Source organism: Accipiter gentilis, chromosome 6, assembly GCF_929443795.1.
Source record: "Accipiter gentilis chromosome 6, bAccGen1.1, whole genome shotgun sequence".
Lineage (NCBI taxonomy): Eukaryota > Metazoa > Chordata > Aves > Accipitriformes > Accipitridae > Astur > Astur gentilis.
Genome location: NC_064885.1, coordinates 41,841,066 through 41,912,270, shown reverse-complemented (window position 1 = coordinate 41,912,270; position 71,205 = coordinate 41,841,066). Strand labels below are relative to the sequence as shown.

The window sequence follows — 71,205 nt, the reverse complement described above, 5'->3', positions numbered from 1 at the left end:
ATGAAGACTTTTTTGAAATAAGTTTAAGATAAAGCACATACAGGCAGACTGATGTGGCCTTTTGGAGAAAAAATATGTATTATTTGGATGGATTATTCAGTTTTCCAGTGCTTTCCCCTTGTATTGTTTTCACTTTTTACACCATGTACTGAAATCCAAGCAGAATTTTACCAACTAGGATTTTACTGAAAAAGAGTAAGTACCCAAATGACTACGCCATTTCTACTCCAGTGTCTACAGCTCAAAGCTATTCAGGTATCTAAAACTTCCCCAAGACAATTGGGAGTGACGCATTAAATAACTTGGTAAATCTAATTTTGGTGTCTGATCCTGCCAAGTTGTTCATGTCCACAATTGTGGCTGTGTGCTGTGTTGCTCTGAAGGCCCGTTCACTTGAGCACAGTTATGCACACGAAGGAACAAACACCTCCACCTTGGGTTTGAGGAAGCAAGGAAGAATCCATCCTAAAATAGCAATAGTCTACTAAATTAAATAACAAAAAAAAAAAATGCTGAAAAAAAGATAAAGACACTTGCAAATTTTATACCTGTGCCTAGACAGAAAGAAAGGAGAGCATTTCTTAACAGACACGTTTGAATGTCATGTACTTCTTAAAGCAATTACAGAAAAGACTGTAATACTTCCTAGTACTGTAATTCCTCTGGAGACACTTTTGTCACAGTCAAAGGATACACCAAATGTTCTCAAATTTGCCTTTTCAAAGGATCACTTACACAAGGCAGGAACTATTTTCTTCCTCAGAACGCTCTTAATTATCTGATGTCTGTAGAAAATGTATTATTAGATATTAAAGGGTATTTTCTCTTACTATAGCTAATTTGGTCTTACTCACCAAATACATGTCTACGCTGAAAAGAAATGCAGTGAAATGGTGGGCACTGGTTACTTGAAGCACTTTGCTCTGAGGGCAGCTGCTGGCCCTGTGGGCTGGCTGGGACGGGCGGCTGCTCGCTCCACCTGAGGTAAGAGACACGGACGGGAAGAGGCTCATCTGAGTAAAACCACTTCTGTTTTGGAAAACGTGGAATAAAATATGAGCATAAATCCCCCCAACCTGTTCACATTGCATCACAGCTGCTAGAGAAGGGGAGAGGGTGCGGGCTGGCAGAGTCATGAGGAGAGTGGATGCAGCAACAGCCACCAACACCGTGTAAGCGGAATTTCTGAGACCTGTGTGATTGCTCTCACTCTGTCACTGTCGCGGACACAATTTTTCTTCTCACGCTACGCCCACACTGCATTTTTCCTCTCACGATATGCCCACGACCCGCGCCGTCCCTCGCTCCTTAAGCCTTTCCGCCCGCCATTTCCCCGGGACTACCGGCCCCAGCAGCCCCTGCGCCGCCCTCCCCCCCGCTTCTGGCGCCTCCCTGGCGCGGGGGCTGCTGGGGCTTGTAGGCAGCTGCCGCCTCGGTGGGGCCTGAAGCCGTGCCCGCGCCTCTTCGACGACTCTCGGCCGGCCGGCGGCCGAGGGAGCCGGCGCGGGGACACTGGCTGCGTTACCTTGTAGGGCAGGTGCTGCTGGCTGCCCGGGGCAGAGGGAGAGACGCGAAGCAGCAGCACAGGGCGAGGCACGGGCAGGTAGCCGCGGGAAGCCTGGTTGGGGACGCTGAGGGGGCTGTGAGGGGCTGGCGGGAAGGCTGAGGAGATGTGAGGAGCCAGCAGGAAGGCTGAGGAGATGTGAGGGTCAGGCGGGAAGGCTGAGGAGATGTGAGGGGCCGGCGGGAAGGTTGAGGAGATGCGAGGGTCAGGCGGGAAGGCTGAGGAGGTGTGAGGGGCTGGTGGGAAGGCTGAGGAGATGTGAGGGGCCGGCGGGAAGGCTGAGGAGATGTGAGGAGCCGGCGGGAAGGCTGAGGAGGTGTGAGGAGCCGGCGGGAAGGCTGAGGAGATGCGAGGGTCAGGCGGGAAGGCTGAGGAGGTGTGAGGAGCTGGCGGGAAGGCTGAGGAGATGTGAGGGGCCGGCGGGAAGGCTGAGGAGATGTGAGGAGCTGGCGGGAAGGCTGAGGAGATGTGAGGAGCCGGCGGGAAGGCTGAGGAGATGCGAGGAGCTGGTGGGAAGGCTGAGGAGATGTGAGGAGCCGGCGGGAAGGCTGAGGAGATGTGAGGGGCTGGCGGGAAGGCTGAGGAGATGTGAGGAGCCGGCGGGAAGGCTGAGGAGATGTGAGGAGCTGGTGGGAAGGCTGAGGAGATGTGAGGGGCTGGCGGGAAGGCTGAGGAGGTGTGAGGGGCTGGCGGGAAGGCTGAGGAGATGTGAGGGGCCGGTGGGAAGGCTGAGGAGGCAGGGAGGGCCGGCAGCCCAAGAGTACTCCTTTGGGCCTGGCTGTGGCAAACAGTGCCACAGGTGCCGAGTAGATTTTTGCAGAGCCGCCCTTCTCCCCTTGCTTGTAATGAAAAGATGAGATCTGTGTGAGTTGGTTTTTGGTTTTTTTGGTGGTGTTTTTTTTCTCTTTTGGGTTAGTTTTGCGGCAATGAGTGCATAGTGACTCCTGCTTGCCCTTCACAAAATAAGGAGCAAGGGCTCCTGCCTGGCAGAGATGCTGTGCCCCTCGCCAGCTGACTGGCTGGGCTGTTTTCTCTGAGCAAGGCCGGGTCTCCCAGTAATGGCTGGATGAGGAGCTATACTCTGTTGAATACTGAATTCAGCTTTAAGAACTTTTTTTGGGGGGTGGTAAAAGCTTCGGGTAGGCTTTAGATGCCACAGCTGAAATTACAGAGGATGTGAGCAAGAATTCATTGTTCTTGCCCAGGAAGGGACAACCATTTTGGTAACTGCCTTAGTTAAAGCAAGACAAAATCACTGAGCTCATCCTTTCATCTTGCATATTTTCTTAAAAAAACCCCAGATTTTTAATTCCTTGTCTTTCGTCCTGGAAACCAGCTCTTTGGACCTCACCCTATGCTAATTTATCTTACAGAGAAATCATCTGTACAGTGCACCAGTTCTGGTGGATTCTTAGCCCTTGCAAAGTATGCGTTGACACCTGAGAGAGAGAACCAAGCACACAGCTATTACCTTTTTGATGATCTGTAAGTGGAATGATCTTTTGCATATTCCAAACCCAGTGCACTGTTTCCTGTGGTTTCAGCATTAGATGTCGGAGAGTTTCATGCTGCAATGATTTAAAATTAATTATTGCCCATTAAAGAGTCCTTGTCTGCCTTTTTTGCAGCTGGGCTAAGTCATGAAGGCTTTGGGATTCCCTCAATGCCTGTGACAGAATCAGGCAGCTGAGTGTCTTCCTGGAAAAGGGATGAAGCATTAATGGAGCACATTGGGACTGCAGCTGTTGCTATCCTGAGCCTGTATATAGAAACCCTCACACACATGTGGGAGACAACTGTATTTGCTGGCAGCACAACTGAAGTTTGCAGTAGCTTTTTGTCATCTCTCAAGACCCAGTTGCTGCAGGAGTACTCGGGAGTCAGCTTCAGAGTTCTTAATTAAAGGTGGAATTTCACTGAATTATGTAGTTGAAATGTTTACTCAGACTGTTCACCAGAGGTGCATATACTTCTGATCTGAATGAGGAGGGGAACAGAAACAAGAGGAGATGGCAGTGCAGGAGGATGTGATGTCCCTGACCAGTGCTAATGGGAAGTCCCTGATTCCCATCCTGTGGCACTCTACTGTGATGTCACTTTTAGAAGGGCATCCTGATGTAATTTTCTGTGTACCTGACAAATAGGCTAATGACAGGAAGTATGATTTTAGAACAGTTTACAGAATAAATAATCTGGTTAAGAAAATGCACCTTTTTTTCTTTTTTAAAGTCCTATGTTAATAAATTCTTCCATAGTATTTGATATATGCTTGTCATATGATTGTCATTGTGCATATGTTTTGCTGTATGCACATAAAAATATCTAAAATAAAGAAGAACCACAGCTATTTCTTTACTAAAAGCTAAATGAAATTTCTTCTCCTTACTGCTTCAGTCAGTTCTTTGTATAATGTGCTGAAAGTCTGCAAGATAGCTAGGGTTGTATCACCCCCGTTTTAAAATAAAACTACAGAATGAGCCTGGAAGTTAGAGAACGGGAGAATCTTGGTCTTAGGAGAACTCCCAGTTTAATCAGCTCCTGGGCCCAGGCTGGGCATTCAGCTCTGCAATTCACAGTCGTGGCTTTAAATCTGTACAGTTCTAGATTTTAAACTCCTTTTAGGTAGCTTTTCCTTTTCAGTTATAGTTGCTTCACACCCGAAACAACATCAGTTACATGTTGAGTGATACCACAACATGGGCAACACTGGGGAAAAGAACCGAAACTCATAAATATTGTTAACAGCTTAGAGAAAAGGGAGAAAGCAGGGCTTAGCGGCTCAGTGCAGGAACACGTAGCTTCCCTTATCTTTTCTATTCCTAAATGACCCATCCTCAGTTCAGAAAGGGATGTGAAATTCTGCCAGGTGAAGGAACAGTGCACAGTCTGGAGCTGGAAAATGTGGTGAATTTGAACCACACTTGGAGAAGAACCCCTGACCTTGGTGAGAGACCAGGCATGCAAGGACTGTCACAGCAGACTGCCCCACAAGAGCATGCTTTAGATACTGCTGGGACACTGGTGGGCAGAAGAAACTTGCTTTGCTCGAGTTGCCTGTGCATCAGTGGTAGGTAAATAAAAAACTATGTGAGTGAGCTGTATAGTAAGATAAGAAGCAGTTGCAACTGGGAAGGTCTAGGTTCAATGCTCTTCACAGCTGACATGCTTAACTGTCCAACTTCTATGAAACGCTCAGTTTGCGACATATTAAATGGTATGATACCATCTCACTTCAAGTTGAAATAGTCTGTGCCTAATCCTTCTGTGCCAACTCTGCATACTCCTTGTGCTTTTGGAGATCACTAGCCTCCATAGTTTTCGCTTACTTAATTATCTGTCTTGAATGTAGAATTAAAAATGTTCCTGAACTCGTCTAGCCAGATGTGAGGAAGCATGCTGAGAAATCGTATGACTCTTGCAGACAACAATGTAATAATTAAAATATGTTATTTGCATTACAAATGGCAGTAAGTCAAGCCCTTATAAACTGGAGCCAGGATACATTCCTCATCAAGATACATTCCTCATCTAGTTGTTACGTGGTGTCATACAGCCTGATTCCAGGCGTGATACCGCTCCAGATAAACCTGTCATCTGGTGCCAGGATTTGTGGGGCCGCACGCCGGATATTTTACACCAGAACAGAGCCTTTTTAAGAACTGGCCTGTTCTACACTATAGGGCAGTTTTTCTTCTTTCCAAGAACAGTAGCATATATTCTGTAGCTTATTTGGTGCAGCTTAATTGTATTGGCAAGCCAAGCTAACAGCTGATTATACGAGCCATTCCTTACTGCTGGGTTTCTTTCCCTATGCCGTGAAGCTGGTGCTCAGGTGTCTTGAGGACAGATAATGACTATCAGAGGCTGCAGATGTTCATAGGAGGAGGCTGGCACCACTCTTTGTGTAGCAGGTTAAGCTCATCTTTGGGCTGCCTTGGCCTGCTCAACCTCTCACCACCTCCCTGTCCTTGTCGTGTGTTTCCTTCCCGTCCCTTCCTCCAGCGCCTGTGGTTGTGTGGTCAGGTTGTGCGCAGACGGAGGGCGCTGGCACATCTTTGTCCTGCCAGGCCTGACTAGTTCCCTGATGTGTCCTCCCTCCCAGTGCGAGGGGATGGCAGGAAGAGGTTGCCGAGCCGAGCAGAACCACATTCCGGACTTGAAAGCTGCAGCCAGAAGAGCTTGTACTAGTGCACATGCAGATGATGGCTGTCGCGCAGAGCTGCAGCCGGCTGCCTCCCCAGTATGTTAATAATTCATCGGTGATGTTGCTTCTTTCCATTCTTTCCAAGCAGAGCTGGAGCCAAAATGGATCAAACTGATCTATCTTCTTGGAAAGAAGAAAAAGTATGCTATTACGACAACACAAACTTGTCTGTGCCTTGCTTTGTGTGGATAGATGGATGGGGTAGATTAGAAAGCTGTCCTGATCACCTTGACTTTCTGCTTCGTTTATTTTGCAGTGTCTAAATTTTAAGCAGACCGATAAAGGACTTACCACAGTGTATAGATGTGAGGCAGAGATATTCAGGCATTTTTAGCTCAGTCTTCTACGGAAATGAGGCTTATTTTCTTTCATTACCTCTCTCCCTCTATACTCCCACATACCATACTTTTTAACCCATGGCCAATTTCAGTTAAACCAGGAAAAGAACTACTGAAATCAAAGATACGAATTTTGTCAAAAGAGATGATCAAGAAAAGAAAAGCAGCATTATTACATAGTCCTTACTAGACTGCAGAGAAGCCACACAGAAGACAGCCATTCTGAAGCCAAATGCAGAGCAAATGCCTCAGTATGTGTTTACACCTTATTAGACATCAGAGGATCCCATTATAAGGCATGAAGTAATAGGAAAAAAACCCTTACTTCTGCTTGTGGAGCTAATCTGCTAAATCCTGTATAAACCAGAAGTTGCTGCTTTTCCATATGGGGAACCTCACTGAACTTAAAAAAGGGAGGCTGGTGATTTCCTTTAGTGCAGTGGTAATTTGAATATTTCTGGTTTGCTCTTTTAATTCATGTTTCCCTTGCTAGGTAGAAGTATGCTGTGTCACTGTATGATTTTTATATGGTTGTGTTTGAATTTGTTTGGCTGGAAACCACAGTGAGAAGGAGTAAAAATAGGTTTTGAAATTTAATTGTGTGGGCAACATGATCAAGAGACCTGATAACAAGGGACCAGCCCCTCAGGGACAGAGTGCTATCCAGGAGAGTCTCTTTGGAGACTGCTCTTCAGAGTAAGATCTTTGAAAAAAAAATGCTTTCTCCATGCATCTGCAGTCATCCGTCACAGCGTCTTACCAAATGTAGCACTATGTTTTTTTCTGGTTTTTTTTGTGGTGATGGTGGTTTGGTTTTTTTTTAATCTTGAAGACTATTTCTGTTTCTTCCCTGTGTGGGGAGAAGTGTCTTAAAGCACATAGGCTACAGCTGCCTTAAGAGGTAGGCATTTCAGGCAAATCTTGTATTCTGCATGGAGCTACAGACATCTGATTACGAATTGTGAAAGGTATTCACGAGTTCTTATTTCCCCTTGGGGTAGAAGCTGGGAAAAGCAGCAGGAGTGGCTGCTCAGAAAGCGAGGAGAGGATGCCTGGGGGCTTTACATACCACCGTCCAAGATCTGCTTACAGCATTAGGTTGGGAATGGATTCTGCTTACCCCAGCGTTTTATTTCTGTGAAATCGCCTGATCTTCTGCACTGTCACCTACCTCTTTTGCAATGGCTCTCAGCTGTCAGGTTAAAACTTTATGAAGCTGTTAGAACTAAAGCAAAGCCAGGCAAGTCTCACTTTCTGCATTGTTTCAACTCGGGGAATTTGTTATTGAAAGAACTAGTGGAGAATTATTGAAAAGAATGAAAACATCTGTACAGTTTTGTGCACTTGAGAACGGCAGAAATACCGACCCAAGTTTTCCTGGCTTTTATGCAAATGTTTTTTGGAGATGATTCAGAGAGCACAGAGGGGACAGCCCTGCCTTCAGCTGCCCTGGTAATCAGTGCTCCACCGCCACATCTTGCTAAAGGATTCAGAAGAGGCTGTTCTACCTCACAGGGAAGGTGAGTAACATGAAGCAGGGATTCTGGCCTGCCAAGAATGTGGGCACTGTGGTAGTCAAATGTTGTTTCTCCTGTGTATATGTTGTTTCTCACCAACATCTTCATGGAAAAAAAAACCCTAAACCTCTCCTCATCCTACCCCAGCCCTCCATACTCCATTGAAATATGTAGCTGAGAAAGTCTGGTTGAAAGTAGAAACTCTTGAGATAAGAATCCTGCAGCAGTACTCCAGGGCAATTATATTTCACATTTGATGAGTCCACTCTCTAAACCCCAACCTCAGTTATATCGTCCAGATGTAGTAGTTCGTCCAGCTTGAGAGATGCACTCCTGTGGCAGACGCCTGGCTCTGCAGGAGAAAGGTAAGGCATGGGGCATATTAACTACTGCTGCCAGGGGCAGTGGTTTACTGTTTCTGAATTTTCTATGGAAAGTGGACAGTTTTTAAACAGAAAATTTTATTTTGTTGAAAACCATGGGGGGGGGGGGGGAAGGTTGAGGGAACAGGTCAGCATTTACTAATAGATCAGTTCAGGCTGTGTTTAGTAAGGAAGGGTTGAAAGAAGGTGAGGCTCAGATGCCTTAGACATTGCTTGTGGCATATTCTCCCAGAATGAAGCTGATTCATATTTGGAAATGATTTGACTGCAGGCAGATAGTTTAGAACATAATATATTATGCAGATTTCTACCGAATTTACTCGTCCAATTAGATCATTAAATGCCTCAAGCATTGTGGCTTGCGTTTTTTTCGTAGCATTTTTAAGAACAAATCACCATCTTTTCCTTGTAGAAATCTTGTCCACATACTCTCTTCACCCTGGGGTTTCTGGATGAGGACGACTGAGGTGTGTATATGGGGCTGGAAGATACCGATGCAGAGAAGACGGAACTGTTTGAAAGTGGCATTAATCAAAGGTTGCAGGAGGTGGTGGCTTCACCAGAGACTTTCCTGTGACATATTAATTGAGCTACATTTTTGTGGCTACTTAACTCTGACATCATATTTTTGCATGGACATTAAATGGCACCTTGTTGGAACTCTGGCAGCCTGCACTGTAAAGTCCCACAGAAGCAGAGATATTTTTTGAGATTTGAAACTAAGGAAGGCAATCATTGTAAACATTTTTTGCTGATTGTCCTAAATAGTATTTCAGCCTTGTATGTTCCTCCCTACCTGCAGTTCTTCAACTTTGACTTTGTACAAATTATCAAATTAATGCTATCATGAGAGTGCGGTACTGAGCCAGACGATGGCTGTCCTTGTTGCATAATGCAGAAAGCTTCGGCCAGAGGAGTTTTTAGCAATAGTGAAGAAGGGCGGAGTATGGAGGACACACACTCTATAATTGAGGATCAAAGCTAATTGTTTCTGCTTCTCAATCTGTACATGAGCTGTTCAGCTGCAAAAGGCAGAAGTGTGAGGAAGCATCTCTCATCTAGATACTTTGTCATCAGGGAGAAGTGAAGAGGTAAGTTCTACTTTTTGCAAAATCCATTTTTTGTAAGGAAAGTCTTTCCTCAAAGTAGCTTGGCAATACATTTGATGGTTAAGAGGCTTAAGTATAACCTGGATTTAGTAAAAACTGCAAGAAATATACAGAAATGTGACAGATACAGCAAGGATATTTCTGAAAGTAGTAAATAATAATTCTCAGCTACAGAAGCATTACCTAGTCTATCTCACCTGTTGGACAGAAAAGAGGTGTGGAAGCTATGGAAGTGGAAAAGGTGAGGCAAATTTTTTCTAAAAACCTTAGGAGGGGCTTTTGTTCAGATAAAATCCCACTCTATATAGATTTGTGAAGTTGCATTTAATTTCTGTGGAATAAGTTTTTTTCTGCAGATCTTGACACCACCACCAGTTCTTAACTTTCTAATTAAAAAGAGGGGAATCACGGGTTTTGTTTTGTCTCCTCACATTTGCCAAATGACAGGAAGCACCAGTAACTGAAATAGTCCTGTTTTCCCTTTACCTCTCCAGTTCTGTATTCTGGTGACTATATAATGTAACACTTAATAATTATTAGTGCTAATTTGAACACAAAGCTTTAAAATAAAGTTATGTGTTTACATTCTGGCAACAGATCAATCTCTGTTGTAGAAGTAGCTGGATAATCTGTATATAGTTTCCTTTTATTGTAGTTCTGTATGTGTGGTATTCTGCAGTCTCCCAGTTTGCATTCCAGCAGCATGAGACATAAAATTCAGTCTACAGTAGTAGAAATCAGACTTCTAGCCAAGTTCTATGTCAAAATCTATGAATGGTGAAGGAGAGAGTGTTTGAAATGCTCTTTGAATTACGCCTCTTCAACAGAGTCTTAAATAATCCTGTGCAAAGTGAAGTTATGAAAGTAGAGTTTGGCTTGGAGAACGGAATTGCAACAGTTGGGTAACCAGTTTCTGGGAAATAGATATTGTGGAACCTCCTTGGTAAATAACAGTGCCCAGTACATAGTGGTCTAAATTGGACTGTCATGTTCAGAACTGAATGTAGGAAAGGAAAAAGGAATATGAATTAAGCCTTTTATGGCATAGGGTAAAAGAATGACTCACGCTAGTCTGTTACTATCTGATCATGTTTTATGCTTTAAAATGTATTTGCAATCTTGGGTTTTTAGCTCTCTTGTGTTTTCAATACATCATTTACTAAAAATAGTCAGTATGCACAAACTGAGTAGCATGGAGCTGCTGCCCATACAATGTTTTTATGTATCTTTGCCTTTTTCTTTTTTTGTGACGTTTCTATTCTACTAACTATCCTTTATTGTAATAGGGAGGGCTTTCAGAAGTGGCACAAAGTTGAAGATGGATATTAAGAGCCTGAAGAGCTATCTCTATTGGCTGTACTGCCAGTTTGAACTAATCACCTGCAGCTATCTCATGGAGCCCTGGGAAAAACTGCTTTTCTACACTTTCAACATTACTATGTTAGTTATGGTATTATACACTGCTTACATCTTTGTCCCTGTCCACATTAGCACGGCTTTTCAATTCTTCTTGCACTTACTTGGAAACCAACATGAAAATACTGTTTCTCTTGTGAAGTAACATTGGCAACCTGACACTGACTTTTGGATCAAAGAACTGTTTTTCTTAACACTCCATTTTTGTTTAGAAACAGGTTCAGGGTGTGTACAAACACTGTTTTGTTCTGCAGTATCTCTTAATGTTCTTCTGTATTCCGGGACTCTCTGACAGCAAATTATTTTGCCAAAACAATTTCAGTCAGTCCTTGTTTTTATTGTTTGACTGACTGCTTCTTAAAGAGCTTTCAATTTTAAAGACTGGCTGGAGTTACGAAGCTGGGTTTGGTACAGAAACGACTGTGCTGTGTATTTTTTTATTCCAGGGAGAGCTGCTTGGATATTGAGCGGTTTTCATCTTGAGAAATTATATGGCATACATTTGTTCTTGTCTGCCATAGCTTTGCTAATAGGAGAGATGTGTGCACAAAAGGTTTTGCACACTACACAACTATAAGCTGTTGGTATGCATGTATTTATAGAATGGTTTTATTATTTATTTAGTTCCCTCAATTATTTAATACAATGAATTACTTGACTGCTTCATCATCATTGTGCAAATAATGCAGTTAATTTATTAAAAATGTGGGGATTTACTTCCATGAAAATTTAGAATAAAATTATCATATTCTTGAACTTTATAAAAAGAGATAATTTTTGTTTTATTTTTAGAAGACTGGTAAAGCATGCATATCATATACAAAACATGAAACTACATATTCAGTTGTGGTAGGGACATCTAGGTTGAAAACCAATAAAAACCCTACCTGAAATACGATGTCTCTCCTTTTTTCCTAAACCCATCATTCCCCCTCTTTTACCTCCTTTTATACTCTACCTGTTGAGTAGTGTCTGAAACATGAACTCTTGAGACTGCAGGCTTTGTAAGTAATGCGCTGGTCACCCTGTAATTGGCTTTGTTTCCATGTGTTTTAAGCTTCAGCCTTAGAAACAGGAGATGCCTGTGCTGCCAACTTGCTACAGCGGACGTGGACTGGAGCCGGCCAGGGATGAAGTCCCAATACAATTAACTTGGCAACTAGAATCGGTGTTCTGTATCATCCCGGGAGAAGAAGAGAGCAGTAGCAGGGCGCATACAGGGTAACACAGGCGCAACTTTGCTCCCACCCACCCTGAAGTGAGTTTTCTTACATCTTTCCAGCATAGAGATGCTCCTAGGACGTCCTCTCCCTCAAGAGAGTAAGATGCTATTAGTAAGCGGCAATCAAATGACTTACGAAATGAGATTTGGTCATAGACCGTGATAAAGTGAAGACACTAATTATGTTATCTGTCATCTCAACATGAGATTCAGTTACTCTCCGATTTATAATTGGGGGAAAATAAGATAGGATATGAAAATAGTTTATTCAGCAAAATGAAGGCAGCTGTGCTTAAACTTACAACTTGTTTGACAGTACCCAAGTAATCTCCAAGTTTGAAAAAAAGATCTGTTTAATGCTTTCAGATTAGAATCCAATTCTATGCTTTACTGAAATAATTTAATGGCTAAATTAGTAAATATGTTACATTTGCTCCTATGTGAGAGCTTTCATGCTCAGTATGTATATTGCACTTACTGCTTAGGAACAGAAGAGGAAAACATAGTATTTCAGTTATGTCAATTATTAGACTACTTAGGAAGATCACAATTTTGTTTCAAAACTGCCAGTCTATAATGTAGATACATAAATACAGTATTTTGTACTATACGTGCTGGAGAGACATGCACATACTGCATTGTATGCCTGCAAAGAAAGCTCAGTGGATAAGCCAGCCACTATAGCTATGTTTACACTAAATTATAGTAGAAGACTATACGCATACATCCCAAGTATTTGTTGATATTAAGGAATCTGACATCAGGCTGCAGAAGTAGGAACTCTGACCCTGGGTGTGTTTTTGTTTATTGCCGCCCTTTCCTGGTCTCTCAGCCAAACCCACTTGGTGTTTGTTGTGGTCGCCCGAAGGCCCTGGTACCTCTTTTGCAACAGCTGGCAAAGGACCGTGTCTGTTGAGCTGCCTGGTTTGCATGCGGCAGTTCTTCAGCACGGACGGCTCCTCTGCGTCTGCCAGGGACAGCGATGCTGTTTCAGCTCTTTGCGCTGTTCCGCAGCAGCAAAGGTCCTAGCTCAGCTGTGTGAATCAGAGAGAGCCAGGAAAGAACCGAAAAGCAAAGGTGGAATCAAGGGGCTAAGTGGCAGCTGAAAAAAACCCCCAACTTCTTGATTAGTTTTACTCATCACAATCTCTTCCCTGCCTGTCACCAGGGCTCTCGTCTACAGAATTGGATTTAAAATATTACATGCAAACTCCATCTTGCAATTTGAGTTTCAAAACACTAACCTGCTTGGGCAGGTTCCCTATTGGAAGCTGCGCTCTGACCAGCAGCCTGAGGTGTTGAATTGATAGAATAAGGCCACGGCTCCAGATTTGCTCATGTCATGCCTGTGCATGCTCATCTGGCAAGGTAAATTTGATCAAGGCCAGGCACTAGTATAATTTGGTGTCTATCAAACTAGCCATGCACTTGATAACGTTTATCCCAGCTGTGTGAGAACAGACACTATCTGACATGGAACAAAGACTACTCTAACAGCCTGCTTCAACATTTTTCAAGATTTTTTGCAGTCAGCAGCGTTTTTACTAGTTTGTACAGAGTACACTGACTGGCCACAACGTTGGCTTTTGAAACCTGGTGATAGGTGTTGCAAATCTAGATTTACTGTCACATGGCTGAAGCAGAAAATATTTCAAGAGGAACAGGAAAAAGAATATTCCCTGCAATTCCTGCCTGCACACCCTTCTCTGAGGACACCTCTACCAAGTTCAGTTCCTGGTGACTTCTTGCTAGCACCAGCAGCATTTCCACCCCACTTTGCCCAAATTCCAAGAAAAAGCAAAGTTTTTCAGACAAACTTTCTTGCTTAGACAGGCCAGCCCGCAGCAGACAGTTTTTGCACAGAGACACTCGTAGAGTCTACATGAGTAGGACGTTGTTTGTTAGACACTGCGGTGGCTGCTTAATCTCAACGCTGTCAGTTGATCTGCTTGCTCAACAAGAGAATATCAAATCCTTAACACCGATGCCTGCCGCGCTAGATAGCTGCTAATTCCAGACGCCTGCTTTCCACTGTCCATGTGGGCTGAGCGTTTGGGGGTGTGTGCATGGGAAAAGAGATGGCTGGTTGCAGTTGCTGTTTGCAGGGCTTTATTATCAATCAGATGCATGAACAAGAGTTGCTGGTTGCTATCTCCTAGGCCTGCTGACCACAGCGTATGCTTGCATATGCAGTATGCGCTGCTTAGTAACTTTCTGTCAATAAAGGACTTAATTTTAGTATTTGCAAACGTGGACTTAACACGCAGCCTTAATTTGAGAGTTATTTTCTGACCTATAACCAGTCTGGTACTCTAACATCATTTCCACTCCCCAACCTTTGTGAATAGATCTGACCTCCCAGTCCATGTGTTTCTACAGGGGAAGTTTATGTCACTGTGGTACTATACGTTAAAAGGGATGGGGAGGGTGATGTGGAGCACCATTCAGATCACCGTTTCACTTTTTAAAAGGAAGCTCATATTTAAATTGCACAACTTACCAGTGCTGGTTCAGCAAGAGTTCAATCTAAAGAACAGAATAATAAACATCTGCTAAAATCAAACTGCTGTTCACTATGAACTGTTTGATCTTTACAGCTATAATACATAATGGTAGATTCACAGCATCCTCATTATGAAGGTTTATTATTGTAGGAGTTTTACAGCTTATCTCTCACTACCCTGTAATCTGTATTTTATCAATCCAAATAGTTTAAACTTCCTAAAGGCAATGATGATTTGTTCATGTGGAACTTCACTCCCTCTGCTACTGATTACTTCTAACATTTTTTGGAGGCCTAAGAGAAGTTCATGCTCCTTCTTGTTACTTTATTTTGCTACGACGTATGCATTTTGTCTATGCTACTCTTTACATCTGAGTGTAATTTGAGTTCTTATCTTAGCTATTCATTATCTGACTTGAAAATCCTGTTTCCAAGATGAACTTGTCAGCACTTAATAGCTCTGCATCCCACAGAATGTATTCCTTGTCATCTTGCATATAGCTGTTTAGAGCAATGTTGAGTTTACAGCAGATCTGCTTCCTTTTACAAAGCTGACCTTAAATGACTCAGTCCTGCCTGGCTGAAACTTTCTGCCTAACTTTCCTGCTCAGCTGAAACTACTTCATGCAACAGCTTAGTTATAGTTGTCTCTGCTACAGAAAATCACTTCTTCCTGTATTGGTGACCTTGCCAGCATAAAGTGTAAATACTATATAGAATAGTATTTACATAGAAGTTTTTCTAGATATTTTTCAGAGGGACAAAGGTAAGAATTTGCAAGTGTGAATGTTTGCTTCCCTGAGGAGGCTAGGACTTTGCCTCTTCCTCTCTGCAGCGCTTCTCACGCTGCAGCACCAGCAGCTTCTCAACTCACCTTGCTGACTTCCATACGCTGAACTGCCCGCCCTGTCCAAGGAGCTGGAATGAGAAGCACAGCTGAGGGTACTTAGGGGCGTCCTCTTACAGATCTTACAACTACAAGGGTCTAAAATGTTGTCCCTTCTCATACGGCTGACTTGGTTTGAATTTATTTTTGTTTGTACAGAATGTATAAGAAAAAAACATTAACAAATAACCTAGTATTTCAAAAAGATGTTTCTACAAAGGCAAGAGTTAATACTTTATGTATAATGGGATTATTCCTGTTTTGGTTTGAGGGCTACAGGAAATGTATATAAGAATATTGCCCCTGTTTCAGCTTAGATTCTTAATATGCGGTCCATCATCTCATAACGCAGGTTTTCCACTATTCATCTGCTGCTTGAAACTAGAGGCACTGGGGCTCCTAAGGTTTCCCAGAAAACTACTCAGGGAACCTAAACAGGTACCACGTTGTCACTGGCTGTAACTGCTGCCTCTCTGAACAGAGGGCGACAGCTGAGCAGCTAAGGGTTTGCCTCCTGCTCATCCCACGAGTTCACAAATTCTGTTTGCCGGTCGAGTTCGCACAGACAGCCAAGGCTGGTATGTGGCTGCCTTAAAAGGAGGAGAGAAATCCAGAAGCCTAATGGCTATGGCATTCATGTAAGACAGAAAGGACTCGCATACCATCTCCTTTTGACATGCACTGAACCTGTAAACATCATTAAATTCCCAATACGAGATGTGCCAGAGTGAGGCTCTCCATGTATCTCCTACTGACAGTGCTCCTCTTTAAGGATACATCAGGCAGGAAAATAGATTATGAGCCTGTAGGTGCTTGAGCATTCAATGAGCATGTGATTTCTGACCTTGCTCAAATCCATTTGTAATCACCACATTAAAAAAACCCCACAACGCATTTAGTAGGTGAATTTGTGATCCACCTCACACCGCAGCTTGGGGTTTAGGCCACCAGGCAGCCACCTAAAAGGAGAGATGTGATGCCTTTGCCCGTCAGAGGAAGAATTTATTCCCAAAGCTCTCACCTTCAAAGACAGCACAGGCAAAAGGGCTGCCCCCACCTGCCACCTCCCCACCGTAAAATCGGCGCGTAGCTTCCCACCTCTAAACCTGAAATGTCTGCCAATACTTCCCCGAGGAGCCCGATTAAAACACCAGGTCCACACGGTGCACAAAGACTGGAAGTCACTTAGCAAGTCCTCTCCCATCCCCTGGGGCAGCGGGCACGTTTGGGCTGGGGAGGGGAGCCTGAGGAGCACGACAGGTACGAAACAACACCCAGCCGCAGTCAGAGCATCATCCCAGGCTGGTGCTGGATCCCAGCTCTTCCCTCAGCTCTAGCCTGGAGGGGCACACGCTCGGTTAGAGACAAATGAAACCTTTTTGTTGCTTCCCACTGCACGTTGCAAGTGGAGGCTAGAGAGTGTCACCCAGCAAATTAAAATACGCTGTTGAGAAGCACCTGTATTTTTTAGAAAGCTGGTTAAGTTCAAATCAAACACCACCAGAGTATTTATATCCTGTAACAAGTTTTTCCATTTGAAAGACTTATGTGAGGATACCCAGGGCTGCTTTCACTTACACAGCCATGCATGGCTAATTGCATAATGAAGTGATGCATTAAAGGTCATTAACACTCAAACTTGACTTTTGGTTATTTTGTTAGATTATATTAGAAACCTACATTAAAAGAATTTGGTTTTGAGATTAAATAATCTTGTAGGTATCTCACATTCTGTTGGAGTGCAGGGAATTGTGTATGAGCTCAACTGCATCAGATATTACTGACCTATCATTTGGGTACGTAACACAGCGCTCCAAGTTTCTTACTGGACGCTACCTGTCAGTGACACCTATAGAAGCTTTATGCCTATATTTCAGGAAGTGATAGTAAAAAGTCAAATCAAACTTAGAGAAAACCTGGAGTAGCTACAAATACCCAAACTTTTACAAAGCATTTTAACTCCAGCTGACCTCATTACAGAGTGGGAAAGCCACAGCAACAGGAATCCTTCCAAGAGACTGTGTCAGGCTGAAGATCACAGGCTTTGGAAAAGAGCAAATTCAGGCAACGAGGAAAGTGCAGTAAGCGAGTGAACTATCTATGGAGTTCAGAGGTTGCCAAGGTTAAAAGGCAGCTGTCTCAACATTGTCACAATTCGGACTGAAGAGAATTCCTTTTAAATCCTACTTGGAGCGTACGCATCCTGGTGTTGGATCTGAGTCTTGGGCAATACCAGCCACCTGCTAGGCTGGGGAGTTGAGCACACGGGTACAGGAACAGGCACTGAAGCCCAGAGATGCTGGAAGGCCGAGGTGCAGCTGCCTCCGAGAGTCAGCTGAAGAGCGGCCTGAGCACGATTCCTCTCATCAGTGCTCGTACGAGCGCTGCCACCAGGCTGGCTCTGGCATCTCCCTCTCAGCGTGGCAGCTTCTGCAGATCCTCTGCTTTGGGACTAACTCTCTGCGTGTGCTGCACTGGGAACCTGCACACCTACCTCCGACCAGCGCGTCCATCAGGGGAGCTCAGATCCAGACAGCGCAACACAGAGTGCTTGAACACCTCTGCTCCTCGGGGGACTCAGGGCTCCTAAAGGACCTAATTCTGGATTGTTTTCAATATGATCATTCACCTTTTAAGGAAAAGTCTAAAAGAAACCTAAGAGCTTCAAACGGCAACTTTGTTTTCTCTTCTGCTCCATTCATACTGGCTTAAATATGTCAAGCTTTCATACATCAGCATAAATTCATTTCAGCAGAGGTATAAAGGGCTGCAATTTTTAACCTGTATCTCAGATCCACCCTCCAGAAAGGTATGAATCAAAAAAGACCTACATTAATAAAAAAGACATTAAATCATAATCATTACAGTCCATGCAGCATGAAGTCTCATCATGCTAAACGGTATACAACTAACCGGACAAATAATTTACAGCTTAAATAGCTCCTTCTATCTTACAAAACTTTTCACCGAGCACAGATTATTTTAAAATAGTTTTTCAAGTCCCTTCTGTGCCTGGCACACCTGAAACATTTTCTTAGTTGTTGTGAAAAGGTACATTAGTTGTGGATTTGTGTCATACATAATTATTTCATTTTATAAAGCTGAAGATTCAAATTACACAAAGGCACTTCTCTCTCTTGACAATTATGCTTTGTTTTGCATCGTGGAACTGAGATCCTGACAAGTTTTAAACTTCATCTCCTGTTTCTTATGTGTCTTAACCAGGTTCCCATCTTCAGCTTACAATGAAGGTGAAGTACAGAAAACATCGGTAAATTCTGAAGGCAGTAATATTCTTTGCTACGCGATTATGTTCTGGAATGAGCTACAGCAAACATTGCCAAACCTCCTCTGAAACCCAACACATTAGTCTCACTCCTATATTTAACTGTTCTGGAGAGTGCAGCTAAAATAAGTGGCCCTGGCAAAGCGAATCTGTCGGCAGAAGGTACGATTTGCCAGGAATAAGTCCTTTAACATCAAGCTCAAAGCAGCTTTTGTCTTATTTTTCCTTAGGTTGGTGTTACGTCTTTTTAAACTTAAGTGAAAATATTAGGAACTACATTGGCATAAAAAAGTTTTTCAGAGTTTATAGCTGTATTTTCTTTGTAGCAGCTGAACAGATTGCTTTTGGGGCCATTACCATGAAGGAATAGTGACATCAGGTGGACTACCACATTAATCACAGGCACATCTCAATTCTTCTACAGCAACTTCTACAGAAAAATGGGCAGGTGCCTGCCATTGCAGATGCCTCCTGACCAACGTGAGGCCCGTGCTTCTCACCAAGACGTCGCAGCCTTTCAAGCAAAGTGCATTTGGTCATTCCTAGATTCTTACAACACACCCAGCACTGTATGCTCCATCCTGAGCACGTTTCAGTTACAAAAAGAAAAAGGAATTTATCTAACAGTACTTGCCCACGTTGGATTCTCAGCGATTTGACTGCAGGTAGTGTCTCCACAATGGACCGTACGCTATCCCCGTTTGCAAGGGTCTAATCCTGCCCTCCCTCCAGCCCCCAGCGGAGTTGCTGCTGACCCCAGCCTGGGCAGGATCAGATCCAGCATCTCTCCAGGACGTGCCAGGAGGCTGAGCACACAACGTGCTGGGTTACAGGGGCAGCAAAGGCAAAGGCCAGTGGTGTGTTGCCGAGCAGCTCCTAAACCCCCACGGAGAGTGTCCAGGGACAGATGTGAGAGGGTGTAGAGTTGATACGGGAAGTAATCTAAGGTTTGGGGCAGAGAGAGAGACACATCTACAGGTACACATTTTTTTCCCCTGAAGCGGGCTGAGAGGGTGAGCACTCTTTTCCATGTGTAGGTTTTCCCAAAATACGTTCCCTGTTTGGAAATGGTATGGTCAGCTCACTATTTCCTTCCTCCCTTCCACCGCTAACAGCAGCACTCTGACAGAGGAGGAGAGGCTGAGAGAGCCAGGACTGTTTAGCCTGGGGAAGAGATGGCTCAGTGGGAATCGCATCCATCTGCATCAATACCTGATGGGAGACAGTAAAGAAGATGGAGCCAGGCTCTTCTCAGTGGTATCCAGTGAAAGGATGCTTGCCCCAGCCAAAACCCAATCAACCAAACAACAGAAGCAACCTATATACTAGTCTAACTTCCTCAAGGAAAAATTTATGACACAATATTCCCCTGTAATTTCCTATATTTAAGCTACTTCTAAGAGTAAGAGACTAAAATAACATTAATTCCATTAGAACTCCTCACCAGACCAGTATCTCAATGACAACTAGCACACACTCTATTCCTCAGCTTGTGATTTCCCACAATTGGCACAGAAGCAGACCTTTTAGTACAACACACGTAAGCTCTGTGGCATGATTTTAACAATATTTTCCAATAATTATTTCATCTGAACAATTTCCACCTGAACCACATTTGGGAACCTCTGTAGTTACGCGAGAATCTACCAACAGATTTTTAAAGCAGTTAAAGGTGAAATCATCATCCGTAAGCTTTTCATCATCAATATATAACAATATACGCTTTTCTCTATAGAAAAAAAATATTCCAAAAGTAGTGCTTCCATACCCCAATCACCCTTTTCTGTGTATTTGTTTCTCTCAATCATCCAACTTTCGTGCTGTAGGATTTGACTTAAGCAATACAATATTCTCCTTCACCATTTTCTGTGAGCAAAACTTTCAGAGAGTTATTACAAAGTTCCGGACGGCTTCTCCTATGACAAAATTTTTTTTTTTTGATAGAAGAAATTTGAATTTCAATAAAATGATCTAGAATCACAGTAATACATCAAGTGCCCACGGGAGCTACTGCACACACTCTTCACTAAGGCTACCAAAGCCCAAAAAAAGAAGTGATTCACCATTAAGCAAAATGGAAATTCAGCACTAAAACCCCACAAAGTTTAGCTCTAGTCTTGCATTGTCTGTGTCCTTTCTTCCCCCCAGTAATTCTCACTGTGGGGGTAAGAAAAGTGAAACTCCATTAGCTTACGCAACTACTTTTCCTCACCATTCCTAGCCAGGGAAGTTAGTGTGACAGGGCCAAAAGGCTGTACGAAGCCTTATTTGGTTTCTCCCTGTAAAAGCCTTACTTCTGAGAGAACAAAATGCTGGCTGTTTTGAAGGACAAAACTTCTCTTCTCTGCTGAAACAGAATCTCATCAGCTGACCGCGCTTTTTAAAAAATACTTTAAAAAGTATTCTTTCTTTTTAGTCTTACTACTAGCTTATTACATGTGGCAAGTACACTTCAAATTTAACCATCACATAACTACTTCCGACAACCCTTTTACATCTGCGTTCCTACTCGTAAATTACTACACTTACTGCTACTGCTCGGTACTTGCTATCACACACGCTCTGTGCCAAATCTGGTACACACACATGTGCATACAGTCACATCTCAAAAGCAACCTCCCTCCTCCCCAAACTGGTGGGTCATTATGCTTCAACTCTTCCAATTCAAAATTCATCAAAATCTGGGTGCAAATTAATCATTAAGCAGTTATGACTTAAAATCCTGAAGCAACTTCTGTATGTTTAAAAGGAGAGGAGCTTTAAGCTGTGGCTCAATCCACAGAGAGATTTTCAGGAAGAGATGCAGGGTAAGTAGCAACCTTTTATCTATTGTGAATTAAGTACTATTTGGCAAATTACTTATCCGGTGGCAGTGAGAAGACCTTGGCAAACATTTCATCTGCTGGTACACCATCTAAGCCTCTTTTGGCTCCCAACCGTTTAAATGTTAAAGGGACACTGTAAACTCAAGAACCTAAAATTAGAACTAACTTTGGTTTCAAGTACACACAGCTTACCCACTCATTGGAGAGCTGTTACTATGTGTTACCAGCTAGCAAACAAATGCACAAAAAGCCAAGCAATATACTTAGATTTATGACTTGTTTGCCTAGCATCTGGAGCATGAGATCTTTCCAGACAAGACTCTTGCTGAAAGATGTTTGAAACCTAATACAGACTGGCAACAGACCATGGAGCAGGGGGAAGGAAGAGGGACATCTCCAGTAACAAACAGGATGACAGACAAGACAGCAATACATCTGAAATTACTGAGAGACACTATGAAGGAAAATCTTAGAGAAGAAGGAAAAGGATTGATCAACACAGCACAGTTTAAAACAAGCTTTCATCACTCCCCCTTCACCTGCCAACAGCAGCAAGCTTATTACCAAACTATGCAAGACAAAGGCTTGATCATTGTTACCTTGTCAGAAAAATCACAACCCAAAACACATCTCATCCAGACACGGAATGCATCCATTGGCTACATGTTACAAATTAAAGTTCTTCAATTTCCACAGATTTGGCCCAATGCTCACTAGAATTGAGTTTATGTACATCTCCCCAGCACTACTGGCAGGTGTAGCTACTGTAGAGTATGTATAATAAAACATTTTTATTGCAGTGATAATTCAGGTTAGCTATGCAGCTGCATTCTCATGAATATTTTTTAAGCATGGTTTTATGCCTTCCCTACACTGAACTAAATTACTGTCATGAGATAAATTGTACCTTTAGTTCTCAGCAGCTTTATGGATTTTCTTAACTGCTCTTCTACATAGTAAAAAAATATGACAAAGCTCCTGGGAGTGGAAGCAGAAGAGCTTAGTGTGACACAAATACAGAGTAAAACATGGCATTAAGGGATGGCTGAGCTGCTAACAATGCCAACAGATGGCTTAGAGCTTCGCTACATCAAAGCTGCCTTTCTGAATTTCCATTTTTCCCCCTTTACAAATGGGTGATACAAGATTGTGAGAGAGAATAAAAAAAATCCTCGTGACTGGTAACTAAACCTAGCTCCACTTTTTACAATCAAAAATACCTTTGCCTTCTATGGCATATTGCCTAGGCTTAGATGGTAATCCTGAAATTCAGCAGATTCATACCTGTTTGGAAACACTTAGTCAAAAGATTACATTTAAAGTAAAGAATAAGACAAAAAATTCTCTCACCTGGCAGTAGGCTGAACACTGCTAACTCCCTGATTGTTTCTTAGCTTTTCTTTGAGGTGTTGAAAAGCTGTGAAGTACGGTGAAGTAGAGAAAGGTGCTCCAGACACCTCCTCAGCAGGTACTGCAGAGAAATAGTGAATTTTCAGCCCTGTTTATTTCTCTTACAAGAATACAAGCTGTGACAAACTACATCAAGTGTTTTAATTTGAGCTGTACAGATCCTTGATAGAGGAACCATTAATACCCTGTTAGATGAATCCTACACATTTTTTTCCAACTTCACATTATTAGTATTTCCCTCCTTTACACATGCCATTCATTCTGAGTATTTTTTCCTGAAGGTAAAAAAATGCAATGACAAACCACTCTTACTATGCTATGCTATGTTTCCCTATTTATATTGAGTTAAATCAAATGTATATGCACATAAACTCTTGGTAAAATTTCTGTTGAACCATCTTTGTGCAGTAAAGTGAATTAAAACAGATGAATAGAAGTATGTAATGTTCTCCTACACTACTTAGGTCCTCTTCGGGCTTGCAGTAGAGAGAAATTTCATTTTAAAGTTAACTAAAAAACAATGGACAACAAAATGTCTGAACATTTTTTTAATAGTTCATACCTGGCGTATTAATTAGACATTATGCGTATTGCTTTTAATCCACTGATTCAGGCATGGAATATAGTACAATACAATATTCATTATACTTAACAGAAGTTTGCAATCTTTCTGATCAACAGCTGCATCTTCACTCAATTTACAGGGAAGTTTTTTTGTGTAAGCATGTATTTTTGGAGTTCTCTTACCAAAGGAACAGAAGACACATTCTTGAGCTTCCCCAAAATATTGTTATATGGAATAATCTAGCAATATCATAAAAGGCTTCAAACCGTTGTACCAAAAAAGATTAAGACAGGAAACATCCTTCCCATGCAAAGAAATCATAGCAATGAATAGTAAGTAGGCACTCCACCTACAAATGTAGCAAAGTAGAATAAAATCCCTCCTTCTGGATATCCTTCCTTATCAGCTGTCTTCCGCACAAGACAATGATTACTCCCAATGTATAACCCTGAAGTCAGTCAGCTGCAGAAGTTGCAAGGAGGCAGCACTCAGGGATGGGAGGAACTTGTGGAACTTATATTGCAATGGCTGTACCAGAAATTCAGCTTTAACTGCTGATTCTCTAGAAGATTGTATATAAAATATTAATTCAGGACCATTATTTAAGGGTATAGTGGTAGTTATGTTACTTTTCACATTCATGTGATCAGTTTGTAATGTTTACTTATGTTTTGGGTACTTTTTCCTCACTAAGGGAATATTTACTGCATTGACTAATGCGCTATTCTTATTCTGTCATCATATTTGCCCCCTCTCCACCAGTGGCATCCTGGGAAATATGGAGATCCTCTAGCATTTCAGCCAGACTGATTCGTGGAGGACCGTCATCATCTGTATCACTCTCCACAGGAACATCTGCATCTAAAAAGGCAAACAGAAAAAACCCAACAAACAGCTAAGCAATGAAAACAAACCCAAAATCCCCTGAACAACCCCAAGGAAGGAAGGAAGGGGGGAAAAAACCTAAACCCCAAAACAGCCAACCCCTCCTAAAAACCAACAATCCCATGGCAATTGTCTTTATGGATGATGCTGAATTATGTATCAAGTCCTTCACCCAACAGAGGTTTTGGGTGTGGGAGAAAATATGCTTCTCCCTCATGTTAAAGGCAAGCAAACAAAACCCATCAACATCCATTCAGTGCATGTGAAATACACTGAATATCTGAAGCTATTACATTACAGCATTTCTCTAGGCATGAGTAGTTCAAACAATCCAAATACAGAACTTCAGTAAAAATACTGAGTGGAAAATAGTCATGATTTAGTTACATGCAATGAAATGGTTAAAAAGGCCTTACTTCTGTAAATGTTGACATTCTTCCTTATGGCTTCATCTTCTTCGAGATCTTCAAGGAAGTCCTGGTATTGCCTGTAAAAGATGCTTAATGTATTTACTCACTTTTCCTTTGGATTTATGAAAACTTGTAAAACAAAATAAAAGCAAAGAAACAAAGCACCAAGGAAGGACTGCAATCTGCAGTTCTTCAGACGTGCCTTCTGATGGCTTTCCTACATTTCCAACTCATTCTGCTTTTTTTTTTTTTTCATTATCACCTGCTGGTTTCCAAATAATTTGTTTAATTTGCCTCTCCTCATTTAACTCTAACTGCCTCATTTTTCCTACTCAATTGAATGTTATTTAGAATCTGCTGTTACTGTTATCAGCTTTGTCACTGAACAAACCAGCGACAAGCATGTTTTTACAGAAGTGTCCCTTTAGCCAGACAGACACCAACTGTAAGCTACAGACACAATGCTTCGGATACTACTCACTTGTCTTGCGATTTAAGCTTTTCTTGTTAAAAACAGAAAACCAGCTTTTATACTTCGCAAGAGTAAACCTGAAAAACCTGCAGTGTTATTTCTAAGATTTCAGGGTTCAGTCTGTTTCCACACTCCCCTGTCCCGTTGTTCTCAGTATCCACGTTCCCTGAAAACTTAGCAGTCAAGACAGGATAAGCATTAAATAAGGTGCAGATGCTTTTAAACCACTTCCTGCACTAGGGAAGCGGGAAAAATGCAGAGATATTGCTCTTCAGAGAACACCGATATCAACCTGTCCTATGAGCCAGTATCACGCTCAAACACAACCAGCAGCATTTGCTTGTGCCTCCTTAACGATCAGCACATCAACTTAGGCATTACACTGGGTTTATGCTCAGCGGAAGCCGAGAAATATTTTTTCTAGACTTGGCACACTATCCTAGGTAGAAGGGACTGAAAAGCTTCATGGCAGATACTGAACCTTTCATCATCTGTATCCATGCCTTCTCTGTCCCTTTCTAGTTCTTTCAACTTCCAGTTTCTGCGACGCTGGCGTTTGGTGCGGTCGTAGCTCTTCTTTATTAATACCTACAGTGAAAACCAGCACGTATTTACACGTACACACCTTCAATACTGATGACACTCTTTCAAAATCCAAAACACCACCCAAGTCTAGACTTGGGCAACTGTAAAATCAGCTAACAAATGGTAGAGTCAGTCTGGCACTCAGAAGTTTTATATAGAATTTATATAGCATTTTTCAATTCAAAAGTTTCCAAACACTTTGGATTATGTCCTGAAGAGGCATACACACACTGGAGTTGTAATACAGTTGTCACCACACAGTGCATGGTAATTTGAACAAAACCAAAGAGTATGGTAAGTTGAAATAAATGTATTATTTAACCACCACTCGAAAATTTAAGTAGTGAGAAAACAGTTCTCAAAATTAGATGCTATTCAAATTTTGATATTAATATCCCCTCTTCCTTTAGGCACCACGGAACTAGTGAGTATTCATTATAAAATTATACTCCCCAATACCCCTGGGTAACGCAGAGAACTTTATACAGAGAAAAAAAAAAGAGTCTTACCACATCAGGAATATTGTGCGGGTTCATCTTATTAGCAAACTCATCATTTAAGTTGCAGTTTGCCAAGTCGAACCTAAAATGAAAACAGGTATTTTATCCTACCCTTTTATGTAAGTCTACAAAATTGAACTCAATATATCATATGTGTGTATTAAAGAGCAGCATACTGTAAGTTACAGCTCCTAAGAAAGTTAAATGTTTCCAAATGAAGTGAGGAGCAAATAAAAAATCCACATCAATATGCAACTGTTATAACTGAAAAACTCTTAGAAGCTGCTGTTCCCAAATTCTGTTCAGTAGCACTTCCCAACCTCCTGAACCCAAACAGCAACATCCACTGAGGTGTTGTTGGGCTCACAACAGCTCCAGTAACATTCATGTTTAAGCCTGTTCGAGAATCACCTAATTTGCCTAACCTTACAAAAATTTCACATTTGTCATTGCCGTATACAATACTCCCTATCAAACAAAAATATCTTCCATGGTATTTTAAAAATCCCTCCCATCTATTTGTGTCTAAACCATTATTCCAATCTGCATACTAAAGTCAATACGTCAGCTCTCTTATTACTAACAGCCCTCTTCACACGATGACTTCTGCTAGAAAAAAGATTTCCTGTATTAGGACCATCTCTTCGTGGCCAAAATGAAAGATTCTATCCCTTTTGCCAATTTCATTTAGAAATGGGAACAGTTCAAAATTTTCTTGATAATACGTAAGCCTGTAGATAATCCAGAGAATTCAGTCATTAAATAATCATTTAAGAAACCCCAAGAAACAGAACAGACCCCAAGACAAGGTCGCCGGGATTCAGAATGTGCCCCAAGTGAGTACAGCAGAAATACTGATGATCTGTATTCAACTCCGAGGTTTTCTGTACCCAGGCTTCAGCCAGTGTGTGCTTAAGGAATGAAAAATAAAACACTCTTGTAATCAAATGCAGCTTAACTTGCTGTGCTATAACAACATTTGCTCTGCTATATTACTGTTTTAAATTATATTTCTAATTAAACTTGTATTTCTACATCAAGCATCCAATGTATTGCTTTTTACTCCTCATTTCTCATCTTTACAAAAGTATGGAAAAGGACATGCCAAGCAAGTTTCACAAGAATTCCACGAAGGCTATTTCTATAACTAGACATGTGTTTTGGTGTTGGTTTTGTTGTTGTTGCTTTTTGGTGTTTTTTTAATTTATTTCATAGCTTTCAACCACATACAGCTTTTGACTGAGAAGAAAATGTTTGGTACCGACTCATTCGTTCTGATTAAAAAGAAATGCTTCTATACTTCAACAAAACCAATTTAATAATTGAAGAGTTGCAAAGCTAATATAAAATAATTTCAATAATGATAGTAACAAGTAGAGTTTAAACTCTTCACCAGAAAAGCATTTCTGAAAGTGGAATTCATGTAATGCCTGTGCAATTTCCAAACCAAAACACTGTCCACATCATCCTGAGAAGAGCTTTTTGCCAATGGCAAGACATAGAAAAGCATACATCTGACTTTGCAAGGTAGAATGATTCAAAACAGAAGTTCAGCTGATTAGGGGAGGGAGGGGAGAGGAAGGCCCAAAACACTGAGGAACTCTTACCTTGTTTGATCTTGCCCCTGCACCTGCACCTTTTTTTTTGTCTTGAACCCTGTTGATATCCATAATGATGAATTCCTCTAGTTGTTTGGGGTGGAACAAGCTATTAAAAGGATGGCGCCAGTAGGTATTTCCGTCAATTTCGGCAACTGGAAAAAAAACCCACCAGCATGGGCAATCTCAAGGGAGAAAATTTCTTACCAAGAAATTAAAAGGAAAAGAAACCATTAGCCAAAATTAAGGCAACTGCCAACCGCATTTTATTCAAGTTTGTTATTGTACCACAGGTATTTAGGACATGACCCATATTGCAAACTTGTGCTACAAGAGCAGTTGATCTGTGACAGCCAGATCACCTATTGCATGTCTGAAGCAGAGCTTACTAGCAAATACCAACCAAAGCACAGTGCTTCTGGTACCGAAGTGGCAAGAATCATAATCCAGAGAAAAACTAGATGCCATCTCATTTTAGAGGAATATAGCTGACAAATATAAGTGCTTAACCTAGAACATCCATGAACTTAAAACTGACCCTGCACATTTTGCCTAGGATACTACGGAAATCCAGCTTAGGGAACTGTGTCTTAGTTTGCTATTAAATTTTTACATCAGGGATTGTACAGATAAATTTACAACATTAAGGTCTAAACATACAAGATTTCATAAAAACAAACAAAAACCCCATTGTGCCAGCAGAAAAATCAGATGCTGCCGTAGTGCAGAAAAGAACCCCTAACTTACTCTGCAGTGTGCTAGGATCGATGAGGTGGATGGTACTTGTTACTCTAATGCACACACAGATCTGGCTCATGTTACCAAGACTCTGCGCCAGTTTTGGTGACAGACATACAACATTGTCCTGCATACAAAGAGAAAGTAATTTACACTTATATTTCCTTAATTCTTAATCAAGCCTTTGGATAAATCTGAAACAGATTTTTAAACTTTTCATTTTCAGTTCTCCACCCAATATCACCCAATAACTTCCTCAAGATAGCTGCTATCTGCACCTTCCATGCTTCGTGGGGAGTGGACCCTCCCCATCCTCCCAAATACCCAATAAATCAGGCCTCCATCACCAAAACCAAACCCTACCCACTTCACACATTACCCTGAAGATGAAATAGAGAGAAGCTACCTTGCATATTGGAACAATTTCCACAGAGAAAGTGCTTTTGTAATTGTAGACATTACTATGAATATCATGCGAAATCAAACGTTGGGATGATTTTGATCTATAAAACATAAAAATAGAGCCTTCAGGCAGCAAGGACATTACTTGAAACAGGACATAATGAGCACAAAGTACAGCAATGAAAGTATATAGCTATGTACTACAAATACAAAAATTAAGGAAATAGGAAAATGCATGAGGGTTAGTTTTACAATGGCTAAGTGGAAAATATGGGGGACTTCTATAGAAGGGATTTTGTCTGTTTTAACTAGAACACAGGTTCCTTACACTTTCACTTACAAAATTCTTTAAAAATGAAGGATAAAAGACATTTCCCAAAAGCTTTTGAGTACTCAAAGCAATAAACATAAATGATATACCTAGATGGAACTGTACACTGAAGAAAGTCTACCATCTTCTGGGCATGTTGCTTTGAAGAATAATAAAAATCCAGGCCATCTTAAAGAAAAAAAAGTACTATGGTGGTTTTTTTCAAATACAATACATAGGCTAAATAATCTGCTGCTTATCTGTACGTAGCTACTAATGCAAGCACTCTTCCAATATAGAACAGGTTAGTCTCTTCTACCTCAAGACGAACAAGCCACCTCACTTACCATGGATTTCTTTGATGCGAAGTGTATTTTGATGAAGCCTGTGTTTTAAAATCAGCTGCTCCAAATAGTAGAAAGTCTTCTTGTGCAGAGTCTAAAACCAAATAAAGATAAAATTCTCAAGGTTATTTAAGAACTGTCTAGTGCAAATGCAGTATCTCTGAAGAATAAACATTTATATGAAGAGATCACCTGGAGAAGGAACAGTCCAATGTCTATTCCAAGTAACCAAAAAGATTTCAGAGATGTGCTCTATATATACTAAGTAATTTAAAGTTTCTGTTTCTCATTTTTGTGTAACTGGTTGCTACAGATACTATTTTCTTTAAACAAGATTTATATATTTATAAACAATCTGTCCCACTATTTCTAACACTACCTTAAAATACAGAAGGATATTTAGTAATTCACACAAGATCCTCCTGCCAGCCATCATTTAAAAAGAATATGCTAATAACACTGGACAGCAGAGAGAAAGTTTTTCTAAACTAAGATCAGTAAGAAAAAAACCAAACCAAACCTTGAACACAAAATGTATCACCATGGCAGTGTGCTAGTGTGACTACATCTTTTTCTGAGAAAATCAGAAAACCACCCAAATACTTGTCAGCCTGATTGTTCTGCCACGAACAAATAAAAATTCAGTTTGCCTCTACCTTTTGTCTGACTTGCACTACAGCTTTCCAGAAATCCTTAGCTTCAATCCTGTGACAGTCTTCACACATTTGAGACTGAACTATATATTCCACCACAAATACTTGCTGAAGAACCGCTCCATTTATGACCTGCAAAACAGAAGTTTAAAAGGCTTCCTCATTAGTCCTGTCAAGACAGCTAGTTTACCACAGCATTCTGAAATAAATTCCATACTATACTAAAACTATGTGACAGACAGCTATATGTGGGTCACATATATTAGTAGTATTTCCCCAGCTTTATTAGAACAGCCAATAACCTTCTTCAAACTGCAATGAATGGCACTTCAATGACAAAATTTAGGCAGGATGAAATCAATATTCTTTCAAGATCAGCCAGTAAACACATGCTGGATTTTACCAAAGAGAACCACTTATCTACTATCTAGAATGTAGTAGTAGAAGTAGTAATAATAATTCATCTTTTTTGCCATAAAAGCTTTTTAAAAGCCACATGCAGAACACTGTACTCCAATTACCTCTTTCTGAACAGTCAGTTTCAGCTTCAGCCTCTTAGAATGTGGTTCGGTCCAAATAAAGCCTGCATCAATCAGCCGGACCTGCCAGTGGGAAAGGACAAGAACTCAGCTACTGCCAGCAGTTGTGCTAGTACATGTGTTAAAAACATGCACCTCTAACTACCACAAAACACAAGCTTATGGTGTAGCTTCTCAACCAACTGAGGAGGTGAAAAACCTTAATTAAAACCATATGTATCAGTATACCAAACCCAATTAATAATGCTTAGTTAGAACACAGAGTCTGATCTACCCAAAATAATGGTGATGTAGCCTCAGACTGTCACACCAGAGTAACTGAATACACTATTCAACAGCATCTCTGGATGCCATGCAATGATGAATTTGGATAGTATAATGGTTTCCTCAGGACTTAAGAGCCAATTTAATCTCTAAAACTAAGAACATGCAAATTTATGGCAGCAAAAGATATTTTGCATATTTAAGCACTGACCCAATAGCCAGAAGCCCAACAAGGCAATCTAATTCAAACCTTGATGACTGTGATAACAGAACATTTTTTTTTGCCTAAACCACTATCTCAGATTTTTTTCAGCTGGTAAGATTCTGAACCTAAGAGATACTTTATTCAACTTAAACATGCGGCTTTCAATTTAGTCTACGTAGAGAGCTCTGCAATTCTCTTTCATATCGTCATAAACCAGTAAGAGCAATTGTATAAACAATTTTTAAAAATGTGTAAAAAGAAAACTGTAAAATCAAGGTGCACTAAAAATGTGTTAGCTTCCTTTGGTTAATTACACTCAACTCCCACCTATACAGCAGCAATTGCACAGCACACTGTACGCTCTGAATCGCACTGCAAGAGCCTCCTCAGTATGCTTGGAAATTTTTTGTTAGACCTGAGCCTGTCCTTACTGAATTGTCCAAAATTCTAGCATGTTCAAAATTCTATGTTTAGTATAAATGAGTTGATAAGCTCTACACAAGTACAAACAGCTGCTCTGGAAGGATTGAACCCTGTGTAAGTTAGCTGGACTTCGCTTTATGCAATACCAATAGACACACTATGCAATACTGATAGGATTGGGTACTCACCTTGCTCAGCGAAGCTTTGATTTTCTTAAGACACAAAGCAAGGAGCTCTCTTGATTCTAAGGTACACTGAATCCAGGTTCCTGGAGGCTGAAGATACCTATGATACAGGAAGCGTTTTATAGCACACTGAAGCTGCTTCAGCAAATTAAATCATTCAAAAGATGAGCAAGTATTTCCCAAGCTTTCAGGTTTAGTATCAACTATGCACCTACAGCTTTTGCCTCCCTAAGCGTTAAGATTTGTGCATTCCAAGTGCATTCACGCTTTTACTGCCATCCTTACTGACTCGCCTGCTTTTTTTTTTTTAATTTCAAGGGCCATACACTCACTCATTGATTTCTTCTAGACCCTACACACCCACAGCCTTCTGCTTCCTCAAGAAAGAAATACAAAAACGTGCTGAAAAACCTCAAGAGACCAGGCGAGAAGATGCGCAGCAGCGAGAGTTCTGTCAGACGGCGGCCCTGCTTTCCAGCCGCAGCCACCACACCGAGAGGGCCCGCTTCTCCCGGGGTAGGGGGAGAGGGAGAGGGGCCCGGCTGCCCACCTTTCGCACTGCTTGCAGAAATGGAGGGTTCCCTGTTTGGGGATCCCCTCGGTGATGTCCACCTGGGCCCGCAGGCACCCCACGCACATGTTGGCCGGGTTGGGCGGGATGGGCACGCCGCACTGGCAGCAGAGGCTGGAACACAGGGAGGAAAAGTCAGTCAGAAGCAGCAACTGCGCTCTCGGAGGGGACCGCTGCGGGAACCCACGGGGGAAACCGAAGGTAGGCGTAGGCTTTTTAATTTAAATTTTCTTTTTAAAGAGAAGCGGTGGCCTAGGAGAGCCATCATCCCCCCCCCCCCGCCCGGGTTCCTTCACCCCCTCACGGCAACGGGACACCCTGAGGCCGAAACCCGGCCAACAGACCGCCGCCGCCACCCCCGGAGCCCACCCACCGCTTACATGTTGCCCTGAGTGGGGGCCGGCGGTCCTGTCAGGTACTCCATGGCGGCGGCTGCCCACGCCAAACCGGGTTCAGGGCGGGAGAGGAAGGGGAGGAGGAGGAGGAGGAGAAAGAGAAGGGCCGCGATCCCGCGAGAGGCCGGGCGGCCACAAGATGGCGGCTGCCGTTCCCGCCCAGGGAGCGGCCCGCGAGTAACGTTAGTAGTTAGCGAGTCCTTCAAACGTCAATTCATTTTTATTTTTTATTTTTTTTTTTAAAAATCATGGGATTTGATCCATCCCTCTCCTCACCCCACCCCGCGGGGCGAGCCCGTGCTGCCGTTGCAGCAAATGGCGGCAGTGGAATACAACCTCGGACGATAGATTTTTGTCCTAATTTTTTTAATTGTTTTTTTTTTTTTCATGGAAATGCGCTGCATTCTTTTATTAGCACGGGGACTGACCTGACAGGTCTTGCACGCTCGCAAATCCTGCTGAAATTGGTGCGGATTGGTGCTGTCAGCAATACATGAGGAGGTGGCCCTTTTCAACAGGAATTAATTTTTCAAGGGCGCTGCTAATTTATCAAGAAATACTACTTTGAAGCAGTTTCATCATTGTTTTAACCTTAGTCAAATGTGGCTGAACATCTCCAAACACTTCTTTAAGCGCATTTTAAAAAGAATTTCCAACTTTGGTGGAAAGAGTAAGAATAGGGATGTTTGGCATGAAATGTATATTACTTTCAGTATTTATTTTGGAAAGACTGTTATCTTCCAGTATCAGAATTAACTAGCTACCTTTTGCATCAGCTGGCAACTTCTCATCACTTTGTAGAAATAGGTAAACCCAAAGCTTTGGAAGTTCTCCCTTTGTTTAGTCTTTCTGTATCTGAGCAATGAGATCACATTTTCTCCTGACAACTGATAACTATATACAACAGATAGTAGAATAAGAGGACATTATTCTAACTGATGTCAGTAATCTACTGACTTCTTTTTCATGATGGCCAGTTCTTAGCAAAGCCTTGTTGGGTTTTGAGAAAACTTATTTGAAGTTACATTTTATAGGAGAATTACAAGTTTTAAGAGTTCACCCTCCAGGCTGGCGCTTGTCTCCCGGTACAAAAAGACTTGGTAAACTGGAGTGAATTCAGCAGCAGCCACCAAGATGGTCAGGGCTGGAGCCCGTTCCTCATCAGGGAGCGTAGGGACGGGGTCTGGCTCAGCCTGGAGAAGAGACCGCTTTGAGGGAACCTAAGAGCAGCCACCCAGCCTCATGAAGAGGTCATGGAGGAGAAGGAGCCAGGCTCTTCCCAGGGGTCCATGGTGGGTGGATGAGAGGCAACAGGTGTAAGTTGAAACAAGAAAGATTCAGAGCAGTTTAAGAAAAACTTCTTCACCATGAGGACAGTCAGGAACTGGAGCAGGTTGTCTATGGAGTTGTGCAGTCTCTGTCCTTGGAGGGTGTCGAGCCAAAGCTGGTTAAAATGCTGAGCAACCTACTCTGGCTTCATGTCCACCCTGCTTTGAGCAGGAGGTTGGACTAGAGACCTCCTGAGGTCCCTTTCAGCCTGCATGATTCAAAACAATTAATATCCATCTTTTCGAATACCAAATATCCGAGCCTGGCACCAAGTTAACAGCACCAAGTTTCTCCTCTCTGCTTCACCTATCACCTTCTCTGAAGGATTGTTCCTTCCCCTTCAGAAAAAGGCTTTTGAGTTTCCCTAGGGGAGGACAGCAGGACAACGAATACCTTTCTTCCCGAGTCCGTTGCTAATATGGCTTACCCACAAAGCTAAAAAAAAAACTTCACAGTGAGATTGTTGTCAACTATGCTGTCGTAATTCATTAATTAAGAGTTACATAATACTTTGGTTTAGAAGAAGGAGTTGGTACAATCCATTTGAGTTAGATTCCATTCGTGGTGTACAATAACCAAACATTCCCTTTGGAAAAGAGGAACTGTCATGATATTAAGGTATGTTTGCCGGTCAGCGTTTGTTTTCTGCAGATTTACAGTTACAATGGAGAAAAGTAGAGATGAATTGCATCAACACGTTCTGTGTGGTTTATTTAATGTGGCAATATCCTGATGGAAGGGAAGAGTTGTTGTGGTTGCTTTAGAGTTGCTTTGGGGACTGAAAATCATAGGCTGTTGAGCTATCTGACTTGTTTTTTCTTCTTTGGCACATTTTTCTTTGGGCTGCTTGTGTTCACAGACTGTTACTCAGTTGTGCTCCTTTGAAATTAAGTTTCTTTGCAGGCCTCTCTGGAGGCTTACTATGGACCATATTATTAAAAAAAAGAAAAAAGGAAAAAGCAAAAAAAAAGATAAAAAAGTGTTTCCCTGCACTGAAGTTTCATTTCTATACTCTTCAGAACGCCTGCTGCGCAGTGGGTATTATATAGTTTTTACTTTCAAGCCCTGATGAATCACTCGATCTTTGATTTCTTTGATTTATGAAATAGTACACTTCCTGTGAATTCCAGGCTGTAACTTGGCAAGTCTCATGTGTCAAGAGGGGTAAGACAAAACCTGTCATTTATAGGAGCCAGATCTTCTGTGAAGTCACTGGGAAGAGAATTTGATCCTAATAATACTTTAAATGTTCCCACTGCAGATTTATTTTCAGCTGCAGTTTTCTCCATCTTATTTTGGTGCTAATATACTAAACCTTACCTCAGCTCAAGGCACAGCCACCATCTACTGCCAGTTAGTATCAGAACTATATTCTTTGTAGTCGGCAAGGTACTTTGTATTGCCTCTGCAAGCTCTTGTTCCCCTATGGCTTCCACCCATCCAAGTAAAACTTGCATGTTTTAAACAGTCAAAGTATTGTTATAATCTTAGCACCGCTTCTGAAAGATTTTACATCTGTGTACACAATAAACAAGATAAAAAGCAGACCACAGAATTCCTTGAGAAATTTAGCAATGGTAGGTGTGGATTTCAGAACTTATTACGTGGACTTTGGCCATGTGATGTGGACTGAAAATATTTCACATGTCTTCCTAGTGAGGCTCCAGTATTCAAAGAAAAGCCAGTAATACTGTAGTTGTCGAGATGGATATTTCCTCTCAATCGGTGCTATTTTTAGGAATGGGTTTATAGGTAAGACCTTACCTCCTACAAGCTGGTACTAGCCAGAGATCTGATGTCTTAGGGAATCATTTATACTGCAAATCATTTAAGAGAGGGTCAGATTTGCATAGGTATGAGTATTAATCCTGTAGGCTGTTGATTTCTTCTGAGTGTGCAATCACCACATGTCTATGGTAATGCCTGTAGAAAAAATGATGGACATGGGTTTATTTTTCAGCCCTGTCAAGCTGCATAATCTTGATTTGTGGTGGTCCAGATCAGTCTTTTAAATTAATATACTACATTTGGGAAGATCACCATGCATTTTTGCCATTGTATGCTAGTTACTGTCTTACTGATACTGCAGCCAGACTCAAAGGAGCCACGTAGGATATATGACAGACCTGGTGTGCCTTCAAAACCAGACATGCCATCTCCTCGGCTGCCCTACCAGCTGCAAAGGGAATGTGTGAGGGGCACAGAAGGAGATCCTGGGTTGGAAGAAAACAGTGCATAAGTACATTTGTGTGATTCTTCACTGTTCTGTACCTAAGTTGGGCAGCCACAGTTATAGGAGCCAATATAAAACTATAGTGCAGAAACAGAAAAATTGGGTTTGGGAGCGTTCAGCTGTGGTCTGGTATAAATGACCAGGGGAACACAAGGCAGGAAAATAACTACAAATATGTCCAGTTACTGTTTTAAAGAGGCCAGAGAAAGATGGGGTGGGGTGGGGGGGCCTGGATTTCAAGCCAGTCTGGATATGCTGCTGCTGTATGTGTGCTCTTGGCTTAAATCTCATTCATTCTCACTGAAACAGCCATGCACTGCTTAATGGCATATATAACACAGAAGTAAGGAAGTAGCAATAACTGCTTACCTTCCTGGAAATAAACCTACAGGAATTATACTTCTAATGTGGGCCGAGGCTTTGAGTGTCTTTTTTCTTTCCCTGCAAATGTCTCTGGAGCTGTTATCTAAAGTGCAAGATGGTAACTCATCAGGACATTTCAGTTTTCACAGCTCCATTTAATTTCCCTTTTCACCCAGGAGCTGCAGGAGTTATAAGACTGTGTACAGGCACTGCCATGAATTTAAAGGTGGCTTTGTAAATTCTGGCAGCTTGGGTGATAAAGCTGTCAGGTCTCCACCATCAGCTACTCTAGTACTAATGATGGAGAGTGGAAAGGGTGAGGGTGAAAAATGTTGTTCCCCCTTCTGTGACTGCTGCTGTCTAAAACTGTATTGGCATTTCAATGTATGACTGGTTGCATGGAGTTGTTAATTACTACTTAGGATTCCCTAAGGTCAGAAGCATGGCAAGCAGTGTGCATAAGTTTTTATTTTACATTTTTTCTTCACAGGATTTGGGGATGTAGAGTGATTTAAATGTTTTGTCACTTTTTTCCATTTGGATTTACGGGCTAGGATGAGAGCGTCTGGGAAATAAATACTCAGTATGAAAAGTGTGTACTTGATAATCCTCTGCATCTGTGTCTGTGCAGAGCTCACTTGTTCAGATAGGGAAGAGACCCCATTATCGTGGCAATCGTCTCAATGCTGCAGTAGTCACGAAAGGGTAAGCAAAAGGCCCTGCTCTTCAGTGGCCTGGGTCCTACAAGCTTCTCTGTACTGTGCATCTTGTCTTTGTGCAGGTCCGTTTTGAGACACGTTGAGGCCCATGTAGTTCCTTCAAAGGTTGAGGCCACAGACAAAAGGTTGTACAGTGAGATTTTAAATAACTTAGTTTCTTCTAATTCCAGTTGCAGAATCAGAAAATATTAATTAAAATATGTATAAAAAGCATCCTATAGAAATGCAGAATATATTAATTGACAGTGTGTACAGTACACACACCTCATTTATAGAACTGTCTAATAACTAGAAAAGTTGTATGATTAATTCTGTTATCAGTCTATATACTTTATTACATCCCAGAATGAACCTTTTCACTCTTCCATTAATTTTATCATTATCAACAGCTGTAGCAAGATTTTGAAGTATCATTTTACCCTGATTCATCTTTTCCAAGAGGCACGTGTATTTCAATAAACATTATTTTTAATCCCATTAATCCAGGAACCAGTCATCAGAATGATTTGTAGAAATGGAGACAGTATAGAGAAAGAGCTTTTCTGGATGGGTACAGTTTCTGAAAGTGTGAATGGCCATTAGTGAAAAATATTTTTTTTTTTTTTTTTTTTTTACATATTGCTGACTTGGGGAAACTCCTGACTCTGTCCTTTGCACCAGGAATGGTCCTTGCCACTGGGTTCACATCACTAAGCCAGTAGGAATCTAAGCAGAAAAGAGCCGATAGCTTTTGCTAGCAATTAGCTGTTAGGTAAATTTAGACATCTGGTTGAATCTTACTCCAAGTGAAAAGCATATCAGTTTGCACTGATTTCTTATCTTTCCCTCTGCTGTTTTTCAATGACTATTAAATATTATATTTAAGCTACATGCTAGTTTTCTGCTCTTACTGTTATATTCTTTAGGGTCTATATAATCCATTACCATAAGCATGCTACTTCATGTTATGCTGTATTATGTTTCATTTATATTCATTAGGCTATCCAAATATTTAACCGATGTGTACACTGACATTTGAATTCTATGAATGACACTGAACTCAAATGCAAGTCAAGATGAGTTTATCCTAAGGTTTGCAATAGATTTTGTATCTGATCTTTAGAAGTACTGCTTAGTCTCCAAGCTACCAAACAATACTAAAGTTGCAGCATTAAAAGGATCTGTGCGATATTTAGTGAAAGCAAGAACACCATTTAAAAACAGTTTTAACATAGGTTTGCTCTTATGGTTATATGTGGATGACTGGGCCCTTGAGTAAATAGCTGTACGTAGTTTGCATGAAAGCTGAAGTGCCAAGGCAAGAAAAACTAGGACTGTTTGTGGAGGTGTGCCAGCCAGAACAGCTGGCTCACAGCAGCTTAATTTTCAGTAGAAACACCAATAAATAGAAGCAGCATAGAACGATAAATTCATGGGAAAGATATTGCTGTGATTAATTTAACAGACACCTGAGGTCACTATTCCCTCACGTAAACTGGATCCAGGAAAGGAGGTGGTGAAGCTACCAGAGGAGCTCCTGGGACGTCTTGTCCAGTTAGAGCAGTTCTGACCTTCCAACAAAGAGGTTTTGTTCTGGTCTTGGCTACTGTTTTCATTCAGCTGTGTTAATTTAAATGTAAAACTCTCAGGAATTTAAGAACAAAAGCAAACACGGTGTTTTACACATCTTTTTTTTAAATATTCACCGTAAAATAAATTTGGGATTCAGAGCAGTGTGCACAGCTTCTAGGACATTCTGCTCCACCAAGTCACAAATTAATAAAAATACTGCCATTTAACTGTAGAAGTATACTAGCAACATTTAGATGGATACATGGGAAGGGTTGCGTAATAACAATGAAACACCTCTATGATCTTTACTGATGTCAGATTTAGTTTTTAAGAGGATCGTAGTGACATCTAGTCTTTATTTTTAGTTGTCGAGGTCCTGCGCATGCATACATTCCTGGCAATTTTACTCCTCTTCCCATTGCATCAAGTAATAATTTGGAGGAATGAAGTCGTTTCCATTCAGAGAGCAGACAAATAACAGCAGCACAGTCAGTACTAAGAGTGGGGAGATAAAGGTCGGGCTGTGGCCAAGTGAGCTGTTTAAGGGGGGAAGGTGGAGGCAGCAGCTCGCTGTGCCAGCGGTTCTTGAAGCTGCAGGAGGTGTTCTAGTGCCGGAACAGATGGTGCCTTGCCTGCATGTGGGGCAATAACTCCCAGCTTCCAAATTTAGTATGAGCCAGGATCTAGCTCCCACCAGGGACCAGGCAGCTGCTTTGCTGACCAAGAGGTATCTTCCCTCCCACCCCCCTCCAGTTAAGGTTTTAATAAGACATCACCAAGTGGCCCTTTCCTTTAGGAAAGAAAGGCTCTTATTGCCTTTTATTGATTGCAGCTGTGAGGTTGCAAACTAATAATTTCAACAATGCAGCGCATGCAGAGCTGTGCTTTGGCAGAGGTACTGCTGTTTCAACTTGACTTCTGTGGTCTCAAGGAGCGATATGAATGGGAGGAATAACATGAGCTAATTCCATTGGGATACAACACTTCCAGGGGCTGCTTTCTGTGAGATAATCTGTACTAACTTTACTGGGATAATGCTCCAATTATTTTCCAGTTCTTGCCTATTTCTTCAATTCCTTGTGAGGAATCCAGTTAGCAATCCAATTTATAGTACGAGCCACAAACATTATTAGTGCTGAACTTCAGAGGCAGGAACAAAGAGAGCTGAAAAAAATTTTCTTTAAAATAGCTTTGCAACAGAGATCAGCATATTGTGACACTCCACTTTCAGCTGATCAATAGATAAGACCTGTGCGTTGCATCATCAAGCTTTAATGAGCTTTGTCACAGCACAGATATCTGTGATTTAGTTTCCTTTCAACTAGGTAATGTGTTGCATAAGACTTGCATATAAGGCATATTTGATGCAGTGCAGGACATACTTCTTGAACAGTGTTTGAGAGAGCAGCAGCTTACATGCAGGCTGTGCAAAGGGTACCACAGAGTAACAGGTAAATGCTGCTGTTCGGTCAGCAGAGGGGGATAATTCTCAGTCTTGCTGTGTGTTGAAGCAGCTGGGAGTAGCTGGATGCTCCGTGTGCTAGAGGCATAGGTGCTGGTTTTGTGCAAACCCAGTCCTGCTGCTGCTGCAGTCAGAGGCACAGTGGATGCATGCAGCAATTTTGCGCTGAAAGGCATCCTCTGCTTTCTAAATTCCTAGAGCCTTTTAAGGATTACTTCTATGCCTGTCATGGGGTTAGCAGCAGACGAATTTTTCTTGGTAGCCTTGAAAAACTGAAATAACCGAAATCATAAAGTTACTTGAATTGTGCTACTTGAACAAGGAGATGTCCTAGATTCATGAAATAGGATCTTCTTCTGGGTATTTCAAGGGAAAATCCTCCTCATGCTAACTTCTGTTTTTCAACAGCTCCTGTCACCTGTATTGTGTTTATCAGACATCACAGCTTACTGTTTTTTGATAATCACAAAACCCAAAGCTTTTAGTTTATCATCAGTTAACTTAAGCAGCTCAGCCTTTACGCTGTCTTATTAACATGCTATATTGTCACAGAAACTCACTTTGGTAATTAATTCTCCATTGCTTTTTAACACTTAGCTATTCTCCTGAGATTGCAAAGTGTTCCTCTTTTAAAGAGGGGTGGCAGTTTTATGTGGCACTGGTACCTGCCTGTCTAACCATGAGAACCTATGCAGAAAGTACAGCCAATTCCCACAGATATGTTCAACTTAGCAATCGCTTTTATTACAATTTTTCTTTTTTAGTGTAAAAGATCATGATGGGTCTTGTTACTCAGTTCAGCCTTCTTTACCTAGGTTGGGGAACAGCCATGGCAAAGATTTAATTTTAAGCAAAAGCATGGACAGGAGCCAGAAAGTGTTGCTTTAGTACTGGTATGTTTGTTACCTGTACTGGGATGCACTAGACCTGAACCTCAGACCAAGAAGTAATTGTTTTGAAAAGGTAAATATTTGCTCATGAGAACATGATAGGAATCTTAGAGACTATTGTACAGTAGCAGTTTCCTTTCCACTTGCCTTTTGTAACCTTCCATGTCTCAGCTAAAAACATCTCATCCCGGTAGCCGGCTAAAGGAAACCCGGCGAGAGGGTGGGTTGTGCTGAGGAGTGGAGCTGCCAGCAGAGGGTCCACACCAGTGTGAACTCTGGACCTTGGCATCAATAAAATGAGTGTATTTTTGTAGAATTTTTATTTTCAGACATTGGCACTTCGAGTTCTCTTATGAGATAATATGAGAATAGCAATATGCAGGTAAAAATATTTTGCACATTGTGTCTGTTAAAAACCTGTGTATAAAAATTATGGATGGTCTTGGCATTTCTTAGACTTGCCTCCATTCTCTGGCTGGAGACAAAACCAAGCAGAGAAAAAGCCAAAAAACGGTTCAGTGAACTTGCCCTAGAAACAAACCTGTTTCCCTTGTCCTTTGGCTGGGGTGTGCAGTGCTTCTCCTCCCTCCATCACTGCTTTTCAGGGTGGAAACAGAGGACAGGAGTATGGTGGAGGCAGAAGTTGGCTGTTTCGATGTGGATGGAAGAGCCAAAGATTGACAGTTTATCAGGGGAAGGAGGAGTAAGGAAAGGAGCCTTTGTTGGTGGAAACGGGAGATTAAAGAAATGGAAACAACGATCTGACTTTGCAAGGGGGCCATGGGGAGGCAACTGGAAAGGGTAGGAAAGGAAGGTGATATAGAACTACAGCACTGGATGAGTTGCCTTGCACCAGACTGGAGCAGCCTGAGGTCTGCTGTAAGTATTCCTTCTCCAGAGCACAGCAGAGGAGAGGCATTGAGTGGCTTTGCTTTTGTCCAGACTTGATGCCTTCCTCAGTAAGCAATGGTAATGTTCCAGCAGTCACTATGCCAACCTTGTTATCGCTGAAATAATCCTCGGAGGCAGGGCTGGACTGCAAAATAGGGGCACTTCAAAGGGGCCCGGGGCAGAAAGAACCTGAGAACAAATCTGCATGATTGTAGGTAATTTGTGCCAGAGAGTGTGGACTGATAAATGAAAATTGCACAAACAATCAGGAAAGGAAAACATGGAAGGAGGAGGACAGGGAGACCCTGCCCACCCAGGGCTCCGCCAGACCATGTGAGTGTTTTAGCATTAAGCATCTTACCAGTGGTAACCTAGGACACTGCTGAAGTAGCAGGTTTGGTAAATGTAATGGCAGTTAGCTCTTTCTTCTTCTTCTTCCCTTTTTTTTTTTTCCTCCAGCTTGCAACAGTCCTCTATGATGGTATATGCATTTTATAATTATTCGTCAAGATAAATTCTCAGGAAGACGTGTTGCAATTTTAGTGGGTTGAATTTTTCTTTCCACCGCTCCCGTCTTGCTGGCACATGCACAACATGGAGATCTGACACATCGCTATTAAAAGATGTCTGTGTAGGTATTGCTCAGCTATAAAATTGCAAAACCGGAACTTATTGTCTATATGATAGACTTTTAATGTAAAGGCACTGACTGTAGACTGCTCTTTGTGAGTGGAAGCTTTCAAGGCTGATATGAATGCTTGCAGCTCATGATTTATTTAGGAGTATATGCATTTATATAAAGGATGACGTCAGTGATGCTAGTTTTGCTATTGAAGATTTCTTGGGAAACACAGGCCACGTTCCCAGGGCTGCTACAATAAGATGCTTATTTCAGTGCCCAAATCCTGTGTTCTTGTAACAACGTTTGGATGGGACGGATTTTAGAGGGCGCAGTAATTCTGAATAGAAAGCTGATATTGAACTGTGTATGGGGCTCTGGGGTATTCTGGTGTCACCAAAATATATCTGTGATGAGGAAGAGCTTTTAGATACCAAAATACTCAGATTATTGCATAGCAGATGAGTCACATCTAGCCAGATGTGAAAAGCTTTAATACATGAAGCATTTAGCATTTCTTGATGTTTCTCCACACCAAGTGTGAGACAGCACGGACAGCTGAACGCAGCGCGAGATGTAGGTACGCACACCTCGATGGTGGTCTAATTCTACATGATTTCACCAAGTTGTGCCTTTTATCCTCATGTGAGGAGAAATATTGTAAAGGAAAGTAAAAAGTATTCATCTGTGCTGTGGAGAGGGCTTCTTGGGAGCTGAGTATTATTTACCTTGAGTGAAATACCTGATTCGTCCTGTACTTCCCCGGGCAAGGCACCAGCATGTGTGGAGTTGGATGCGTCTACTTGATTTGCACCATCTTTTTTCCAGCTGTTACTTCATAAATCAGTCAATCTCTGTGCATTTGGCAGATAATTAATGTATATGAGCTACCAGGCTTCTCTTGTTGTGCAATTTGTGGCTGTGGAGAATGCAAAGAACTGATACAAGCTCTTTCCTCTGCCAGCCTGATGGGTGAGGCTGTTTGCTGTGCCTGGTCACCCCGTCTTTTAATTACATTGCTGCAATCCTTTTACAACCCTCTCTGATGTTAAGGTGCTTTATTCTGAGCCTGGCCTTAGTATTTTTGTGTCAAATATTCCATGATGTACATTTTACCTGCATTTTCTCTTCCTGTCCATTTTTTAAAAAAATACCTAAAGCTCATAAAGATTCATGGCATGTAACTCATCCTTGAATATGACCTTGAAATAGTGAAATATTTCTGATCTACTCCATGATTATGAAGCAAAGATATGAGCTGTCAAAAAAAAAATAACTGAAACAGCACCCAAGCTGACAATATGTCTATTCCTGACGCTGCCACAATTTACCTTCATTTTCTCCTGTCCTGCCTCTTTGCTCAGTCATTGTAAGCAAAGCAGAATCTGATTTTTTTCATACAGGTTTGCCAGATTTATCCTGTTCTCCATCATGTAGATATTTCCTCTCTCCTCTTTGTCCTGGTTCTTGGCTTTTTTCTCATGCCAGAGCATGTCTCAGCGGTAGGATACATATTTTGATGTAAAGGGTATGCATGCATCTTTTTAATTTAACTTTTAAACAGAGACTAATGTGTCTTGATAATCAGGGGGGGCTATAGCTTATATTAGGCCACATGAAGCAATTTCTACAGCCTATTTCCAGCTCAGAGCTGCTTATTCGAATCTAAAGGAGGCCTCAGTTATCCTGGTAACGACTCCAGGACAGCCCCACTTCAGGGCTGACTGAAATACCAGAATCAGCAGTTTATCAGCCCTCAGCTGTCCTGGTGTAGCAACTACTGAAAGCAGCCTCTGAAATAAGGGTGGAGCAGACACCAGTGATGACAAATGTGAACTCTCAGAGTTAATTCTTACCTCCACCTGTGAATCATAGCCTTACAGCTAGGGAGTTTCCATATAAATTGCCTGGAGATATTTTCATAACTTGGGCTCCTCAAATTCAGGCAAAATATTGCTTACTCTAAGGAATAAATATACTAAGGACAAAATTGATCATGCTTTGAACCAAGGTGTCTTTATTTAGTTCAGGCTGAGTTTTCCTTCCTGTGTGTAAAGACAGTAAAGAGGAGCCCATTTCGTTTTTGGCTCTTGCTGCTGGAATTGTGGGATGAGCTCTATGCTGTCGCTGTGCGCTCACATCCAGTCTTTGGAGGAACTCAGGAACGTTACAGGCATCTCACCTCCTTTGTCAGTTGACAAACACTGATAGTACACTGAATTTTCACTTTCCTGAGATTTAAGGTAGTTTATCTTACCAGAACATTTTGGTAATTTCAACTCCCTTGATTCCCTTGACTGCAACAAGTTTGCAACAGGGCTGTGTGTTGGGTGAAGTTTGCTGTGGCTGCAGGAGCTGATGATCTGTACTTTAGGAGTCTAGCTTTTCTACTGACTCCCAGTTTTTCAGTTTCTGATCAGGTTTGGCTTGGAGGGGGGGGCGCTGATGTGATCTGAATGAGGCACTTCAGGGCTTGTGCTGGAAAATTCTCCAGGCAGCTGGAGACTTTAGTGCAAGCTAAGAAACACCAAGTAATTGAGCTGGCAAAAGAAATAGCTTGTTTTTTTTTTTTTTTTTAATCGTGATTTTGTATCCCCTTCATCTGACAGACCATCCCACTATCTTTCTGGAAATAATGAGGACCCCACCTGGTTTTGGAAGTGAGTAGGAGGGGATGTGGGAATCTCACTGGGACGGTAGGACAAAGCGGTGCATCCTTTTTCATGCAGTCTGCTGGATGCTGGTCTCAGGGCTCTGTTTTTCTCCGCTTCTGGGGATCAATGTCAGCGGCAGAAACTTCTTCAAAGGAGGAGGGCTGTGAAACAGCAATTGCTCACTGCTCAGCCAACCCTAAATTCCATCTGGGGCAACAGCAGCGACAGTCACTTTACAAAGAGGGTGAGTCAGGTGCAGCCGCAGCAGTGTGCAGGACTGGCAATTGCTGCCAGTGGGGCTGTGGGGCTGGGAGAAACAAGAACCTGATGTCTCCCGCTGTCGTTACGAGCCCATTGCCACGTGCTCTCGTGTCTCTGAAGAAGGTAACCAATACTCCAGAAAGGAGAGGAGTGGTTATCTTTGTCATGGTTTATCACTAAATCCTGCTGTTGTCAATACCTAGATGCACACAGGGAGTCCAGATAAATGATTTGTTATCTTATGTTGGCTAGGAAGATATCTGGGGTTACCAAACAGAGAGAAATGGGTTCCATGCAAAAAAGCAGTTTGTGGTAGGATATCAGTAACTTGCTGATATAGCTGCGGTTTGGTATTTTAGGAGTAAATAATTAAAATACTTGGGTAGGGGCTGACTCGTGCACTGTGAGAGGACAGCACTGCTTTTGGTGCAGCATTGGATGTTGAGCGTATTGTGTGATTATGAGAAAGTTATTGTGAGTTCAGTAATATTAAATTTGAAAATTAGCCTTTTGTGTTTTATTTTTCAAATGCTCACCTTGGCACGATGCCACTTGTCCACATCTCTGCCCCAGGGTGCAGTATTCCATCTGCAAGAATCAGCCCAATTTCAGCACATGCATTCTGGTGCTGCGCAAGTGTGATTTGCAGTTCGTATGGTTCTGCTGACTGTTACTACACCCTTCTGTACTTCTTTTATGATGGCTTAAATAGTTGGGGTTTTTTTCCTAGCTTCCAAGATAATTAGGGAAATTAAACTCTAGAAATGGAGCATTGCCTTGGTAGAAGGTGAAGGGAGACAGACCCAACGTATTGTATTTGCAGTCCTCCTTGGTATGCGCTGTGTGCATGCTGGGCAGGGCTAATTCTATGTGTACAAGAAGATCAGGACAACATCTGTCCTTTGCAGTAGTGCAGCAGAAACTTCCTACTGGAGAGATCAGAGTGATTTCCCTTTACATACTGTTTTTATTTGTAGGCAAGTTTCAAAGAGGTATCTATGTGGAGGCACATTTCTCATGGGTTACAGTTTTTGCATGCTATTGATTGATGATATCTGTTTGCTGTTTTGGAAGGTTTATCTAAAACAGGGCCTTTATAAAAGCAATTATTTAAATAACATTACTGAAATTTTTCACTTGATAAAAACTTTAGGGCCTTTTTACCATTAACTGTAACTGTATGAAGCATTGTAAGTGAAAAAAAACCTTTTTTCACTGAATTTGCATCCAAAGCAATGATCTTAAATTATGGCCAAATAACAGCAATAATAAAACTTCAGAAAAAAAATTTTACTTGAACATCCTTAAGATTTTCAAACTTCATAAAAACGGGCTCATTTTTCAGGGATTTCCATGTAGATGAAGTTGGACACTCAGATGATGTCCTGTCTCTACAAGTGACTGGTTTGAACCCAGATGACCTGAAGATGTGTAGGATAGGCAATGGCAGCGCTTCCCCACCAACCGCTTTGGACTATTTTGCCAGACTTTTCTAGAAAGATCAAGAGAAAGGATGGAAACAGAGCTTTCTCTTTCTTCTGCCAAGTAAGCTGTCAGGCCGGAGCCACTGTAAGGCTCCTTGCGGGTATGAAAAGGACTGGGAATATCACACTTCAAATAACTTAGCACTACATTTAGTCACTGCTCACGTAAGCTGAGTTTAGCTGGCAGCTGATCATCAGAGACATCTGCATCCCACTGACGACCCTCTGAGATAGAAACTGCTGCTACCCTATTTCAAGCTCTGCATTTTAGTTCATGTGATAAAAGGAGTGCACCAAAATAACTTAGCAATAAGCCTACTAGATGTGCAGAGTCACTGGTGGTGATGCCGATCCCTATGTTCCCTGTGCAAGACCACTGCTAAGGAAAAGGTACCTGGGAAGTTTTTTTTAATAGTCTTGCGTAAAGGCTGCCTGGAGGGGCTTCAGAAGGAAGCTTCTGGAGGTTCATGGTCTGGACATGTGCTTGTGTAGTTGCCCTTGTTAATGGATTTAGGAGGTGATCCATGAAATTGGCCAGGAAACCTTTATGGTGGGATAAATGCTAGCTTTGATTAAATGAAATTAAGAAAATGAATTTTAAACAAGGGAGGTATGGTGCTGGCCAGCTGAGCCTCAAAATTTCTCAGCACTTAATTTAATGATGCATTTGTACTTTCAGGGTAAATGCAACTGGAACTGGTTCATCTCCCTTTCTGCTTTTGTTTCATTTATCACTGTTGGATTATTGGTTCTGTTTACTCTTAACATAGTCCTTTTTTTTTTTTTTGTTGTTGTAAAAACTTCCAGCTGCTGTGCTCAGCCTGAACTACAATTAGCATAGGGTAATAATGGAGCAATTAACTACAATTAACATGGAGTAATAATGAAGCAGGAGAAAAGAGTGCCTTGCAAAGGTGTTTTATAAAGAGCCTAGCACTACACTCCTCACAACAGAGTTGTTGCCCATATGCTGTACATACCAAGCCGTCTGCTGGTGTTACTAGCAGCTCTCTGAAATGCGACCCTCCTCCTGCGGCTTGTTGCTATTACAGCAAACGGTGCTTCCACATTAGTGTGCAGATATAATCTGATGAAGACCTCTTTCCGTCGTGTATGAATGGCTTCATCTACAGAGAAAAGGATTTCAAAACTGGAGCAGAGTTTCCTCAGCTGTGGTGTGGTCTCAAGCTGTCGAAAGTGGTGTCCCACCTCCTCTCTCTTTCAGCCAGGGAAAAAAATGTTTCTTTTCACTGCTGTGTGCCAAAAATGCTTCGAAATCTCCTGCTGGAACCCACTAATTTTGAATATTGGGTAGCTAGAATTATTTCAGCTTTTCTACTAGAAAGGAGAAGTGAAAAGGGTTGGAAAAATCTCAAAAGGCTTTTTAGCAGGGAGAGGTTATTTTCAGCTGTCTCTTTTCTTCCTGGTGAATAAATACCTCTTGACTCAAAACTTTAAATTTAGTAAAGAAGCTGAAGAATGCACACAAAAAAAGTGTTTTCACTTAAGTAAGGCTGCAGGGGCCCTCCCAAAGAGAAACTGCCGCTCTTTTCCTCCATCTTTTGCGCACCTCCTGAAAAGCTAAACAAAGGTAACAGGAATAATAAGGAAGAGAAGTGCTTTACAGGAATCCCACCATGAGAGGTCAATGGAAATTCCCTCTTCCTGAGCAAAGCTGTTTGCTTGTTCTGTTTGCTTTAAGTTAAATGTTTAAATAGCAACATTACATCGGGGTGTGTGCTCCTTGAGATATGAGACCCAGCCTTTGCATACCTATAAGAAAGTGTTTTTCCTCGTACTCCTAAAAGCGGGTCAGTTATTTGATGCCACTGGGAACAAATAACCTTTTTGAGAAATTAAAAAATAAGATGTTATTGGAAACAGGATTGATGAGGAGATGCCATGGGATTTACATCATCACATTATCTAGTTAACAAGTAGATTCTTTTGAGGATAGGATATTAGGAAGTTTTTTTGGTTCAAGCACCAACTTGCTAGGTAAATATTTCCATTTTTTCACCTCCAACATTTGGATTGTTACTTTTATTCTATTTTATAGACTTCTTTCATAGAAATTTTGACAGGTACTTGACATTTTTCATCTCCTCCAATGCTCTGTTTATTACCATAAGCATGATTATAGCCTGGTACCTCCTATTTGCAGGTTAACAACTGTGATTAAACTGATAACAACAGCTAAGCCTTTGGCTCCGATTTGAGCCTAAACCACTCAATTGTTGTGCCACCAGCACACACAGGTATTCATTGTCTTAATTTGAAGCACATCAGTGGCTGTCTGCAGGAGAATTCAGGCACATCCATGATCTGCTTGTATTGGCAATATGAACAAGTGGCTCAGGTGTGAGCTGGAACCTGAGCACAACTAGCAAGTATGATATGATGGATGTGGCCTCTGACAAGCAGGAGACCTGTCCATCTCCAAGAGTTGCTGTCAGGAACTTGTGAACAGGTCTGTGGAGCAGGATTTTTGATGAAGTTTCTGTTTGTTCTTTTTTTTTTTTTTTTCCTCCCCCCACACCAGAGAGTGGAGAGGTCTTGGGCTCGAGCGCTAATGACAATGAACACGGCAGTCCACACATGGATCCATTTAAAGGGCTCTGAAACTTTGCCCCAAGACATTTGCAACAAAATAGTCTGTCTGCCATGGTGTTAGCCTGGCCCACACACATCGAGGGTATTTATGAATGAATAGAAAACACAGGAAGAGCTGAGTCATGCACTGCAATGTTGTTTCTGAAGAATAAAATTTTATTTTTTTTCTGAAAAAACTGCATACACATTTTCAGCTCTGTTCAACCTTCAAAACATGTCTTGATTTCCAAACAGCGATCTTTTAAGCATGCAGAACCCCACTGCAGCTTGATAAAGAAATTAAGAGGGCTTTTTTAATCCTATAACTGTGCAAACGTAATTTGGAAGCTATTTACATTTTGTACCTCTCACTTCTAGTAACAGTAGCATCAGCTGTTAGATACATGCACTGTATAGCTATAACTTAGGATTTGGCATTGACATTTGATTTAGAGTGAAAACCAAACAAACCTTCCATTGTTCAAGAAACTCCCCACAGGCAATTAAAATAAATCTTAATTTCTTCTTTATAAAGGAGATCTCTTTAAGCCCTCAGACTTCCCTGCAGTTATTAAAATATTACTTCCATTCTATTTTCCGGATCATCTTCCTCTGGTGCAGCCATGCACTTTGCTTGCCTTGGTGAATGGGAGCACAAAGAAAAGATGTCTCAGTTTTTGTCAAAGAAGGCAGGAGTACACTGAAACTAAGCCAGTTCTGTTTCTTTCTGTCATTTTCAGTAAACTGCAAGATTACCTATACTATGGGTTTTTTAAACTATCTTAGACCATCTAAACTCGGATGCAGCAACTTAAATGCAAAAAGTTGGATTCAAGTTCATACTCCTGTTACTTTCTCTGCTAATTTCCTTTCCTGTCCATTAAAAAGGAGAAGTCAGTAACCAGCCAGATATTAGTTAGTACTCAAATCATGCTATATTTTACTCATCTCCTTACATTCTCTAACCTGGGTCAAAGAAGGCATGGTATGTTTTGCCATTGCACTCTGTTGGTAGAACTTCTTTGTGTATAGTGAGTGTAGTACCCCTCCTCACAGCCATCATAAACAGTCTTTGCTGTTTCCTACATGCCAGTGTGATTAAATTAGGGTGCTGAAAGTGGGCGCCGGTTGAATATTATGTAAATGTGGCATTCCAGGTGATGTGTTTCATTATCACACAGCAAAAGCTGGCCTGTGTTTTATTTAACAGGGACTGCACAGCCAGCAGTCAGTGCGTTATTCTGGTTTTCAGCTATGGTAATTAAGCAAGCCATGTTTTGTAAGAGAAAATGGTATTTTCATAACTGCAAAACTGCTTCAGAATAAATACACAAAATTGAAGAAGACATTACATTTCACAAGTTGCAAGAACTGCTGATCACTACTCAGGCAAGTTCAGTTCACAATGGAAACTGTGCTTTCGGGCTGGCTTCCGAAGATCTGGGAGAAGAACTCAAAAGCCAGGCGGACATGGATGGGGACGAAGACATAAGCCGTGTACACCACCATAGCGAAAACAGTCACGGTGATGGTATGGAACATGGACCGCTCCCAGGGCTCCAGCACGTAGCTGCAGGTGATCAGTAGGTACTGGTAGTAGAGCCAATAGATATAGTCCTTCACACGCTTAATATCCATCTTCAGCTTTCAGTGACTTTGAGAAGATGACCTGTAATGATAAAGAAGTCTGGATTACAGCTGCAGTGGAAAGAAAGACGTGGAACTAAAAAATGCAGTGACCACCATTTCAAGTTTGATGCCACATGTAATTGTTACATAAAATAAAGTTCAAACAGAAATAACACATTGGTGCCATCACCAGCCTCTGCTGCCCTGGAGCAGAGGAAAACAATCTTTAGCTCTAGCAACTGCTGCTTGCAGTTATTGAAGCTCTATCAGTTGGGCACTCTCAATTCCTACATTCTGATTATGAATGTGTTTTGCTATTCATTCTGCAGTAGGAATTAAAACCGCATTAGTTTACAAAGGCACAGGGTTCATGTGGAAGTCAGGGAGAAATGCATTTAAAAGGGAAGGCTTTGGGCCAGCTTCCATAAATGTGGATGGCAGAGTTGTATGGTCTGGAATAAAGATGAGATTAAAAGAACCGTTCCGTAAAAACTCCTCTGCTTACTTCTGATGATTTTTATTATTCTGCCATTGTTGGGAATAAAGAAAAGACAAGCTATGAAAGGGAGGGAAAAAAGTAATCTCAAACAGCATAAGAATTTTTTTCAGCTCATTCCAAAGAAGTAAGAGACATTACAGATTAAAAGAGTATTTAATGGAAGTTACAAGTCTAGGAGAGATTTTCCTCTCAGGTAATACCTTTATGCATTCATTGTTCCCGTCTCCACACAGAAAGGAGAACAGCTGACCAAGTATTAACTAGGAAATAGGTTTTGCCTTCCACTGCTTTTTGTTAAAATTGCTTTTCAGTATTTTAAATAATCTTTAAATTCAGACTAAAAACATCTACTTAAAGAAAATACAGAGACAGAATAATAGGCAACTGTACAAGGCTTCACAGAGGGACTCCTTTATTTTGGGGGTTGTGTTTAAGGACACACATGCTGACCAGGTCAGCTGATAGTGAAAAGGAATACAGCAGATTTTAGTCCTGCTGAAAAACCTTCCAGTGTATCATTTTGTTCTACACTTCTGTTGCCTAAAATGCCAGGAACAGAGATGCTTAGACATGTCACATCCCTCCAGTCTTGTGTTCATAGTGAGTTTGGGGCAACAGAAATTTTCTGCCTCTCAAGGCAACAAATACTAAAGTAGCACTTGAAAATTTGACGCCTGTGATTAAAATAATGATGGGCCACTGGTATAGGCCAAATATATTACAATATTCAGTGGTTTACTGCCTCTGAAGGCTGTGCAGTATATTCTGGTGGTATGTGGGTATTTACCGAAGGGAAGACAAATTGCCAATAAAAAGGATCCCTGGTTTGTTTTGTAACAGCTTTACTTTGGTTACTGATGTGTAACTTTTTTGTCCAGTGGATGCACTCTTAGTGCACACACCTTGACGGATTGTATTTCTCCATCTTTCTTCCTTTAGGTCACTGGTACTGCCAGTTGTTAAGGTTCAACATTCCCGTATTAAGTTGCAAATGGAGCATCCTGCCAGACTAGCTTACACCTGGCCATCTGGAGACGCTGTAAGGTAGATTTTTGCCTCTTCTTCTTTGGGAAGGCAACAACTATAGGCTCACCCTAAGCACAGCAGACTGTCTGATTGAATTGGCACTCCAATTGCCTGTCCAATGCTGTTGATAAGGGAGCTGACTGTCTTTGCTCCCCCTCCTTCATCCATGTGCTGGCTTCCCTCCTGGTGTTTCTCCTCCCATCCCTCGGCTTCCTGTCCAGACCTCCTTGCATCTGTTCCCTGCTTGCTTCTCAACTCTCAACACCCTGATGAATGCAACCTCTTTGCTGGCAACAAGCGCAGTGAAACTGTAAACACCGTGCATTAAAAAAGGGAGGGAGGCTTGTTTGTGTTAGCAGATTTTTATGCAGAAAAAATTTCCGCACTTGCCCCATCACCCACCCAGCCTTCACTTTCCACCAGCCCCTCTTCTCCTGTGCCCTCCAACCATCAGTGTCTTCCCCAATATATCTTTTTTCCCCTCCTTCTACAAAAGCAGTCCGTTTCCTTCCCTCCCATCTTCCCTGTATCTCCTAGACTACATCTCCTAGACCAGGGGGCCACCCACAGTGCTTTTGGGGGACAGATCACTTCTATTTTAAGTCTAGCAGTGACTGTCTTTGCTGTGAACAGCTTTACTTGCAAGGGTACAGGCTGGGAAGAAAGGCCACCACTGGTTTCTGTCCTTGTGTGAATGGAAGATGATGCCTTTCAGATAAATTATTTTAAAGCAGAACTCAAGAAAGGCCTTAAAGCCTTGTAAATATTGCAAAGCCTGTAATAAAAATGGCATGGCTGGCAAACTGTGACACACTGGGAGCCAAAAGTATCTCTGTTTATACCTTCTGCAAAAAGAGCAGCATTTTTCAATGAAGATGTTAAGCTCTTTCCTATACAATTGAAAGGAAAGTGATAAGGGCCCTCTCATACTATCTAGGATTATGGTATTTACACTGGGGTTATACCTGTGCTAGTTAAACTCATACCTTTCTTGGGTAAATATCTGTTAAGCCTGACTGCAAGGCTGGAGCGCTTGCTGTGGGTGTTAAGGGTTATGAGGTTGAAGGGTGCTGCAGTGGTTTTGAGGGGAGAGATCCCAGGCTAATGGAGCTTTCTGCCCACAGTGGCACATACACTTGTATATCTCAGTACAGAGCTGGTATAAGAAAAAGCCAAAGACAGGAAAAAATTCCCCAGGCTGATTTTACTGATATTAGACCAGTCTACCAGGCTGCAGACTCACCACTGTCACTTACTAGACGTTGGTCACCAAGTCCTAGCAGCCAGCCTGTGTTTCTTCAGTTCTTCCTTTTCATGGCACAGGGGGATAACCCCATCCCCAGGCACTCAGACACACCTGTAATGGGACTCCCCGGACTACCAGCAAGAATGCAAGCCATCTTAATGCAGAGGCTGCACGCTCTCCAAATGAAAGATAGAGATTGAGATAAGTAAAAGACAAACCGTCAAATTACAGTCTTTGTCCTCACCACCAACACACTTCCACTGCATGTAATCTACCGAGAGACTTTCTCCGTTAGCAGGACTGTCTTGGAAATGCAGCAAACATGAGGGCATCTTGGGATAATGCAATTCTAGATGCATAATTTATAAAAGGAAAATAGGAGGGAAGGAAAATAAGCCATCTTAAACCAGCTGCTCAGTCAATGAGATACAAGAATCCACTGTGTTACTGTGCCATAGATACCTTTTCTGAAGGTAGCCCATTTGCATTTATTTAGGGATAGTTTTAAGCATAAGCAATAGCCCAAAGCTCCACACCTCCAGAGGTCTCAAGCAGCCTTACCACCAGGCCAATTACCTTGTAGCAATGATCAAAGTGAATGGCAGATGACTAGACAAACAGAAACTCTTGAGGCTAAAAATTCTCCATTTTAAACAGGACTTGTCCTAGAGAGGCTTCCACTTATATTTTTAAGCATTACTGGTTTTTATTACATTAATACCACAATCAGCTGGTGCTCTGAGTTGAAAGGGCCCTGTGTTATTAGCTCATCAGTTCCCAGTGTTCCAGAACAGGAGATAATTTGCTGTTATGCAATTTTAACTTAGAGTTCATTTGTCTACAAATGTGAACTTAAGTATTCAATTGTGTTGTGGAAATGCCTTCCTGTTTCGAGGCCATGGGACTGTTACAACCAGCTATGAATAAAATGAATAGAATTCAGCTTCTAAAGCCATTAAGCAATATTCAAATTATTTTCAGCAATTTCACCTCCAAGCAAAAGAAGCAAGAAGACGAACCTGTAAAGCAGCTTTTATTGTTTTAAGTGGCAACCTGATTTTCTTGCTTGTTGACACATGTGTCTGATTAGGGCAGCTGAAAAGATAAATCATAAAAAAAATAAAAATCCCAGGTTTCATTTAAGAGCATGCCTAATCTCAAAAATTTATTAATAACCTTAGTTCCCAGTGTTAGAGCTAGTGTTTGGAGTTGTAATCTGAAGATGCCAGTGTTAGGTACTTTACCATAGCATTTCTGCTTTGAGTGACAGGAGTTTGTGGGACTTTGTTCACACTAGCAGTCTGCAACTCGGACTGGTGGGCAGACAGCACCTGGCAAAATGCACCTGCTGGGACATTCCTGTGGAAAGAAACATTCTTGCAGGGGAACTGGGATAGACTGGTTTCCAAAGAATGCTTGAAAAACACCTTACTTCCTCAGCAGGAGAGTTTGGTTGATGTGCACAGAGAAAAAAGGTTTCCAACATATGTTCAGGTCTAGATAGACCAGGGAAAAACAAACCCTGGAGCTGGAGATAGCCCCATAATCATTAAACAGGTGGTCTCTGATGTTTTGAATGTAAAGTAGGGCCAAGTGTTATAAACAAGGTAGGAGGGAAAAACAAGCAAACCATCAATCCATCCTCAAAATGCAAATAATTAATTGGCTAAAAATTGGCCATTTGCTAAATAATTGCTGTGTTGGCAGAAAAGCAAGAGTTGGTGGGTTTTGCAGAATCCTAAGGGACTGTACACACACTGAAGCTTAAGTAAAATCCTGCCACCAGCCCCTAAGGCTTGTATTTGGTCTTGCATGCAGATACTTACAACATGCAGACTCCCAATGGCAGGTGTGACAAGACAAAGTGCAATAATTATTTTAAAGTTGTTGGATATGTAAATAGTTTCAGCTTTTAGAAGAGGAATGGGTAATCATCCCTCTTGGGTATTGAAATATATATCCTTTCTGCAAGTTATTTATTTGTAATTGTTCTTACTTATTTGTAACTTTATTGTGTTAAGTGGGCTTGTTCTGCTGTAAATGAGACAGAATATCCTGACTTATCCAAGGGACCAGTCTTGTCCCTCTTAATGCTAACATAACTCTGAGATGAACCCATTGATTTTATGTAGACCAACATTTCTATAAGTGCAAATGGAACTACAAAGGGATTCACATTCCCAGTCCATCCTGCATTTTCTTTAATAAGTTTTATTCAGTGACCATCAAGCATAGTGCATAAGGAGTGAAATACAGGTCCTGTGGACCAGTAATCAGGAAGAAATTTAGATGAGGCAGCAGTTAAAATTGTGCAGAGAATCCAAACGCCAGCATTTCCCAGGGACACAGTCTCAGTCTGTTCCTCTGTTGCATCTGTGCTGCTCAGATTCCCCATACGCAGCATGGCCCTGGCCTTACAGCATCAGCTCAGTCTAGAAAGCTGCCCACTACCTACTGACAAGCAGAACCCTCAGGTTACTGTAGTACTTACACATGGATGTTTAAATGTACCCTAAAGCTTGTTTTCACAGGGAAGTAATGCCAGAAAGAATGTGAAAGAGAACAGCAGCAATAAACCCAGCATAGCTCCCACTATGGACAATTATGCACCACTAAAAATGTCTTTACTTATAGATTTTAATAAATAACCCCCTTCCTCTAACTCTGGAGTAAAAATGCACAGCAGCAGCGAGGCCATCTCTTGTTTCTCTTCCTCAGCATTCATCTTCCTGAATCAGCAGCTCATCACACGCTTGGCCATACATTGCTGCCAGCTACTGTGCTACAGGAATTGTAAACTCTTCTTACGTACATGTTCTTGCCACCATCCGTGCAACACCAGAATGAAGTTCAGAGCTGGTAAAATTTTATTGCTGTACATGACTCACATTTTGCATGTGGGTGAACATGGTTTGACTGTGCCGATGGGGGTTTTTTTGGAGAAAAAAAAAATATAAAAAAATCTTCCAGGAGTGGAAAAATACTTCAGGAGTGAAAATGGTAAGGCAGAAAAGGCAATGACATTTTCAGCCATGTTTCTGCTTTACCTTGCTCAGAAGAAAGAGCTCCAGCAGCTTCCTGATCTGTCAAGACTAACCTTCCTTCCTGCTGACCTTAGCGGTAGCATAGGTGCTATGTTTCTTTTAAATGGAAAAATCTACATAATGCATACAAGACCTAGGATTCTAGCAAACACCTTCCGCTGTTGACGAAAAGACTTCTTTTTACCTTTGGTACCTTCAAGCAAAGCAGCAAAACTCTCGCCGAGTGGCACTACAGGAGTGGCAATGTCACACCTGCACAAAATCTGACCCAGACTTCCTTGTCTCCAGTTTTGAACACAAACCTAGTCCTCAGGTGCACATCATGTGCGTGCTCCTTCAACAGCTCTTCAGTAATACTGTGGTCCCAAGCACTGGTTTGGTGCTGGAATTTAGCTGCGTCTGTAACTGGAGGAAATGGATTCTTGTCAGACTACCTCTCCACCTGGATTGCAGAACACCCAGATGATTTCTGAAATACTATGTGCTCCTTCACTCAAGTTAAGTACACAGATCAAGTGTATGATGGCCTACAACAATGTGAGAAGTGAAAAGTAATTTATATATATAAAAACCATGATAAAAATATATAAGATAAAAACATATTTATTATATATATATTATTATATAAAAATAAATATAATATAAAACTGTTGACCCTCAAGAAAGGAGAGGATGATCTGCAGCACCCATAGGGATCTTATTTGGAGAAAGGCTCCCAGCCATTCAAGTAACAGCACAGAAGCTGAAAGCAGTTAGTGTCTAGACTGATTTCATGCCTTAAGTACTCCCTAAAAACTGTAGGCTGCTCCTAGCAAACCAACATTAAAAAAAAAAATAAATAAAAAATCAACTCCCCCTAACTTTGAAGCCTGGCCGATCTATTTGCACACTCTTTCTCTACTGAGGCACAGAGGAAGAAGATGCAGCTTCTCTGTAACAAAAACATTCTTGGAGCAGCTCTGTCCCATTTTCTTCCAAAGCTAAATTAATTTTTCAAAGGATTTTCTGTTCTTCCCTCCTCTGGAGTTTCCTCAGACATTTTCTTACGTAACTAGCTTCTTCTTAACAATTTATGTACAAACCCCTTCCTTTCCAGCTTTCCTGGGCTGAGCATGTTATGGGCTCTAAGTCCTCCCCCTGTGACAGGACTTGCACATTGGAGCAGAACTGGCCTTTGGTGATAAGCTCAGCAAAGACAGGTAAATTGGCAAGTTGGAATCTCAGGCCAAGCTCTCCCTGTATTTTCAGTGTAAGCATAGTTTATTAACATGGTTTTGAACAGAGCTGATTCCCAAAGAAGACCTCAAGTTTGTGACTAGAGACCAGCACCACGTTTAAATTGCAAATACTTAAAAATTGAGAGTTCTCGAAGAACTGTTCCAGGAGGTATCTTAGAGGGATTTTGGCTTTGCTCTTGGTGACAAGCCTCAGTTCCTGTGAGTCTTTTCAGATTTGGGACATCGGCTAAATCCTTCAAGAGGACTTAAAAGTGATGTGTAAACACATCACTCCATAAACAAAATAGCTAAGATGTCTGGGCTCTACAAAAATATTTACTTTCAAATACAGTTCTTATTTTATTCAGACTTCTTTGGTTTGCTCTGAGTCACTTCGGAAGCAGCTGAAAATAATAGCTGGTCTTGGGTTATATGTAATATGAGAAGGTGAATACTGTCATAGTTATGACAGGTATTAGTGGAAAACAGGTACCGAACTCTTGTGCAAGTGCATCTCCTTTGAGATCTAATGAAAGGAAGCAGTGTTGCACCATGCTGGTTATTGGTCTAAAAGGGGAAAAGAAATATGAAGTGAGATACTTGCAACAGATAAGAAGTAAAAAGGGAGATACACATTTTTCACAGAAACTGTTTTAACCCCATATATGCAGTAAGGAACAACTTCCTTCGCAGACCACTTCATCCCTATCAGCAAACAGTTTTGAACACAGGAAACCATTGATACAGCAGAACACCCCTCAAATGTGGGGAGAGCAAAGCCACCCTCAATTTTTGGAGGGGAGAACACAAGAAATACTCGTGGCAGGTAGTGGGGCAAGACAAGGCTCTTCAAAGTTGCAACAGACCGCTGTGCCGATTTCTCCTGGAAAGCGGTAGGGGCTGGGTTACATCTAGAGCAGATGGCATGGGTAAAGAGAAAGGAGGAGGTCTCCAGAGTGACCTGCTGACATCTTATTTCAAGTGCTTTGCACATGCCTATATACACGCAGACGAGGCAGTGGGAGCAGAGAAGCGAGCACCTGCTAAGCAGGGCAAGGTGGGTTCCCCTCCGCGGGGACACAGCTGAGCATCAGGTCACAGCCCAACAGCATGGGCTCCTCTCTTCCCAGGGCACCGGTTTGGGGAATACTCGCTCAGCTCTACACCAGGAACGTGGTCAGGCTTGAGGTACGCCAACTACTGCACAAATTAAAAGCTTGGTAAAACCCTGATTAGCAGAACATCGTGCAGGGCAATGGACGCTTTTTCCTATCGGCCAGCTGGAGCACCTGAGTCTCGGTGCCATTCACTACATCACAAGTCCTGGAAGCTTTTTGGGCACAGGGATGATGAAGCAAGTGCTCCCCTGGCCCGGAGTTGCTCCCCAGGCACCCTTTCACCACATCTCCCATTAGCCCTGGATAAACAACGTACAGGCTCTGTGCAGAGCCTCCCTGCATTTCTCTGCCAAAACCACACCATCTAGAAATCACTCCAAGGACTCACAGAATTGCTCTCAAGGTATAGTTATTTGTGCTGTACTCGTGATATTCTTGAGCATCCCAATTCCTAAAGCATTTTAAAATACACGGTCCAAAAAGAACCATGCATGCTGATTAAGTGGAGCAGTAGCATTTATTACAGGGATTCTCCTCTATACTATCCCAACTCCACTTATACAACAGGAAGGTACTCTTGCACCTGCTTGACACTGGAAGCAACCAGCAACTCTAAGAAAACCAAAAAGCAGAAATCTGCAAACAGCGGGTATTGCCACCACACTGGTATGAGCAGTACCTTCACCCTCCCTCCTCCACCACTCCCCACCTATCTCAACCTTTTTACTCCTGGGTCTTTGACTTGTTTTCGGCAAATCCCCGCTAAGGCAAACCATCTTCCCGACAGCTGCACCAGCAACACCACCTGGAAATCTCTGACCGCGGCTCTACAGCAACAAGTCCAGAAGAGCGCCTTGCTGAAGGCTGTAGGTCCTTCCGCAACGCCACCAGCCACCACCTACCTGGAGGAAGGCACGCAGAGCAAATTCTGGAGCCTCCGCTGCTGCCACCCCTGCTCTAAGGCCTTTCCTCCTTATCGAGCTGCTTGAGAACTGCCGGTGACAGCAAACCTACGCGGCTCCCCTCGCCCAAGGTCACCGGCCCCCTCCATTTGGGGAAGCCCTTACACCGATGCCCTTGGGCGAGCGGAGCAGGGACCGACCGCCTGGACCGGTGGACCGGCTTCCACCCCCCCCCCCCCGCCGCCGCCTTTTCCCGGGAAAACCGGGACCCCGCACCGCCCTCACCTCCGCTCCGCGGGAACGCCGCTCGCCACCGCTCCCCAAATAAATTTAAGCCGCGCTTTAAATACCTACCGCCCCGCTCCGTTCCCTTCCCTTCCCCTCCGCGGCCGCCCCGCTGCCGCAGCAGCTGCTTCGCCTCCCGGGGGGTTCGCGGCGCGGCTCTTCGGCGTGGAGGGCTTTGCAGGGGAAGGGAGAGGAGTCTAAGGCAGGTTCGGGGAAAGCCGGTGGGATTTAGCGGGTTTGTCACCTCCCGGAGCGGCGACGTTGTTGAATGTTTGCCTGCGGATCCTGCGTCTATAGGCGGCAGCTGTTTAATGCACTTGCGTAATGCACTTCGCCTTCCCCGCTGCGGGGAAAACAGGGAACGCTCCGGGAGAACCGGACACCGGCTGTACCAACCCCTCCTCCCCTGCACATCTGGCGCCAAACCGGCTTTTTTTTTTTTTTTTTTTTTTTTGGGTCGCTGTTATCGCTCGAGGCGACCCGCGTACCTTGTGGGAGATAAGCTGGTGGTGTAGTTTAGGAGGTGGCTGGCTGCGCGAAGGGGTGCTGCTCCCCGGCTCAAAGGGGGCCGAGTGCGAAAAACCTGAGCGTTGCAAGGTGCTGCGGCAGGGCTGTCGGAAAGCGGTGCTGCTTACGGGCGTGTAAGGAGGGAAACGGTGATAATGTATCAGATGAGGCGTTTCCAGAAGAGAGAGATAGGGATGGACAAGTATTTACAAGACTTTTATCTGAAATCCCGTGAAATACTACGTGACGCTGCTAACCGTGAGGCTTAGGTTTCCTTCGTTTATTCTGCTCCCGATACAAAAAGCACGATTGCTACCAAAGTGCTACTTAAGAACTTAACTTTGCGGTATAAGTCAGAAATAAAAGTAACAGAAACGGTTTGTTCGCTGTTTTCCCCTCGGGCAGCAGGATACCAGGTACAATCTCATTCACTAAGCAAAGCAGTCACAGAGACCTGGTCTTGACAGGCTGATCCTATTTCTCAGCCTTCAAAACTGTTATTATGTGACACTAATTAAGTGATAAATGACCGGTATTAAGAAAGGTTGGGTTTTGTCTTGTGTTCTTTCACTTAAGATTATGGTTTTCGCTGCTGGGCAATGGCTTCAGCTTTGAGGCCAGCAGGGTAGCGCTGCTTGAGATGAGGGATCCCCAGATTGCTGCTGGTGACCTCTCCAAAATAAGTTTTGCCATTGTTGGGTCTGCACCCAAAACCTCGCACTGGTAGTGCAGCAAAATGAACAGCTCATGGAGAATGAGCCAATTCCTTGCCAGGTACATGGGCACGAGCCAGCATCCCGTTTAAATGGACACATCAGATGAATCTTATAGGGTGTGCCAGCTGTGAGCGCAGTGTGACAGGCTCAGCGAAACATCTGCGCTTTTCACCGGAGCAGGGGAGCTCCAGGCATTGCCGTGTGGGCTCGGTGCATGCAGTTTGGATGTGCTGCCAGCCTAGATCCGAATTTCTGCCGCGCTGGGGACGGCTGGTTGTCCTGCTCTGCCCTGAGCTGTTGAAGGGGCATCGAAGCAGCTGCTGTACAAAGCTTTCCTGTAAAAACTGCCTAAACCAGGCACACCTGAACACTGGGACATGCCGCAACTTATATGTGCAGCAGGAGCTACAGGGAAACTCCCATTGCCTTTCAGGGCAAAAATCCGTAAGTTCAGCCTCTCAGGATTGAAAATGAGGGTGTTGCAAATGCGGTCCAAGTGCGGGTGGGACCAGGGCTGTCGCTGGTGCCAGGTCCTTGCCCTGTTCAGCAGCGGGCAGCTCCCACAGCCGAAGGTTGGCTAAAGTCACTTGAGTGTCATTTGGGGGGACCATCCCCAAAGAGTGTGGGAGCCCATGGGTGTAGCGTGGTGTGCCTGTCCACAGCCATGGTACTGAGCCACCCAGGGCCCTGCCTCAATCCCTGCCGGCCCCTTTGGGGACATGTCCCCTTCCGTGGCAGAGGGATGAGCTGGGCTGAGGGAGTCATCAGCTGAAAAATAAGTTTATTTTGCCAGTGACCCTCCGTGCCACAGAGGTGAGAGCAAATGGCCAGGGGCAGCATGGGGATGTGGCTGATGAAGCGGAGCTTTGAGGGTTTGACCACAGCCTGTTTGGCTGTAGGCACCGAGCTCTGTTTGGCTTGTGGCTGTGCTCACATTGCAGAAGAAGCCACATGCAAACACACCCCAAAGGCAGCAGGTACTGCAGTGAGTCCAGAGGCTGGAGCTGGCCACAGGATGGTTGTTCTCACATTTACAAGTAGAACCGCTTTTTACAACTAGGTGGGAACTGTGAGACAAAGACCTGGTCCTGGTAAATTGCTTACTTTTCTGTACAACAAACTCTCTTAAAGATGTGCCTTTGCAGGTGAGCTGAAGTTTGCACGTTCTCTGCAGCTATGCAGTGGTTTGTTCAGCTCATCACTTCGCCCTGCCAGAGGTTACTGTCACCACAGCTTTGCCTGCAGAGCTGGTCATGGCTGCACTCCCCAGTCTGTCTCTGCCTGAAGCCTCTGGATCAGGGGAGACTGCCCTGCAGAGAGGGGTGGCTCGTCCCGAGCGTGTGGCTGCGGGAGCTGGGGTCACCTCCAGCACACTGGGGCTGTTCTGGCCCCGGCTAATGTCTTCTGAACCACAGAAGGCCACAAAGGAATGCAGACTGTTTCAAGGGCCAGATGTAACTGCTGTTATTAAAGTTGCTCTTTTAATATTTGAACACATTTTAATGATGCTTTAAAAATGCTCTTTTCTCAGTTAGTATCTTTAAAAGGCACTTACACAAACAAAGCTGCGCAGGTGGCAAAGGGGCAGTCAGGATGTGACGCTTTTGTTCCCAGCTCACACGGCGAGAACAGTGCCTCTCTCTTGTGCTGCTATTTTTATGGATGTTGACTGCAGAACTGGTGCTTTGATCTTAAAAAATACTTATGCAGAGGCTTCACTTTGAACTTACAAATAGTTGTGCCCCTTTCTAGCTCGAAGCAGAGGTCCCATTGGTCCTGGAGTACTACGGGAGCCCACGTTGTGTCTGTGCACGTAGCTTAGCTTGGCAAAATACCTGGTGCTTGAGTGGATGGTGCTTGAAATGGCAAGTTTTTGCCAGTCATAGAGGAGCGGCTGGCTATCACTTACACCAATTCCGTAAAAATACCTGCAAAACCATTCTGGGTTATCAGACCACTTGGTCCACACAACAGCTTTAGCTGTTGTCAGGGTATTTTTCAAAGAGGAGTTTACAAGTAACTTTTCCCCAGTCTAATAATCACCCCGATGATCTGTTACTGTCTTGCTTCACTCCGTCCCACTGATGGTTGCATTAGATGCAGTTGCCAATTTATATAAGATGAAGGTTCAGTGTATATATGAATGCTTCACACTTGTTTTTTGACACACGCTATCTTATCAAAAGGAGAATGATTTGCCTTATGACGAATTACAGATTTGCTGATAATCAAGTGTTGTTTGCCTTAAGACAAGACAGGGCTGCAGGGGCCCCACCAAGCCCTTGCTGGTGTTTGTTTCAAGGGCTGGTATTTCCAGAGGGAGGAACCTCACCAAGGAGGATGGTCAGAACTGCCTCCTGATTGAATTCAGGATTAATAACTCTTTCGTGAGAAGTAGGACAGCATTTAATCTAAAGGAGGCTGTGGTTTGATTTATCGTGCATTGCTGCTAAAAGAGGGAAGGCTCTTTCCCTTCACCTGCTGTTTCTCCCTGAGCTGCCTGCAAAGAGAGGGGGAAAAAAAAAAAAGGAAACGAAAAGTTAACTTTTCTACTAGACCAGCTGGAGCAGCCAGGGTTTGAAAGGGAGAGACTTCATGTGGTCAAATAAATACATTTAAAAAAGCATCTAACCCCCTTGCCAGCAGTGTGCGATGTGCCAGGAGGCAGGTGCTGATGTGCTGGGTTTGGTCTCTCCCTCTGCCCTGTGTTTGCCTCTCTCTGCAGGAGCCGTGTCAGTGCCACGGCTGCAGAGCCCTGTTGCGAATTGGGGGGGGGTTTGCTCAGCTGGGCTGAGACATGCATCCCTCCGCCCTCATCTCTCGCATTTACCAGTGCAGCCCCTGCTGCAGGATGGCCCTAGGGCTATGGAGGCCCTTCTGCCCTGAGCAAAGGAGCCGAAAAGCCTCCCAATGCCTTAAAAACAGGCCTATACAATAAAAGATGAGTAACACGGATAAGCTAGGCCTAGCCAGCACTTTCCTTGGGGTTGCCATCCCCTCGCGCCAAACCTGCTTGAACCTCAGGCTTCTCTGGGTCTTGTGCTTACCACGGTAAAAATTATACCAAAGTTGTTACTTGTGTAAAGTATATAAAAATAAGGGAGTTTGTTTCCTTGTCTCCCCAGGGGTTGATGCTTTGGAAGATCTGTTCCCTTCCTTGTTTCACCACTGGAGATTTGTGTTAATTATTACTGGGGATTTGAGCACTGGCTTTCGCTGCTGCAGGAAGTATCCAGAAGATACCCCCCTTGAGACAGGAATAAAATCACTTACCTGCCGTAAAGGCTAACGTAACATTTATAAAGTCAAAACCATAGTCTGAATATTTCATGAGTCTTTAGGCTCTGTCACACCCTGCTGCAGAAATACTTGCCAAGAGGCAAGTTTTCTTTCCAGCTCGGGTCAGCGGGTGGCTGGATTGCACACCAGGGCAGGTTTTGTTGTCCAGGTGCATTTCCACCCCATTTCCTTCTGCTAGCTCCTGCACCTTGCTTTTGCCTACAACTTGGTTTCAACACATGGATGTTGAATTTGGGCAGGAGCTGAGGTGACTTCTGTAGCAGTTGCTTTCTCGCCAGGGAGCACCATTCTGCAGCCTGCACGTTACCACTGCATTGCTGCTGCCAGTGGTTTCTGCAGTGGAGATTTCTGCAGTGCCCCTGCCCCTTGTCTTCTGCTGGTTATTTCACTCACGTGTGTAGGCTTCATCCATCCTGGAAGGCAAACCACCGGGCTGTGAGGGTGCTCACTAGGGATTAAGGCGACTCTTTGAGGGCAGAAAGGGATGACTGTTCTAAAAATAAAGACCTTCATTTGTTAGCAGTCTGCATTTGTGTCATAGTCAATGTGTGCGCTGGGTATTTGTATGCAAGCTTTGAATGTCAAATATTTGCTAAGTCATGTCAAAGTGCCACAATGATGCTTTTATTAACTCCACTACGTAGTCTGCACCTGTCTTCTGCAGATGGTAGGTTTTCTTCTGTCTCGCAGGCAAGGTCTGAAATTTTACTTTCTTTCTTGTAGTCTTATCTTGGATAAGTATATTTTAACTTTAAGTGCAGGAGGAAAATAACTGCAGGGTCTTCTGCAGGCCTGGTTACCTGAGCCGACCTAAGGATGTTCCCGCAAACCTAACAAAACAACTGGCCTGAATGCTTTTCTTTTTGCAATAGTGAGAGATCTGGATATATATTTTTCAGATTTCGTCTAGCTAGTCAGGCTGTCTTGATTAATGGAAAGGAAACTTCCAGACTAAGCATAAGGCTTGGTTTGTCTGAGTTTGCAGAATATTCCTGTAAAAACATCTGTAGGCTGGGATGCTGGGCCGAGGCGATGCTCTGGCTAAACCTTTGATTATTGTCCTAATTTGGTGTTGCTCCTCTCTTGTGGTCCTGTTGAAAGTCACAGACCGATCTCCTGACAAAATTGCATTTAAAGTCAACCTGACAAATTACAGAACAACTTTTATCTAATTATAGGGCAAATTGGATAAAGCAATCACCTCTGTGGGGTGTGTGTGACAACCATTTGTGGGTGATAATCTCTCCGCTTGATTTAGATGAACACCACATCAGTCTATAGCTTCTCTTTTGGGAATTGGTGTTAGTGCAAAGGTGCCTGTAAGGCAGGAAAGGCTGCGCAGGACCCAGGTAGATGCTGGCTGGTGGGACAGTGGTGGCAGCTGTGGTCGGGTCTGATCCTGCCTTGTGGTGCAATTTCTTTTGGAATTTTGTGCAAGGTAAGATCCATGGTCTGGTGTGAGAAATTGTGTTGCATGGGAAACTGCTTATACGTAGCATTCCGGTTGGGGTAACTCTGCCTGTACCCCAGCTAGAGGAGGGGCTGGGTGGCATTCTGAGATCAGGTACAACAAGCAATTAGAAGGTAAAGCATTAATCAACTTTGAGTACGAGGGCTGGGCGGGATCTATAATCCAGCATGAGTCAGATCTTCACATCATTCTCTGCTCTTGATGTGTCCCTTTTACAATATTAAATTGCTACAGCTAGTTTAATGGTCTGTATAAACAAGTGTGTGATCTCTTGTTATAATTGTAATCTTGTTATTGACCTCTAGAAGCTCTGAACATGTCCATACTCACATCCTCACTCAGATATCAGGTGTGAATATTTGTGCTTATGGATTAAAAATACCTCCCTCTTTCTGTAAGCTTTACTGGAAAATTTCTTGTTTCATTGACATACCTACTTGCTACAAAGGTTACTTATTTGAATAATCATAAAGACAAAACAGGAGGAGGAGTGAATGCAAATCAAATCAGTATCGTTTTTTGATGAATATTCACAAGTAGGTCTAATTATTGTAGAATTCTTTCTTTCTTCTTAGCAAATGGCTCATCTATGAGATCTTGATTTCTGATAGGCAATGCTGCTGTAAGCTTCAGCCAGTGATGTTCATACCTTCAAGACACAAACCATTGCTCTTCCCACATCTGCCGGATAACTTGCGCTATTACCTACCTTCATGCGGTAGGTAGGCAGCAACCTACGGTTGTGGTAGTGAATGCGTGGTTTGCTCCTATAACTGCTTCCTAAGCGTTTCAGAGAAAAATGAAGTTGCTTTGGGAGTTTAAGTTTCCCTCTAGGGAAGGCGGCTGTGTTTTGTGGTGGTCTGGAAGGAATCGCCCATTGAACGGCAGTGCTGGCCAGTTTTGCAACTGCTCTGGATTGCACCCAGTTGCCGGAGAAGGCTTTCATCTTCATTTTAAAAACAGGCAATTCCATCCACTATCTGTTTCATCTCTTTCACAATGCTGCATGAGTGCGGGCAGCCTTGTGATTAATCCTACTTGTTCTGATACTAGTTTGCCATGGGAAATTTTCTTAAAATGAGCAGTTTCTACAAATGGGTGGTTTTTTTTTTTTGTTTTCCCCTGTATAGTTTGACGATACAGATTCAGCCTTTATTAAAGCTCTCAATGGAAACAAGTTTGAAAAGTGTAGGTCTCATAGATACCTGATTTTTCATGTTTTATCTATTAATCACATATACTCAGTGTCCAAAAATTCCATTTTGGTCTAGAGGCCGTTGTTAAGTTATCCCGTGAAAATGTTTGTTGTATCCTGTTGTGCCTGTCCTGGATGGAGCAGGATGCTCAGGACGTGGAGCATGATGTCTGGGGGTCTGTGGGGCTCATTAAGGCTGAGGGCTGGGATGTTTGTACTTCATCTTTGCAGGGTGTGGGCTGTAAAACCATCCTTGGCAGGGCTTTTGGGAGCACTTGGAGTGCCCTCTTGTGCTGAGCCTCCGGCTGAAGCAGTTCTCCACGTTTTCTGAAACCTCTCGTGTTATCTATCTTTCTCCATCCCACCACCTTCTGCCCCCTCATCCCTGTTTTTTCACAGCTGCACCTGCCAATGTGGAAACCCCCTTCTTTGTCTTTCAGCTCTGTTTGTAAAAATATGTTACATTTCATCACAAGGTCTGGCATATGGCAAAGCTTGTCACTACATTTGGAGTCCAAACCGGGCTCTGTCGCCTCCTTACAAACAGCAGCTACTGCTGTAGAAATCCTTCCCACTGAGGCACGGTTTGCTCTTTCTCCCTTCTCAAGGTCTGCTATGAGAGGTGGAAAGGAAGTTACTCTGCTCCTGCCCTAATCAGAAGATCTAAAAAAATGCAATGTATTTTATAATTTATTGAAATTATAATTTATTATTTTACATTCCCCTGTATTATTCATTTGGAGATACTTTTGCTGCCTCTGCTGCTGCTGGGTGAGGTGCAGAGGAGGTGGAGAGGTTTGCACAGCGGCTCCTCTCAGGGGATCTTCAGTGGAAATTAGGATGAATGTGGGTGGGAGAAAGATGGATGGTGCTATGGTGGGTGGGAGCATAACCCTGCAGAGCACGAGATACTCCTACTTACAAAAGTCCTGTAACAGAGCTGTGGCAGAGCCAGAAGATGCTCATCCAGCCCCACACTGGCACCTGCAGCCACTGCACAGGAGACCGCAGGTGGTTACGCTTTTTGGGAGATGCAAACCTGATGTGCGTCTCGCTGCCCCTGCTGCTCGCCTCTGAGTGTGCTGAGGTGTCAAATGAGCCCCAAACCAAGATGTTCTTCTGACGCTGCCTCTCGCCTGTGGTTAAATGGGGAGTTGTGTTTCCAGGATAGTTAATTTTCACCTTGCAGGGGTATTAGGTGTTTGTTCCATAGAAATCAGTGGGAATATTTCCTCTGACTTTAGTGTTGATCCAAAGTCCCTTGCATCTAGTTTGTATGTCAGAAAAGCCAATTCTCTCCCTCTCTGTTGCTTTTTAATTTCGTAAGTACTATAATCTCCCAACAACTTTTGAGTCCAGCACACGGAGAGACAATTTTGTTCCCAGATTTTTTGCTTCCTGTCATGATTTTACGGTTGCAGCACACAACTCTTTAAAACACTGTGACCTGTGCTGTAACATTGCTTTATTACAAAACATATATTTGCCAGAGCAAAGAAGAATTTGGGTTAAAGGAAAGTAGATATTTCCACTTCCTTATTTCCAAGGGGTGTTGCAACACCTCCCGATGTAAAATAGCCTGCAAAGAAGTCTGCGTCACTGTGTGTTGACATTGTGCCACAGAGGAGCAGGACAAGATTCTCTGCTGAATAAAATTTGCTGTTGTGGAGATCTATAAGCCCTTTGTTTTATAAGATGCTTATTAACTTGGGTAGTTTCAGGCTGACTGGATTTCACAGTATTAAAATAGATAATGATTGCAGTGTTTAGTATGGAATAATAAGCTTAAGACAAAAGCTTTTGCTAATGCAAAGCACTTTGCCTTGGACAGGCTGTGTCCGACAGTGAGACATTGCCATCTCTTGGGCAGGTGCAGCTTGAACATAGACTTTGTTTAAAACCTACAATAATTAAAAGCCTGGTAGTGTATCTGAGGACTAGGAAAGGGCTGAGTCTATCACTGAGTCCAGTATCCTGGTATTTTAGTTGATGCTGTTCATACGTATACATCTTAATATTGGCAAGGGCACAATCCAACTCAGAAATCAGAAACATGGCTTATGTCTTTTTGTGAAAATGGTTGTAGTTACCAGGTTGATGTCCCTTAAATATTATAAGCTGTGAGTCATGTCTTCTCAAATTATAAGACTGGAAAAGTTTAAATATAATTACATTTGGGATTATTGTAATTTACCTCCTAGAGTCTGAGCCTTTTAAACACAAGGCTCAGAACTGACTTTTCAAAATGAAATCTGCAATTTTCTGCAATCACAGGGTTTTAAGAGATTAAGCTTTAAGAGTACTAAATATCTAAGTCTCATGGCAAAACTACGAGGCTTGGCAGTATTGATACCCGACTTGCTTGTTGATACTACATCTCCCTTTCTAAAAAGAAGATGCGTAGGCATAAGCTCCTGATTTTAATTAAATCTTGTCTTTCAGGAGGGAAAGTGGCAGGTGTACGGAGCTAGAGAGGTCCTCTGTGAAATAATTAGATGAAAACTGATAATATTTGGCTTAAGCCACAGTGCTGGCATAAAGGTTCTTAGAAAACAACACCTGCCCTTTGCTGATTAATAGGCCACTGCTGTGTTAGTGATCCCGGCATACACCTTTGGTAAATGTTGCCTGTTCTAATAGCAAAAACTTCCTAAAACTTGGCAACTAGCCAAGTCAATTTTATTTGTCTGTGGAACTTTATGGGAACTTTACATATATGAGAAGAATTGCACCTGGTCCAAGTACAACAGCAGCTGTATGGCTAAATCTGTCCTGATTTGTAAAAAAAAGAAAAAAATTTAAAATTTTGAGTATTAGAGTGTGAATTTTTAAACAATAGTGGTTCACAATTTTTGACCAAGTTTTGAACTTTAGATATTTGGCCTTTATGGGCCTGTAGGGTCTTTGCAAAGAAAAAGTGAGAAACTGCCTATTTCCTGAAAAAGCCCCAAATACTAACGCCTGCGCTGTATTGGTAGAGCTGCCAAGTCTGGCGTGGAAGTGAGGGTGATATAGGCGTGTGCGCTGAAAGGAGAAGGAGTTGGCGTGATGAGATGTACTCCTAAAATCTGTGGGGAAAGCAGACACATGGGATGAGCGAGACAACAGGCAAATGAGGCAGTACAACCGAGGGTACAAAGAATTAGAGACAATATAAAACTTTATGGGGCACTTTTTATTCTTTGAGTTCAACAATATGCAGTAGGAAAATTTCCTAGAAATAATCCCATTTGTGCATATGTGCATGTATGTATATATATATTAAAAAAAAAATAATCCACACACACTACAGTGC

General features: G+C 42.5%; 3 protein-coding genes and 1 long non-coding RNA gene across 5 annotated transcripts; 2 read left to right on the top strand and 2 right to left on the bottom strand.

The window, feature by feature from the left end:
* The first annotated feature begins 1,461 nt into the window (after positions 1–1,461).
* LOC126039178 (uncharacterized) lies at positions 1,462–3,760 on the top strand. Its single transcript, XR_007506235.1, has 3 exons — positions 1,462–1,603; positions 2,938–3,049; positions 3,193–3,760. It is a non-coding gene; the product is annotated as an uncharacterized LOC126039178 (long non-coding RNA).
* Positions 3,761–8,408: 4,648 nt separating this feature from the next.
* LOC126039177 (serine palmitoyltransferase small subunit B-like) lies at positions 8,409–10,946 on the top strand. Its single transcript, XM_049801885.1, has 2 exons — positions 8,409–9,097; positions 10,402–10,946. Exon 2 carries the CDS (start codon positions 10,434–10,436, stop codon positions 10,674–10,676), a length of 243 nt encoding a protein of 80 aa, XP_049657842.1. The 5' UTR covers positions 8,409–9,097; positions 10,402–10,433; the 3' UTR covers positions 10,677–10,946.
* Positions 10,947–22,738: 11,792 nt separating this feature from the next.
* NMD3 (NMD3 ribosome export adaptor) lies at positions 22,739–32,789 on the bottom strand. Its single transcript, XM_049801877.1, has 15 exons — positions 32,693–32,789; positions 32,292–32,426; positions 31,745–31,841; positions 30,647–30,727; positions 30,129–30,257; positions 29,476–29,566; positions 29,239–29,317; positions 28,823–28,919; positions 28,426–28,543; positions 27,688–27,833; positions 26,879–26,991; positions 26,090–26,162; positions 25,477–25,583; positions 24,530–24,600; positions 22,739–24,089 (listed from the first exon to the last, which is right to left on the bottom strand). Exons 1-15 carry the CDS (start codon positions 32,734–32,736, stop codon positions 23,956–23,958), a joined length of 1,515 nt encoding a protein of 504 aa, XP_049657834.1. The 5' UTR covers positions 32,737–32,789; the 3' UTR covers positions 22,739–23,955.
* A 17,135-nt stretch (positions 32,790–49,924) lies between these two features.
* On the bottom strand, positions 49,925–60,810 carry SPTSSB (serine palmitoyltransferase small subunit B). 2 transcript variants are annotated; one of them, XM_049801883.1, is made up of 2 exons: positions 60,791–60,810; positions 49,925–51,424 (listed from the first exon to the last, which is right to left on the bottom strand). In XM_049801883.1, exon 2 carries the CDS (start codon positions 51,391–51,393, stop codon positions 51,151–51,153), a length of 243 nt encoding a protein of 80 aa, XP_049657840.1. In that variant the 5' UTR covers positions 51,394–51,424; positions 60,791–60,810; the 3' UTR covers positions 49,925–51,150. The 2 variants fall into 2 exon arrangements, with proteins under 2 accessions (XP_049657840.1, XP_049657841.1); XM_049801884.1 differs by lacking the exon at positions 60,791–60,810 and adding an exon at positions 60,340–60,644.
* Between the last annotated feature and the right edge of the window lie 10,395 nt (positions 60,811–71,205).

Coding starts and splice junctions, on each gene's coding strand:
- LOC126039177 (XM_049801885.1), top strand. CDS start 10,434: ATGGATATTAAGAGCCTGAAGAGCTATCTCTATTGGCTGTACTGCCAG.
- NMD3 (XM_049801877.1), bottom strand. CDS start 32,736: ATGGAGTACCTGACAGGACCGCCGGCCCCCACTCAGGGCAACAT. Junction 30,728..31,744: donor TCAAAGCTTCGCTGAGCAAG/GTGAGTACCCAA, acceptor TCCCACTGGCAG/GTCCGGCTGATTGATGCAGG. Junction 26,992..27,687: donor CAGGGGCAAGATCAAACAAG/GTAAGAGTTCCT, acceptor TCATTCCTTAAG/CACACACTGGCTGAAGCCTG.
- SPTSSB (XM_049801883.1), bottom strand. CDS start 51,393: ATGGATATTAAGCGTGTGAAGGACTATATCTATTGGCTCTACTACCAG.